This window comes from Elaeis guineensis, chromosome 1 (genome assembly GCF_000442705.2).
Source record: "Elaeis guineensis isolate ETL-2024a chromosome 1, EG11, whole genome shotgun sequence".
Taxonomy (NCBI): domain Eukaryota; kingdom Viridiplantae; phylum Streptophyta; class Magnoliopsida; order Arecales; family Arecaceae; genus Elaeis; species Elaeis guineensis.
The window spans coordinates 117210422-117282510 of NC_025993.2; the positions used below are offsets into that span (position 1 = coordinate 117210422).

The following is a 72089-nucleotide window of genomic DNA, read 5'->3' on the forward strand; positions in this document are numbered from 1 at the left end:
GAGTCGAGAATCATCTTAAGATGGTGCACTGTATATCTCCGATCTGTAAATCTTTTTAGTTCAATAATAAATTTTAGTTGTCAGTTCAATTGGATTGCAATCGGTTCTCGTGGCAAAAGAATCATATTACATATTCCCATTAGATAATAGAAGGGGGTTTCTTCTCTCCAACCTCTTCACTTTTGAAGAGATTGGAAAAAAGGGGTTTGAAGAGAAATTATCTCTCTCTGGTTTTTCCCTCTCTCCTGATATATTATCCAAATGAGGGATTTTAACTTCTTTCTCTTCTTTACCATTAAATTTCTAACTAAACAAGACAAAATGAATCTCTTCTCTCTTAACCAAACAGGGACTCCAATTTTCTCTCCTATTTTCTTCTCTCCATATCTCTCTGTCCAAGTAGCAAGGAAGCAAATCTTTTCCACCGGACTAAGTAACTACGTAATACTTTTGCGTGCACCCATGAAGACCCTTAGCAAACATTTTACAGTAAACCTTTTGATAATGGTATGAGGTGATCTGCTGACGTCCAGAGTCACTAATACATCAGGGAAGAAACAGAGAAAACGCATAATCCTCTAACAAGCTTGTTAGTGCGTGAGAGTCGTTCTAATATGAAGTTGGAAAGCATATGCAAGTCAAAACAAAGAGCACAAAAGGATGAGAAAGATTACATTACTATCAACATAGACAATATAACCACCTGCTAGATTTTATGTGCTTCCAAGACATGCATACTAAGTGATCCATATAATGGAGTTGACTCGAGCAAACAGGTCCTCATAACAACTTAAGCACCACAGCCAACAGGAGGGACATGTTGTAAATTTTTTTTTTTTTTTTTTTTGGTTTAATTTCTTATAGCACAGATGTAATGCCATGCTCTAATGCGCAAGAGGTTGTGTTTGTAGGGGATAAGTGCAGAAAATATGAAATCAATCATGTTAAAAAGGGGATACAAGGAAGAAAAAAGAGCACAATGAAAAGAAAAAAAAAAAAATAGTGAATCGAACATCCAATAGGGACATTGTGAACACAAATTCTATTAATTCTTTTTACACATTCAACATTATTCGATATTTATTAGTGAAATTCGTCCATGAGACGTGGAGGGATGATTACACGAAGCACAAGGGCTGAACACCTTACTAGCAAGATTAGATGATTGACTTATACTGGAATCCCGTTATAGCAGCCTCAACTTAAAAGGAGGGATGCACGTTGGTGGAAGGGACATGTAGCTCCACATGATTGGGCTGGCTGGGCCAGTATGAAACACTTTGGTGGGCTCAGGTGGGGAATGAACCTGATCCAACCAACCTAAATTTTGTGGGCTAAATATTTTGGAGTTACGTTGGATTTAATAAGGGAAATCAACTTAATTGGGGTTCGGGATAAGAATGACAGACCTTTCATGACATCGACCGTTGGATGGCACTCCACACATCTCAAAGCACTTCAAACTCTTGTTATTCACCGGCACAGATCTCGAAGTGATCATTCCACGACCCAACGGTGGATTCGTGTGAAGGTGAATCCTCCTTTGGCACAAAAGATACAACCTCAATGCTGCTAATTGCTGGGTCCAGACCAGCTCAGATTGGCAGCTTGTTAAAGATGAGCCCAATCTAATCTTAACCCAGCATAGCTCGTCCAGTTTATAACAATAAATGCCAAATGAAGACAAACTTTTGCTCGCTTCAACATACATCACCAAAGACCAAAAGTTTGCATGCAATCATAAGTTTTCAGTTTTACCAAACTCCAGGATAGGACTGGGTCTAGCTCGTTGGCATGGTCTCCTTTAGAAGGTCCCAGATTGGAGCCTAGATGGTAGCATGCAACCATCGCATTCCTTACGGGGAAAAATTAAAAATAGAAAAATTTTTACGAACTCACGCTGAAATCTAGGCGGAATACGCGCTCCCCAGGCTAAAAAACTAGCCGCAGGGTTTCTAAGCGTGCATCAACATTAATCAACATACATTACATTGTCTCTCTTACTACTAGCTCATTCAGGTGGGCCATAGCTTTGCACGTGTTATTGTTTAAACTCATATCACACAGCAAATCCTATGCATCTCCTCTGATGATCCATGTTGCTATAGCTCAAAAACCTTGCATTTCTGAAGCAAATTGTGCAGAATAATTGCCAAGAAACTTCAGTACATTTGCTCACCTAATATAATTTCCGAACGTCTAGAGAGAATCCAGATTCCAAATATTAGGTGCATCTTTCACAAGCAGTAGGAAAAAGAGTATCAATCTTAAGTTCCATGTCCAGGTATCTGCTTATGGAGACTAAAAGACAAAGTTACTTATTTAACTATGTTATTGCACTTACACATGTCGAACTGCAACTGGTGTTGATATTTGCTGAAAGTCCAGCTCACTTGCATCAGACTAAAAAGCTACCCGAACGTTCCCCCCACAACACTAAATGGTTTGTCAATTGCCAGAGTCAGAACTTAGAAGCGAACTATTGTCACTACTGTAATGAGCAGATTGCCAACATTGGCTCAATCAATCTCAAGCAGCCATGATCTGTGGGCATTATGGTTTTATGGAGTAGATGGGTCTTCAGCTCCCGCCTAAGGAATCAACTATATCGATTTCATTCACCGTCGCAGGCTCCTGAACTCATAGCAGATTCACCTCTGCAGCTCGTAGTGGATGCATTCAGATCTGTTTCCTCTCTAGTAGGCTTGGTTTACGAAAAGCTACAGGTCATAGCCAAAAAAAATCCTGTTCCTTTCTTCTAGGGGCTAGAACATTGGAGAATTTAAAAGAATAGGGTCAAACTTGTATGTGAAGCATCACATTAGTTAAAAAGGAACAGATAAGATTCAGAGTTTATATCTTACTAAAACGGTTGTCTTAATTGATTACCTAAAAATTAGTTCATAAATTTGATAACTAAAGAAAATTACAAACCTTTGATCATGATGCACCAAAACATGAAATTAAATTGTCAATATAATGTGATTCTACACAACAAGCTCATCCTCAAGAAAATTATATTCGAATGTGAACTCGGTCTTAATCCTTTGGCACCTGCAATCAGCGGCAAGAAGTCAGTATGATTTGGAAGGCAACAAAGAGGATTTCAGGAAAATTCATCGAAACCAATAGCATTTAGAAAATAGATCTTCAATATTTTTCTTTTCCTTGTCAACCAAAAGAAGCAAATTATTTAACTAAAATGGTAACCTTATCAAGAAATCATCAAGGCCATCAACCAATCATGCTTTGAAGTCTCTTTCAGAATGACAATCATTTTCATGGGTCTAAGGCAATCATTAGTTGGCAGATTAATGGTTCCCACCAAGTGTTTGAAAGGCCAGAGCAGTGAAAACATAGTTCTTGTAATAACAACTGGCCCAAACAAGAAACCACAGATTCTTGAAACAGGTAAAAGTATATCTGAAGGAACAAAACATACCATCCATGCTGTGAACCATCATCTGCAATATGGAAATCAAAGTATACGTATGTTCCCCACTCATATTCATCATTTGTAACTTTTGGCTCCTCATGCCGTTGAAACCATGTGTTATATTTCCTGTGGTATCTCCACGATTGCCTTTTCAATTCTCTTGCAGCTAAGTATTGCTGGTAAGTGTTCTGAAATATATTCAACATTAGTATAAATTGAAATTTGGAATTTAAAGCAACATTGTAACCGCTTTAAAAGGAGGATACAAGATACCTGTTGATAGTAAAATGCAAAGAACAAGGTATCTGTGCCGGTGCCCATCGGATCAAGACCCAATCGTTCCCAGAAGGCAGGATTGTCTACGATTGGGGCCTGAGTTTGGGGATAGCTAGCAGGAGTCACTGCAGGATGCCTCTGGAAATATAGAAAAAGAACATCCTTACATCAAAAAGAAATAACATAAAGGGATACTCTTAAAAAATTATATTAATGATTGTATGGTGATGCATGCAGTGTTTTCCTACCGGAACATAGCTCTTTACACGTTCTGAGTCCTTGGGCTGTGGAAGTTTGTAAAATGCAGCTTCAAGCATCTGCATATTATAGATCTGATCATGCATTCCACCAGAACTTCCAGCTGATCCACCAAGGTTATCTCCAATGGCACCAAGGTCTGAGATGCTTCTTCGACCAATAACACCAAGGCCTGCTGAAGACTGACTGGCTTGCAATGGTTGCCCAGGTGAGAGATCAGTATCTCTGGGTAACTGGGTACCTTCTATCATAGATGGTGAAGTTGTGCCCTGAGAAAATCCCCCAAATAAAAAAGGCCTTTACACTTTACAGTTTTCAGACATTACAAATGCTAATGATTTGATTATCTCCACAAACTGTCATTTTTTATTTAAAAGAAGGCTATTATAAAAAGCAATTTTTATCAAGAAGAATTTCTGACAATTGTTACACACACACACACACACACATACATGCTATGATTTTTTTTACTCATTTTTCTAAGATAAGCAACTAATAGATACATAATTAGTGCATACGGAGTAACCCCCTTTAAACCAATAATATATTCCAACTTCAACATTCACCAAGGGTTTCCTGGTGGACTTGTTATGACAGGTTTATGAACTGGTGAGCAACCATACCTGTCAGGAATAATGAGTTGCCTCAACATTCCAAAAGAGTAGTGACATCTTTGCTGGGCAAAGAAAATTATGTCTAGATGTATAATAATAGCAAATGCAAATGGTCGACAATTATAGGATAAGAAACACCTTTAAGACAGACAGATCTTCATAAGTTCATGTGATGCAGATATTTTAATGGCAGAAAAACTAGTTCCTGCCCACAGAAACCGGTTCAATTAATGCATGAAATTGGAAAGGTGTCAAAGGAGTCTGCATTTGCCATTAATGTTAGACTTGTCATTTCATTAAATAACAGGAAGGGACAAAGCAAAGAATCCTATTTCTTTATGAATCAAATTCAACCAGTAAAGTCCTAATAGAGCAAATTTCCATCCCCAGCAGAAGCTTTAGGATGAAAATCCAAAATTGGGGTTTCAAGTTTAGCATTCCCTAGAATGAATAAAGACTATATACTCAAATTGATGAGTCTCTACCATGTACGGTGCCTTCAAGTCATCATCGTTGACAGTCTTGTTGAAACCAGAATTTGTAGCAGTTTCAACGTTCATATCATCAGACAACGTCTGCTGATTCTGATCTTCTACTTTCAGGTGTCCAGCATCTGCATTACAAAATGCAAAATGGTTGACAATTAATTGTGGTAAAACAACAAATTTTAAAAAGGAATAATAAATATACCTCCATCCTTTGGTCCAGTCGGAATCAGGGGATGTGGTGAGGACTGTTGAAGAATTGGAGTTGCCTTCTGTTGCGAGGCTGGCGTAACAGAAGCAAGGCTTGGTCCCTGTACTCCAAGTCCTAATCCCACTTGAGGTGAGATAGAACTTTGAGAATTAAGCTGCACAGAAAATTTCATCAGACAATATGTTGATAACATATTTAAAAATCTTTAAGAGTAAATGCATTTCATGAATGACTACTTCAGTACTACGGTTGTTTCAAATAGATATACAAGCTTCATGCAAGATAAGCATCCCTCAAAATTTCAGAAATTAACTTCCTGATCCATATCAACAAAGATAAAGCTTCCCCTAAAAGCAGCCTCTTTAGTAAGCAAATTAGCACAGTGTACTGAAAACAAACCCTACAACCAGGATATAAGTTTCCCTGAGAAGTTTTGAAAAGACAATGCAGCAATATATAACCTAACATTTTTTTTTATGGTTTTTGCTGACTTGTAACCCAAGAAATTAGGATGGTCGTCAAGAATTTTCGGTTTCCAGTGAACTCTCAACCAAGATACAGGTGGCATAGGTCTTCAAGTGCTGAGGATGATATTGATGTCAGCATAGGTGTTTTCATGCAACCTATGGCCAAAATTCAATATATGCCAGTGTAAGTTTCCAGACAGATGCCAAAGGAATCTTTCCAAGCAGTCTAAACATGTTCACCCATGATCAAACAAAGAGATCATTGCAATTGTCAAAAAAATGAGTAGCACAATCTCAGCCCTATTCTTCTGTTAAGTAAACAAGATTTCAACTGAACAAAGGAAGAGCCAGATCACGGGAAGTTTTTTGGAACCATCACCCAGAGGAAAACTTGAGCTCTAAATATGAAAACAAAACATAAATGAATCTTCATAAGATAAATAGTCTCAGCCTAAGTGACCTGAATCAGAAGGGGAAACAGGTGGGGTGTTTCGTAAGTCAATCATTAGTGCTAAGGAAGTGGATGCACACACGTTTCCAGGAAGATTCTGAAGTAGGTAAATTTCTAGGAAGAACCTACTCGTAAGGTCTCAACTTATGGAAAGGGCAATTAAGTTAAACTAATCCTCTTCCAAATATAGCTACTAAAAGAGCTCAAAAAGTAAGAAAGCTATTGCTTAAAAAAGAGAAAGACACTTAAGAAGATCACATAGTTTAACCAAATTTTGGTTTTTAGAGGGCAGTATAACTAAGATAACTATTATGAAAAGGCAAAGAAAGGCTCACTAAAAGATTCTAGTACCATAATGAAAAAACATTAACATATGGATTTAGTCCCTTCTACCCCAATAAATGGGGTTGGATGCCCATACAACCAGAAAATCTCATCAGATAAGCATAACTCATCCTCTATTAAATGAAACAACATCCACTTATTATTGCTTACTAAAAATCACAACATCACCAGAGGACAATCAGGAAAGTTCCAAGTAGAAGCATAAGATAAAACACAATAGACATTACATGTATAAACAGCAGTCTACCTACATTCAACAAGTAGCTTTGACAAATAAAATATCATTTCAATGTTCATAATTATGAGTCTTAATGGTTCCTGCTTAAAACTTTTGTTCACACCACTGTGCATGAACCTAGAGCCCTAGCCAAGGTAAAATTTCTGACATAACAATGTTCAAACTCACAAGGTGTAAACCACATTAATGTGGAACTCTGAATTGTTTATATTAAGGTTTTAAATCCCATGGGATGGGGCTGTCCCAATTTTTTCATGGAACGGGACGCGCCACCGTCCCAATATTTGGGACATAGGATGTCCAAGGACATCCCGATCATGATGCTGGGATGCTAGCGGGATGGTCCTGTCCTGATACATAGGATGGTATCATGTCGCAGTGTCCCGTGGAACGTCCAACTAGGACCTGAATCCTTGATTTACATTGTGAAACAGTCTCAAACTACCTATAAAGGGTGATGAAGCTGATTTTTACATATTTCCTATCCCACAAATTTTTAATGGAATGCTTTCAACAAAATGACTGCATTCCACTTCCTTGATTTTAAAATATTAAGTCAACGGGATAATTTCTTGAAGGTGGTCTCACTTAATATTGTAAAGAAAACATAGTTGTGGAATCTAGATTTATATTATATCACAATTGGCTTGAAACGTTGGCACAGCATCTAAACTTTAAATACTTGTACAACTCATTAAACTTATTCAACATTCATGAGTACATATATTATAATTAGAAGATCAAAAACGGTAACACAATTTCTCGTTTAATAAGCTCAATGGATGGCCAAAAAAAATCTACAAAGCCACTTCAAAAATAAACATACCCAGATGAAAAAAAATAAGTGTCTATGAATGGGAGAAGACAGTGCAATTGGTCTTCTCGTCTTCAGACACAGAATTGATAATATCAGCAGGTACACAATCAAATAGACATATCTATACTACGTTAATCCTAATCCCAAGATTTGCAGACTCGATACCAGAGCTCCTGCCGGCCGGCCGATAGTACGGATCAGTATGGACAAGCCGGCTGGCACGGGTCTGTACCATATCAGATCGTCGCGAACCGACACGAGAACCGAGAGGAAAAAAGAGAGAAATAGAGAGGGGGGAAAAAAAAAGGAGGGAGGGGAAGGAGTCGAAGGGGCCTTCGTGGCCGTTGGACGGCACAGTCCACGCGTACAGCGCTGCGGACGTAAAACAGAGACGGCACCTCTATTTCACGAAATTTTTTTAAAAAATCAGAACTTTAGTGAAGCATGCAAATCATTTGCCGGCTTCACTGTTTTTGCTTTTTTTTAAAAAAAATCAAAAGATGAAACCAGCGATCCAATTACCAACTTCACTGTTTTTAAATTTTTTTTAAAAAGTCTTTTAAAAAGTGAAGCCAGCAAACCATTTGCCCGCTTCACTGTTCATCTCTGTTTTTAAAAAAGGACCGATGAGTGAACAGGAGTTGTCGCCCCTGTTCCGTGACTGCGACTCTACTTGCACGGTTTCCGCCACCCGCTGGCCACGATAGTTTCTCGAAAATCTCCGACAGCCCCCCCCCACCATCCCGTCCTTCCTCCGGTGAGGTGTTCCCCCCTCTCTCTCTCTTTCTTGTTTAACAGCCATATCGGGCGAACCGCAGTCGCGGAGGCATCCGCAACCCTCCAGCGACCGCAGCGAGCCACTGCCGGCCTCCGACAGCATCCTCCTCTCTCTTCCTCTCTTTCCCTCTCTTTCTCCCTCAGCACTGGCGGGTGTGCTTTCCAAGCCGGAAACGTCCCGATGCCCCACTGATCCAATTGGGCATGCCCCGAACCGTCCGATTCAGGACGACTTTGCAAATCTTGCCGATCCTATCCCAACCCCCCACATCCACACATACAAACAAACTCACACGTCACCTTGCCCCACCCACCCATCATACCACACTACTACATACACACTGAGTGTGACCTGCTATTTGTAACCACATACAGAACAAAAACTGTAATTTTTTGAAACCCCTAGCTATATGGCATCCCAAAGCCAAAAGTTTTTATAGCATCCTACAACAACTTCCTGTGGTTTATGGATTAAATGAAATCGAAATAGTTGGTGCCTAGTGTTCGTCACCCCTCAAAGGTCATGTTTCAATGGAGTCCCCAAAGAAATTTTAGGGTTTAGGAAATCCAAGCTAAACCTAAATGAAGAAAAAGAAGGGATTGTTATAGGGTAAGGATCTATATTAGTTTAAGGACTACAAGGTCTACATCCTAACATCCCTCTAATGTAGGTCTAAAGGCTAGTTTAGTGTTCTTAAATCTACTACCTTGTCAACCAAAAAAATAAAACACAAATAGATCGAAAATAACATAAATATAAAATTAAAAAAAAAAAAGAGAGATGAGAGAAGAATGAAGAGAGGGAGAGATGGGAGTTGGTGTAGCGCCCCAATGCATTTCTTAGCCACATCCTCTACCCTTGCCCTTAGTCTTAGACCGTTAGTTGAAGAGAACCCTCAACTAAAGGGATAGACATAGGCCTTCTTTTCCTAGCTTCATGGCTTGGTGAACTCTTGAATTCTTGAATTAGGGTTTCTTTTAGTGGCAGAGGTAAATGATGAAGTTAGATGGGAGAAGAAGGGATCCTAGGGTCCACTTAAAGCATGATTTCCCCAAGAAGCCAATTTTCTCTGCTTTTCTCCAAAAAGGTGGGGATATTTATAGGAGGAAGAGGGTAGGATAGATGGCTAGGATAAGGGATTTTAGAGTCTTTCATATAGCTAAGGGCTAGGAGAGAACTATAAGGTGTTGGTTTGTGGTTGGTTGAGGGTTAGATCACTAGGATTGATGAAATTGATGGCTAAGATTTTGTAGAGGGGGAGAGGTTTGCTTTCTCTTGAGTGGATGGCTAGGATCAGCAAGGACAGAAGGGAAAGTAGAAGATCTAGGGGCAGAGAAAGGACATTGATGAAACAAATCCTAGATTCAAGGGTTTAAGTGAAGGTTTTTTAAAAAAAAAATTAAGGAGAGATCAAGGGCAAGGATAGTAAATGGATCAAGTAGTGATGGTTTAAGAGAGGAAGAAACACAAAACAACCGACGGAACCAATGCATGTCATGGATCTAGACTTGGAGAAAGGGGTGGGTTGTTATGGAGAAATATCTCCTTTTCCTTATTAGGCAATTACATATGGTGCAAGAGAATCAACTTAAAATATGACATATATTTGAGGACACTTAGCACATGGAGGGAAGAACTGGTTATAGAAGGATTTTAGAAGAAGTGAGATGGTAGGAGAGCGTGCTAAGTGAGATGGTAGGAGAGCGTGCTAAGTGGCATAAATCTAGGTAGTGGGATCCCAAGGTAAGAGCATGTGATAATTATCATGCAATTTAGGGTCATTAGAGGTGGTGATAGCGCAGGCACATAGATATGATTAGAAATTGTGATCATGGTATGCACCTAAGTAAATAAATAAGTGAGATATGAATTAATGGAGGGTGATGGATGGAATTTAGGCTACGATTGATGGAATTGATCAAAGGAAATAAAGGACATGATGATGTAAAGAATGTTCAATAAAATTCCAATTACAGAATGGGTCAGGTGCAATCTCACAATGGTAGATATTTTAGGTGTTTTTAGAGGAATTTTTTCAATAGCCAAGGGTTTAAGAGTGAATAACAAGACGAGATTAGGCTAAAATTTTTAGACAAAATGAGAAAGGTTTAGTGGCTTGATTAAGGAAAAAATAAGGAAACCAATCATTAAACATTGGTCAAATGAAAAACATGATCTTTTTGGTGTAATTACACCAAAATGGATTAAGGAAAAATTGGGGTTAGCATAGGACATGGTTGAGAAGAGTCTAGACAATGTTTAGGGTGAATTTTGATTTAGATCAAGGACTCCATAACCATATTAAGATGAAAAATGGAGGATATCTAAAAATGGGCCAGAAATGAAAAATCATGTTTGAAGAGTAATTAGGACGTATTAGTGTGAAGCGCGTGGGGGTGTATGAACCATCAAATGATGATTAGGAACATGTTTTAGCATCAATTGGAGAAGAGTTTATTCCTTGCAATAGCTAGAGGATATCTAGACCTCAATTACAAGCAACAATTTAGATTTTTATTGTATAGCTTGTCTGGCAATTTAGTACACTAACTCTATTTATGTCATCCATTTTGTAATAGTTCTATGTATGTTGAAAAACTGTTCGGTTTGGTATGTATTGCTCATTACATACTATACTAACCCTAAACAGGTACCAGGCGCAGCGGGGAGGGTTCATTTTACTCAAATACTACCTGAACTGCTAGAATCAACCCCAAATCAAGCGGGCAAACATCAATTGCCCTGTATCAACATCAAACCAATGCCAAATCTAGCAATATTACCTGGTAACACTTGAGCATGGTGTTCAATAGGAAAAAGGCTTGTTTCCCACATGGTGAAAACAAGAAAAGATAGACCATGTGAGAATCCTATGCCAAGCTTCATCGGATTTGGCCTCAGAATTTCTGATGAAGGGGGCTAAAACAACCTTATTTTTGTTTGAATTTTGGTTTTAAGGAAAAGAAACAACAAATTAAGTTGAGCAATCTAATCTAGAATTGGATCGAAAGCATCCTCTTGTTATATGTCAAACTCATACACAACAAAGTGATTCTGCTAATATATGAACTCATACCAATTATTTGTTCAAGACAAGGAGGACAAAATCAAAATTCAAAAACTTTTAGTAGCCTCTACATAATTTTATTTTACAGTCAGTGTCCTTGAAAGAACTTACATGCTATTCTTAACTGCTCAAGTGGATCAATTCCTAATCTGAAAGAATAGTACTTTTGACTCAGGCATTCCTACTGGATAGACAATTAGAAGTGAGAGAAAAGATAAATAAATAAACCCAATGGGCCTCTCATTACTTGAGCTGATTACCAAGATAAATTTTATAGTGAAAGACTGCTTGTGTGTTACCCAAGATTATTAACCCCTAGATTTTCTTCTGTTATTGTGATTAGGAGTTAATAAAAGAAAAACACCTTGAGGGGTGTTTGGTTACATGGTGAACTTTAAGTTTGATTTTAATTGACTACTAAATGAATTGGCTCACTCCGTCGCAAAAAAATTGGCTCACTCCGTCGCAAAAAAATTGGCTATGTACTGATATCTTTCGCCTTTACACTTTGACTGTACACATGATAGCCACTTTTCAAATTTTTTCTCAGCAAGTTAGAACCCTACAAAGAGTCTGCTTATCATAAAGAGCACCATATACTAAATGAATAATTTTCCACATCTTTTTAATATACCTGACTTTCCTTTTTGAAGTCTCTTGTGTTGGTCAACAATGGAACACAATTGGTTTACCATATATTTATGGCAGCCCTATTTTTCTCTCTATTGCTTCTGCTTTTTAATAAAATTTGCTCTAACCTGAACATGAAACCTTCGATATTCATTAGACTGCATGTCTTTCCAAAGAAATTTAAATAGATTTCCTAGTTGATTTTGGCTAAAATTATATTTTGAATCTTAACCAGGTTTGGTATTTTAGAACTTAAAATGAAGAATTTCAAAAATGAATTTCAATTACATGAAATTCCACATGTATGTATGACACTTGAAATATCTTCATCAGTTTTGATCCATCAAATTCAATTATATCTAATAACCTAACTGCATTTCAATTGCTAATTTTAACATATGTTTTAAATGAATTTTTTGATTTCAAGTTATGTGATTTTATATGATAAACATGCATGTCAGTGGCTTCAGTGCAAAAACAAAAAACAAAATTAAGGCACTTAAACCAATACTCCTCACTTTTTTCCTTGCAAAATCATAGCATTGAAACAAGAGATCACGATAAAACGGTAGCAATCAGATTTTTAAATGCCAAAAAAATGCGGTACCAATGGTATACTAGCCATACCTATAGATACGATCGATACTCTGTCAGCAGAATCCTCAATACCTTGCATACTAAACTCACCTCCAATCCATATACCCTTGTACCTTGATATTTTAAACCTTGATAGATGCATAGGCACATGATCTCAAAAACAATTAATTATTTATTCACAGGCAGTTTAACTGTTGTAGATCACACCTTATGATTTAAATTTTCCTTTTCAATAATTCAGATCTTTAAATTTCACTCAACCAAATTTACACTCTGAAAAGGTTGATCTTAACCTAGACGACCTATTTATGTATCAACTTACATTTGCAAACACAAACTCTGGACAAAAAAAAGGAAAAGAAAAGAAAAAACAAACACACATCAACTGCTAAAACTAAAATTATCCATCAAATACTTCCAAACTATTCATGTGCACCAGCTCTATGACGATAGTACCTGTTAAGAATTTAGTGCATAAGATACTATTCTGATTTCTTTAGACTTTTCCAAGTTCTTCATTTTCTATAAGTTTTTAGTGTTTCTTTCATCAATGAAGAGGTGTTGATTGACAAGTGAACATTTTAAAGCACTGGGACGAGACATATTATATTTAGGCTCCAGCTGGAACCATTTTTTGAACCTTGTATACATGATATATAATGATTTAAGGCTACCAGCAAAAAGTAAATACCAAGATGGTGTGACACCATAGATACCTTCCGCTCCAACATGACAATAAATAAGGCATTTTTTGTCCTAGACATCCACGATTAACAATTAAGTATGACATTCGTCTTTCTTATCCATAACCACATCAAATAAGCCCAAGGCCCACTTCATGTATAAAGGGACCTAAATATTATTAAATAATTCATGAACAGAGTAACTTGGATTAGCTTAATGCCAATTGCAGAATTTAAGTTAAAAATCAATCTTACTATCTGTTTGTTTACCAATTTCAGCAGCTACTTCTAACACTAGCATTAGGGATGACAGCAGTCACAGACTACCCCTGCCAACATAGCCACAAGTTTGGCATTTCGGAACAATTCGATGAGGAGAAAAGCAGTAAACTGAAGGATGTAAGACTTCTAATAGATCTGTGGATTACTCAGCTAAAAGAGAGGAAAGAAATCAAACAATAGCTAAAATACTACCACCACAAGCAGCAGCAGCAGCAGATAGAATTTAGCCCATGAATGTTCCACAATAAGCTGTGCCTCCGTGAATATATCATTTAGTTTGTGAAAACTAATAGGTCATTGATCAATTAATTATCTAAGGATAATCCAGAGAATCATTCTTTCAATGAAACAATCATCTATAACTCAAGATTTTCTCAAAAATATGGCTACTACATTGCCCACTGCATATTTTGCTGCATTTGGTTTAAGTTGCACATCCAATAGGACCCCTTTAACCTGCTTATTCTAGCTATTCCTGCTACAGATCCTTTACCAATCCACCTTTTCCTTGGGGGCAGTACTGTTTTCCTTTCAACTCAGAATGAATTATTCCACCCTATGCAGTGAAATAATTTACTCTGAAGCAGAGTTGGTTAGGAATAATTTAATCCATTTATTCAAGGCTCGCTCTTGCAAAAACAGGGCCTTCCAGGTTTAAAGCCTCTAAACATTCTAATAAGCCAAGAACAAAGCTGCTGCTTAAAAAACTCCATCCCATGATACTTTATATTAATCTACTTTAAACACAAAACCTATGTTCTTTTAGGAATAACAATTTCCAAAAAGGCTTATGAGAAAAATAAGTTAACAATCAAAGATACATAGGCACAAAATGGTGCCAATATTATATCGACTTTCCAAGACCAACCATATGCATTCTGCCATAGTTTGAAAACAAGAAACCTTTTCTTAAATACAGAAAAGGTGTTTCAATAAAGCAGTTCTTAAAAGAAATCCCTAAAACCAGTCTCACAGACTTTAATATGTAAATCATCAGAATAAAGATAAGATTTTATTGAAAACATAAGATTTGACAAGTTTTGGGTTCAAGGAAGAAACGACCTGTTGTAAAAGTGCATTTTGCTGTTGTGCAGATAATTGCTTGTGATTCGCACCAGAAAGGTGTGGAACACCAAGAAGGTTAGTGTGGCCTTGTTGCTGCACTTGTTGCAGCCGTTGCAGAAATTTCTCCCTTTGGTCAGGAGCAATCTCAGGCCGTCCACGAAACTGACCCTGAAAAAAAGCATACAGCAAGTGAATCTTCTAAATTAGACCCCATTTTAATTTCTATCAAACTCTTATGTTATGCACCAAAAAGGGATCAGAGTTGCCAAACATAGATGATGATCAGGGTGCTATAATTCAAAGGTACAATATAGCAGCTCGGTCATGGTTGATATCATGAAACAAATATTCACCTAAGATAAAATTGCCTTAGAGCCTAAATCATCTAAGGAAAAGAAATATGAAAAAGAAAATAAAGCACATTGACATATCAACAGCAAAAATCAAACAACCAGCTAGACTGCTGCTATTCATTCTCAAAGTTTTTTCAAATTATCTTGAATTAGAACTGTCAACCCAGTTAAGTGCAAAGCTAACACTAAAACGCAACATGGGAACATATATTATTTCGAAGAGAACTCAGGAAATTCTATAAAATACAGAAAGGATGGAAATTACCACCCCTTTTCATTTCTTCCCGATTTTTTCTTCCTTCTTTCGTCCTTTTTTTTTCAAAGGCAACTCCATAACAAGAAAAAAACTTATTAGCAATCTGAACTATAAAATTTAATTTATAGTTTGCTAAAAAAAAAAGTGCATCAAACATTCAAATCTTGGGGCAATTATTCCACCCAATTTGTTAAATATTAGGATAGCATTTGTTAATGATTTTTTCTCCAAAACTTTGCAAGTCCTATTGCTTAACATTATATCTAAGCATGCTTGATCTCAAAAATGCATATGATTTGGGATTGCCTAGAGAAATCCTTTGGGGGACACAATCATGAATCACAAGACCAAAGTGGAGGAGTGCACTTAAAGTAAAATGTAGCAAAGTAGATGTAATAAGATATTTATGAAATCATGACACAAAAAGACAACAAATAGGTAAGCCAAAAAATAGAAGAATGCTAAAAAGGAAGAAAGACTGAAAGAAGGAAGAAAGAACTCTCAAACCCACCAAGGAAGAGAAAACTTAAAACTTGACCAAGTCAAAGAACTATGTGATCTATCTCTTTTCTAGAGAATCGATTTTGTATTACGTCAAGAAATATTAATGCTGACATAATAAAAGAAACAAGCATCATTGATTAAAATCAAACTATCATAAATGTTTCTTAATATAAAACCAAATTAAACCCAAAATAAATTAGATAATATAGAATTTTAAAATAAAGAGATGAAAGAACATCAGAAATTAATTTTACAAACACACTTGAGAGTATTTCGTAAGCAAAATTTGATGCTGATGGATTTACATTGGAAATGGTGGCCCCAAAATTTCAATGCATAGTGGAAGAAGCTCATCCAGTAGCTTACTATGAAGCAGGGCACCATACACCCCCGACACAAAAAAGGAAGAATCATGTTTGTAAAAGTATCAAATGCTAATCATTTTACAATTTTCTTCTAGTGAAAGAAATGATGATGTGTTGCACAAACATGTATGCCACATAACATCTGATTTATCAATGAACTCCAAATGATTTGAGGAAGAATCTAGTCATGGCAGTTGCAAGTAAAACATAAGAATTGTATGCCTACGAACATAGAATTCTTTGAAGACCAATAATTTGGTCAAATTTCATGGCTTCTCATTAAGTCAAGAATCTTAAACACCTGATATCAGACATTCAGCCAATGAGATGAGGGAGTCAGTGGCTGATACGATCTCCGATACCAACTCAATGAACCTTGGTCTCATCCACCAAATGTGTACGACTTCACTAGTCCCAAACTTTCAAGAAATAATTTGTACTTTTCATGCTTTTGAAAGTTGGTGTCAGTCAAAGAATCCTACATAGATAGTTAAACCATCAAGGAGGAGGATGACTAACTTGACTCCTCGCTCAGCTCCCAACAAATTATCAAGTGGAACCCAGTGGACCTGCTGATTTTGGAGAGGGCATACATGTTTTGGATAAGTGTCATACTTGCTATACTATCAAAAAACTGCGATCCAGCATCCGCGTGCTTTGGAAGCAACAGTTTGCAGTGCAACATTTAGCAGGCACATTCCACTCTCCCCAAACATAAAAATCAGTGGCTTGTTGTTCTCTATTGCTGTAACACCCATACTTGTTCCACAGATAACCAAACATTTTTACTGCCACCAAAAGTTCCTAAACCAATATATGACGGACATGCCCTAGTAAAATCATTATCTTGTTACAACAACTTTTAAAATTCGACGGTGCATACTCCTGAGATATGTACAAGTTACTTTGTCCTTGCCTTGCATCATATGTTTTTGTTTGACCACAATCAGCAACACTTGATAAACAAACAAAAACAGCTACACTTGATAAAGAGAGGATATCTTATTTTCTTTGCACGAAGAACTTTAATATTTACATGATATCATCAATCTTCTAGTCTACATCCTTCTACAAGGTATTTGCACTTAAGGTCCATAATATTTCCCTAATCACATAATCTTTATTCTCAAGGCGTTCTCATGGCTTTGAAATCAGTTCACATGATCGTGTTCATCAAAATGGCATAATATGGTGTAGTACTCCACCAAAGGATGATGGATGCTCTGACCGATGCAACCGTTTACTGTTAAGGCCACAAATTAAATTAAATTGTAACATAATTTCATATCAGGGCTCATAAAGTGGTAACACAAGTGTTGAAAGAAAAGAAAAGGGGGCGGGAAATAGAGAAAAATAAATACTTGAGGAAGCAAGATCGAGAATAGGCACCAAACACTTGAGAGAATAAAAGGACATCATTGCTTCATTTAATCTTCATAACATTGTTTTCATATAATGCATAGGGCTTAACAACTAGCAACCCAAACAAAAAAGAAAATCAGAATATCCCCAACCTACACACAGTGGCTAACTCCCCTTAATGCTGCATTAGTTGGGGAACAAGGGAGGAAGAGCCCCTATCATTGCCAAACATTATTGTTCAATCTCAACTTGTTCCAAGATTATCTATTCTGGTCAAAGGGGCTTTATTTATACCAAGGTTCGTAATCTTATACCGGACCCTATACTTGTACCATGCTGACACATCATTGATATGCACGATATATGGGTCAATTCGGTGTACCAAGACTCAATACGCCCCCGATACCAAGCCTCGGTTAGGTACCAGTATGGTACAGTACACCCTGTCCAGGATAGTATGCAACTGTTCAATGAACCTTGATTTATATTATACTATAAAATTGGAACCTTAAATTTTAAAAATTCCTTGTAGGTTCCATCTATCAATTTTTTTCTAACAAATGTCCTTCAATTTTTTTTAAATACCTTTATAATCTCTAGAAAAAATTCTCATTTGGAAACAAATCCATCCCATCTTTTTCCCAAACATGTGGGCCTTCAATACAGTTTTTCCCGTTTTGAGTTCTTTCCAAATAAACCAGCCTTCTACTATTAATCCCTAACAAATAAGAGAGATGATGAAGAAATAATGGACATAATGTGATACTCTAATTTGTTAGAAAAAATTTATTAAGGATATCCATAAGAGAGTGCCCCATTGCTAAAGGCCTATAACAAAAAGTGAATAAGTAGGGATTATGAATCTAACAGCGACTACTACGAGCACTATGATGGTGATGACAATGAAAAAATAATTTTACATTGAATGGGAATACTAATCCTAGATTTTACAATACAACAAAGGCAGCCTAAGATAATAAGGAGAGAGGAGGGACAGTGGAGAGGGGGACAATCACCCCACTCAATGAGACGAGGCATCTATCTCCTCTCTTTCCCTCTTCTCTCTATCAAGCCAGCTCTTATAAAAGAAATCAAGATTTAAATAATAAGGTGGTGAGGCAGTTATAACTTAAGTTACTGCATCAAAACTGATATAAACCATCGAAATGTAAAAATAAAAGCATAAAGACTGAACTTAAAGCTAAAATTAAGCAATTGAAGGCTTCAAGCTTACACACATCACTTCCAGCTCCCGTAGATGTTCTGAGGTTTGGTTTTTAGTCAAATACATATAAAACATTGAAATGTTTTGGGTAAGTTTCTAAACCATATTTCGATCTTTAGAAACACATAAATGAAGGCCCTAGATAAAAGAATAGCAACAAAAAACTATAGTAACAAAAATCTAACACGAGTTTGGAAGATCCAAAAGCAACATTGAAATTCATACTGTTTAAACATTGCATTAGCCATCCAACTCCAATTTTAAAAAGGAAAAAAAAAGAGAGAGGTAAATTATAAATGTGAAGCTCTCTCAGGGGGCATCAAAATTCCACAACATCAAGCTCAAGGGTAAAGGATGAAGTACTGGTACTAGCACCAACTAGTATAATATGGACCAAGGTTGGTTGTACCAGTACCAGGACTTATAATGGTTAGCTAGCGGTATGGTACAATATGCACTCATACTATGTTGTTCCGAGCATGGTTCGCCAAACCGCTCCAAACTAAATGGTTCAAAGCCTGCTGAACCATAGTAGCAGCTAATTGGTACGGTTCAGACGTTAGACGCCCACGAAAACAGAGCAAGGGAGAAAAAAAAGAGAGGAAGAGAGTGAGAAAGGAGGGGAGAGGAGGAAAGGAAGGGGATGCTGCTGGAGGGAGGGGAAGATGGTAGGAAGGCTGCCGGAGGGCCGCCGGGTGGCCACCATGGCCACCAAATGGCCCAAAACAGCCCCACGGCCACCACAAGGCTGTTTTGGGCCATCCGACGGCCTTCCTACTGCCTTCACCTCCCTCCTCTTCTCTCCCTTCCCCTCTCTCTCTTTCTTTGCTCTCATTTGCCGTGGAGCATAGGAGGCCTTGATGGCCACTACCAGCGTCTCTGCCGGCCTCCTTTACCTTCCCTCCCTCTCCCTTCCTTCCCCCCTCTCTTTCTCTCTCTTTTCCTTTCCGGTTCATCCCTCGTTTTCATATCGGTTCGAGCCCGGTACGAGAGCGTATCGACTCATACCGCCAGCTGGCCAACACGGGATCCGATTCTGAGTTAGCGATCCTTAGTTCAAAGGACTACCAACATAGCATGAGCCAAAGAGGCAGGGAGAGGGAGAGAGAGGAAGAGAAAGGGAGGGGGAAGGGAAGGAGGAAGAGGAAAAAAGAGGGGGGTGCCAGTATCTAGGGAGGGCCGCCACCGATGCGGAGGGGGGGGAGAGGGAAACCCTAATCGGAATGGCTGAACTAGAGCTGAAAACAGTTTGGTCGGTTCCGATTTAAGTATTTTTTCAAACCGAACCGACATATCAGTTTAAGAGGTTCCTAAAATCGAATATTTGACTAAATATAATTGGTTTCTTCGGTTCGATTTGTTCATATAGTTTTTTCAAGTATTTGAATGGTTTCAATGATTTTTCAGTTTAAGCGGATTGGTCGGTTTGATTTTTATTTTTTGTACCTTTATTCTAGCCCATAATCAAGTCAAATTTGGCCCAAGTTGGATTGAAATAAAGCTAAATCAACATTTCAAATTCTTAATTCATATAAAGTACAAAGCCCAACTTTAAACAAATAAAAAAGTCCAAATTAATAACTCAATTGGAAACCTATTTAATTATGAAATAACATAATTAAAGCTTAAATTAAAATGATGCTACCGTAACCAATAATGCTATTGTAACTACTCTCCTTCGAAGAGGAATGGTCATGAGTGGGAAAATGAAAGTGAGGAACTTAGGATATTCTAAGGGATGGGAATGTAAAATGTGTAACACGGGTGTATATATAAATTGTTTTAATTTCGATTTGTCAGTTCGGTTCAGTTTTAGTGGATCTCATAAATCAGTAAATCGATAACCGAACCAAAATTTTGATTTTTCTATTTTATTCAACAGAACCAAACCAGTTAAACCGCCAAACCGTCATACTTGGTTTGGTTTGGATCAGTTTAGGTGGTTTGAAAGGAATTTTTTACACCCCTAGACTGAACCGTTTGATGGGGAGGATGAAAGAGGGAGAGGGAGGAAGGAGGGAAAGCAGGGAGGAGACGGCCAGCGCGCGGGGTGGGGGGATGGTGTGGGGGTCATTCTCGAAGCTGCACACAAAGTTGGGAGAGCGCTTTTAATGAAACCGAGCCCGAACCAACCCGAGAGGCTAAACCATCCTAGGCCAGCTTCAGGACAGTTCAGCGTGGGCTGAACCACCCAATTCAAGTCGGTTCGGCATTCTTTGGTCTGGAAAGATATAGTACAGTACCATACAGGGAGTGTACCTAGTAGGCACCAACAAAACAAAAGTGAGGTTCATACCTTGTGACAGTATCATACAATATACAGCATGATATGGCTGTATGCGCTGCTATCTAAATAAATGCCCAAGAGCATAAAATTTATGTATTTAACTGTTGCAAAATGGATCGTCACTTTCATCAACGATATTACATGAGAGTCTAATATTGAGTAAATTATATATCATAATGATAAGGAATTACTGAGAAGTCCACAAGCAATCCAAGAAGCAATGACAAGCATAAAGGTGGTTTTTCCTGAGTACTCTATTATCTAGCAGCAACCTTCAGATTCCATGACAACCATGCCTCAATCTCTTAGTTTGGAATTTGAACATGCAAGATCAAAGCGTGCCAAGCAATATAAGAATCACATGTAGGATCCAATGATCATGCCTGAATATGTATCTGCAGACATACATGAGACATCTTCTACCGATGTTTCTTTCTGGTATCAGCACATAGAGGCAAATGAACTAAGTCACTAACAAATATTACTAACATGTTTTATTTCCATGCTTCACTCCTATTATAGCTTATCCCATGTTTTTCAAGAAATGAGCATAATTATCTTCATATTCATTTATTTGTCTTTTGCTTTTTCTCCGAAGTTGAAATCGCAGATATGGATGAATACTTCTCGAACAAACCATTGGCATTTACAAGAAGTGAATAAATTTTACTGCAAAATTATGTGAAGCAATAGGAAGAAAAGTTAGGAGAAAAAAAAAAAGCATCTTCTGAGAAGGGAGCTGCAAAACTATTTAGAAGAGGGAAAAAAAACACATACTGTTTCATTCTGACTCTGAAAAGCTGCATTTTGAGGTCTCCACTGAACTCCACTAACTGACGGTGAAAAGGCTCTTCCACCGATAAGTGCTGCCTCACTAACACTATTAGAATCATTTGAATTAGTTCCATCATTAGTTTTTGAAGCCTGATGCAATAGGATTCTGTTGCTTAGAGGAGAAGCTAAAGGCTGCAAGAGGTTGCCACTTCCAATTCTCTCTTCACCATTTAACATGTTTCTCTTAGCTAAATCAGAGACTGCAGGGACTGAACCTAGTGCTCCACTTCCTGAAACACCACTAGCAGAGCCTAAACTCAGAGGAGCACTAATGGATGCTTGACTGGATATCCCTCGGCTAATACCTCTTCCACTTCCAATTTCATGGATGGCTGGAGATGATCTATGGCCAGTGAAGCTCATGTTATCATCCTCCTTCACTGAACTTGATGAATTAGCAATAGATGCAGACATGGCTGCAGATGAGTTATCTGAAACACCTCGAACACTTAGTGGACTGGACAGTATTGCTGCTGCAGTTGGCCCACTAGCCAATGGGCGTCCAGAAACGTTAGAAGTAGCAGCAGGAGTAGGACCTGCAGGAGTCCCAGAACTAACACTGGAGGAAGCTAATGACACCAAAGATTCCACAGCTCCACTTTTGGAAGGTGGTGTTCTAGGAGCCATATCAGAATTACTGTCCTGAGAAGCTGTTTCTTCACCTTGGTCCTGTGCAGTATTTTGTGAGGCAGTTGATGACAAAGGAGCCTGGTAAAAAAATACCAAATAAAATCTTACAATATCAAAGAAGCGATTTAGTCATCAAACTAGATAGCATATAAACAGATAAAAATAACCCATCAAGCTCCACAGAGTGCTTCAGATATCAGACGGTGAGCCAATTAGTTATAGGACGATTTTTCAGCATCTTAGTAACAAACAAAAGGTGACAGGAAAGGCATGAATAAGGTTAAAACACTAGAAATCATTTTCACATGAGCAAAAAAGACTACCAGTAAAGCCAGAAAGATGCTTTAAAAATATTAAGATTCAAACAATCACAATACAAATAGATTCAACAACTTCAAGCTCTCATCAACAGTTCCTGATATTAGTAGAGTCTTAGTCAACAAATGAAATTTAAAGGTACCTGAGTAGAGGGACTTGCAACAGAATTCTTCAAGCCTAAAACCGCATTAGCAGCAGAAACAGAACCAACACCCTGCCAAAATAAGAGAGAAAAATACAGATAGGTGAGTAAGGGAAAACTGGAAGCACCTGCACAAGGGGTGTGATAAGACAATCCTTAGTCCAGAAGAGAACTGAAATAGAAATACACAGGTGAAATAACAAATGTGATTTATAACACAGAATATACACATGGAAGACATGAAAACTAATCAGGACTAGAATAACATTTAGTGGCATATTTAACATCTACCATTTTCCACATCAATTAAAATTATGTTTCATTTGTCAAGCATTAAAAGATCTAAAATTGCAAGATTGACAAAAAAACACACTGAAACATTTACAGATAAACACCTATTATTTTGGGATGACCCCAGAGAAACAACGGCACTATACAGTAAGTTTTTTATGCTTAAAATAAATGCAGTCCACAATTGTGGCCTGCAAATCAGTAGAAGAAATGCTGACAAAAAATTCAGAATTTTGCAGAATCATAGCAATGAAGCAGCTAACAGACACAAAGTTTAATTTCAAAAACTTAAAATAAGAGTGGAGGTATAACAAATACATGATAAATTCTTGATCACGTGGTTCTGATAATGATGCATGCAGATTTTAGGCTCAAAATCTCTTGATCTGACTTACCTTCTTTTTTTTTTTGTAGTTTATAGTCTTTGATTTCCATTTTAGTGGATTTTTAATGGCTGATGGAGATCACCTATATCTATCTCAATTTTGGAGGGTTGACATCATTATATAATGTCGAGGAGTGCCACGTCAGCATCAAAGTAAAGATTGGGGCTCTTTATGGAGCTGGTCCATGAATAAAAAAGATAAGGACTAAGAGAAGTAAGGTATGGACTGATGCTCCGCTCCTCCAAGAATCCATACATGCCTCCATAGATTCTAAAGTGGCTGGCTTTACACAGGGGCATCTTAGGGTATTTTTTCCCACTTTGTTTTAAGAAAGAATATCCTTTCTTCTTCCTTTCTGATCAAGGGTTTTCAATTTTCTCTCCTCTTTCCTTCTCATCGCCCAGCACACGTGATTATTTCACCATTATCATTTTCTCTATTTCTTCTCTTGTTAATTTGGAGTATTTTTCATTGCAATACACTCAAAAGACAATTTCATACTAAATTTAAAATAATAACAGCCTTCTTAATCCCTAATTCCAAAATTCAATCAATAAAGAGTATGATAAAAGCACATTTAAACATTCAATATGGTACTCCGACCTTCTAAAAAGTTAAAAATAGATATGTAGCAAATCAATTTCTCAACAAATCATTCTTTATTAAATCCCTGCAACAGATGATCCACAAATTTCAGCATAGATATGATACTGATCATAGATAACAACATGATAACAGCGTAAACAAAATATATAAGAAGAAACTTTATAAGAATTTTTTGTAAATCATTCTGGCAGTCATCACAAAATTCAGAAGAGTGCCGAGCACAGTTGCATGAGGATGTAAAAGTTTGGTCTTGTGAAGAGCTAAAAGATTAGGCTTCCAGATTTTTCTTCTTTTGGTCCCTTGCCAAGTCCAAATTTAAACTTCAAATCAAATCATTCACACAGACAAAAAAAGTTCCTAATAATCAGGCTTAAAAGTCATGTGGGAACATACAAGATGGGAACTGGTTGGTTACACATAATTGGACTGCCTGCAAGTCAATTTATTTCAACTGTTACCTTTCTGATGCATGGTTTCCTGTGAGTGTAAGACCACATGTAACTCCAACCATAGAAAGAAAACCCAACACTGCAACCTAACCTATCAGAATACAATAGGTTGACTTCAAGCAGCTAAAGGCAGGTAGGGGTATCTAAAGGCAGTTAAATGGAAATTAGTTGAACTGGAGTAGCTGTTGTTCAACTCCAGACATGCACATTCAGATATTATCATATTAACATGCTTATAATCCACAAACGTAGGTAGCCATTATGCTTTGGAAAAGTTTATCATGAATAAGGCATTATGTCTGAGGCTAAGAGTGCAGAATGTAGCAGTTACAGAAATATATTAAATGGTTTGGTGGTCCACAGAGACCCTTTGAACAAAAATTCAGGAAGGATTCATGGCTCTCGTATGTACAAATTCTCCAATCCCCTACAAGAATCATTCAAAATTTAGCCAGTTCTCATACAAATCAAAGTGTAGAGAAAGACTCAGTGAATACACATTCTTTGACATAGCTGAACTTCTAAACTGCCAAAATATGTGCATGTTCTACATGGCCAAGTTTTTTAATTTCAAAGGTTATATTCAAAACAAAAATCTATATAGTAATGAAAAGATACAAATTAACCAGAAGTTGCAGAGGCTGGCAACAAAGCACCAAATATAGCAAATAATAGGTACAAGATGCAATGATCACCAATACATCAAAGTGGAAAGAAAGTATGATAACAAGCTGATGAAGACTATATTCTTGGCACAACAATGACATCTCGAAGACAACTAAAGCCAAATTAAACTCCTAAAACTGTTCCTTGGTGATGGAAATCAACATCTCAGACCGGTCACACCACAAATCTTATGCATATAAGACCACTCAAATTCTATCTGTCTAATTTTCAGAGCAAGAAATATTTAAAAACAAGAAAGCAGCAAAATACAAATCAGTACGTAGACATCACCTTAACAAGACTGGAAGGACCAAGTGAAACCAAATCTTCAAGTGCTTCAACCTTATCTAAAGGTAGAGCACTGTAGAGCTCATCAACATCACTAAATTCATCAAAATCCTCCTTTATAGGCCGTTGATAATTCACAAAGCCAAAACCCATAAAGTCAATTCCACAAGAATTAAGTAATGAACTGCATATGCATGTGAGTTTATTCTTCAGCTGATTTGACATAGACACACCTGATTGCGTTCAACATAATCTTCTAAAAAGTCTTTAACATCATTGACCTGATCAGGACTCAACTCATCATTATCCAACAGTCTCAAGATCAACTCTAACTTCATTATATGAGCCCTATGCCTTGCAATAGATGTCTCCAAATGTGTCTGAAATAAATATAATAAAATGCCAAATGATGTATGAAAAACAAATTGAGGTAAGAAAGAAAACAAATCAAGACTAGATAACAAAGTCGTATTACGGTGAATCAGATGAGAAACTTCTTTCTGATCATACCAGTCGAGGTGGCCTTGTCTTTCCTTTCTTTACAGAAAGCCCTTCAACCTCAGCTTCAAAGTTATCGATCTGACTTTCCAAATCCCCAACCTACAGGAAAGATTCAGAATGATTTTGAAAAATTTTCTCCAACTCCATTAGAACCATATAAAAAGGATAAACAAAAGGAAATGTAAAATCTCTAGCCAAGTAGGAAAGAAAAAAGATTGGCAAAAAGTACATTAAACAGAGCAAGCTGGCCCCTCATGTTTCATCAGAAACAACTAATAAAGCCAATCTGATCCTTAAATTGATTTCTTAATTTGGAGGATGAACCAATGCACAAGCAAGTTCAAATGAAAACCAGCAGGTAATCTGTACCTTCATGACCAGTTTTTGTTTTCTGAGAAATTACTTCTATGCACAAGTCAGTCTTCTAACCAATCTTAGAGCTTTTCAGTTTTTATAAAAAACTGCAAAATTAGAATAAATTAAAATTTTTAATTTAATTCGGACTCTTTTATCTCCAAATAGCAAATTTGGATTACATCTAGTTATTTAATAACTTAAGTATCAGTTAGCATTTAAAGTCAATCGTCTTCAAATGGGAAATGAATTGTCAAGCAATCTCCTATCCTCCACAAAACCATCAAGGCGCTCCTCCACAAAACCATCAAGGCACAAAGCAATGCCTAATTGATAGGATTAGTTTAGTTCCAATTGAAGTTGTTGATTCATCAACCATGACATTGATTGATCCTATGATTCCAAATTGACAGATTCATTGTGCAATTCTTCATTCAAAAATGAAATTATACTTAAGTAATTTTGGAATAAAACCAAAGAACTGGATTTGGAAAGAACTTCAATTTTAATCATTTCTTTTCTTTTTCGATAAATAAAATTTAATACATTAATTTTGATCATTTCTTTTCTTTCTCAATAAAAAGGATCTAATCCCATTTGGGGGTGAACAACCTATATTACCTTTTACTTTTTTTAACTCCTTGGATTCAATACACTAATAGGTGGTTAATTGCCTATAATCTCTCGAATGAGAAGAAAAAAGTGGCCTACAATATACCGAAACAATCTATCAAAAAAAATAAAACATTTGCATTCAATTTTATTCTTTTTGGGGCTCCAACTTGATTCAAAGATGAACAAGTTTCATTATCCTTTTAGGTTCTATATTCAGTCTTTCCATATCATGGCATTCCCATACTAGTAATTCGGTCCAAAAAGAACCATTATTTTGCATCTAATGCAACCATTGTTGCATCACAAATATTGACTGTTCCAACTATGTTCTTTTTCTTTCATTCAATATTTTCTATTCTTGTATTTTTCATCTATTATAGTATATTTATTGAACAACCAACCAATTATGTGAAATGAAATGAAAGCATTGAAGAAAAAAAATAACCAAAAAAGGATTTATAGATTTTGCATATAACTGAAATGTATGAATATGATAATATCTTTCATGAATTATTAGAACCCGTTGATTCACACCTTTCCAAGATCTCTTGTTTCTATTATCAAGCCAATATTGGAGACACCTTACAAGGAATTTGAGGAATTTTCTATTGATCTACTGAATAACATATAGATATGCATAGATAAGGAATGTAAGAAACAGAAAAAAAGAATCATGTGATATTTCAGTACTAATCATGATCGCACTACTGTGCCAAAGGATAGCCATATTGATTCTATGTACTCGAAATACACCTTTGTCACAAAATTGACACTCTCACAAAGATGAAATATCAATAGTTTTCCATTTACTAATCCCATCATTCATGGAATCAATTCCCTTTTGGTATTGAATATACAACAATTTGTGGGCTCAGCATGTCTAAAAGCATGGGAGAACACTCTTTTGCTGATACCATTACCAGTATTTGATATTCAGTCATTCATAGCATTACCACACCTTCCCTATTCATTGCAGTTTGGTTATTCGTCAGGACCACTTTAGTTTACAATGTGTTTGCAAGTTCTTAGCCAAATGAGTATGAGCCAAAAAGGAATTCCATTGGTAACTGGTCATGTTGATTCTTTGGAACAATCGATGAATTTAGTGGATCCTTTTAGGAAGCCCCCCAATGACCATAGATTGAACTTATCTTTTAGTGAAAATTCTTCACTATAACAATTTTCAAAGATCTCAAGTTGTGGCAAGTTGTTGCTACTGCCCAGTCCTTTTACTTAAATTACCCACCATCTGTTAAGGACCTAAGGAGGGGAGCATACTAAATTACTGATCACAATTAAGGTTTGATAATGAGACAACAAAACTTCATTATAGCATGTGTCAATCACCAAGTTGGGCTCATCTCATCTGGATGGGCTATGGTGGGTGAGTTAACTGGGAGAATGAACAAACATATTAACCCATCTGCATATGGTACTGTATTTCTCTAGATAAACACAGCTTTTGCATATTTTAATCGCCAATGCATCTGCTTCAAAGCTAATATCTAGTTGCATGCTTTTTAACCTTCTGAAATTTTAAACACGACAAGTTAGCTGCACGATTTGCTTATCAAAGACATACATCCAAAAGGGTATCATAACCTATGTCACAACCCAGGCAACACATGGACTTCAACTTTTCCTTCTTATTTCTGCCCGCTGGAGGCATTTATATATTACCACTTGTTCCCCTGGCACGATGCACCACTTTGAGTATAGAATTGATCAACTGGGGGCCTGGTGAAGTAAAATTTGATCAATTTAGGGCTGATTGAAGAAAGAAACGAGGGTTAGTAGGATGAAATCCACCAAAATCAATGAGCTTTTAATTTAGTCACAAATTAGCTTAGGTCACGAAGTGAAGGAGAGGATACTATCATGCTAGGAGGCGTCTACAGACAGCACAAACATTGAGAGGGTGGTTAGGCATGGTGGTGAGGGAAGGTTATGGCAGAGAAGCAACAAGCAATAGGTCCCTACTCTTGAGGCATGGTGATGGATTGGGTTAGAGATGTGGCCATTCAAGATCCACCTCTATATAGAAAAAGAAATTCTACATATATAGAGAGGTTTTTGTCCAACATGTCACAGCATCCTACCAGTTGGTCACAAAGACAGTTATAGCACATTGTAGTTGGTTATAAAAACAGTTATAACACGTTGCAAGAAATGAAATTGTTACTCATTATATAAAATATTCTGAGACAACTAAGAACCAGCTGCTTGGTGCAACTGTATCAATACCCCTCTGCGACCGATGAAGGTTCAAAACTCAGCGTGCAGGCTTCTCTCTCCGAAGGAGACTCAAAACTATTAGATTTCAAGATTGAACAAAGTCATTCACAAAAAATAAGATGAAAGATAAAACTCCTAAAACTGGTGTATTTGAATAAATGGCTGTTATCATCAGAACCTTGGCATAAGTTTATCTTTCTTGAAAATATTGATGAACATGACATTAAAGTAGCTGAGCTGAGCTTATCAAACTATCAAATATATGAGAAAATCTTGCACAAGTAAACAGAGCAATAAAAGATGAGTTAAAATGTTCGCATACCACATTGTTGAGCCAGTCCCTTGTCTCTGCCTTAGCCTTTTCTTTTGGATCCTACACAAAAAAAGGGTTTGTGAAAACGGAGAAAAATTAAGTGTTAACAGTATCTTCGAGAAATATTCAAGGCAATAAATCATATTTACAGTAGCAACGAGCAAGGATTGATTGTCTCCAGATCTTCAATATTGTCTATAACTTAATATAGCAAAGATATAATCTCCAAATTACTCTTGTTTGTAAGATAAACGATTAGGTCAGCTTACTTGGAAATAAGCACAAAAATATAGGACTTTTTCTCAGAGTGCCAGTTAACCTTGTTCATTTTTTAACCAAATGAGTGAGAAGGAAAGACATCAAAAATAACTCCCAATTTTTTCTTTATTTAAATCTGAATGCCTGGGGAGGGAAAACATAACCTAAAAGGTACTATTTATGCCGCCTTTTTAAAATCCCATCCATATGGTTGTGTAACAGCTTATTATGTTGTAGCAATATACAGTTTGTCAATGGACCAACTATGGCTAAGCATTGATTTGCATGGTTTGGGCACATAGTCAAAATGGTGAGGCAGGGACCAAAACTCAAAACACTCTTTAAAGTTGATCTTTAGATTTTTCTTTTACTTCTTTACTAGGATTACCTCACCTTGACTATTAAAATCCTGCAAATGCTCATCATCTCCAAAGCATAGAGCTAGAGCAGAAAAGAAATTTAGAGGGAAGAGTGAATTAGGCTATGTTTGGCACCATTGTCATTTTTTTCATTTTCATTTCTTGTTTTAATATCTAACTGTCTTGGCTTTGTTTTCAAAATTTCAAAAACAAGTATATGTTCAGTAGTTAAAAATGGTTTTGTTTTTAAAATTGAAAAATATAAAACTTGTTCAATGGTGCCAGTACCAATGATGATGATGGTGGTAACTGGGGTTGATGAGTGGTGGTGGATGGCTGTGTGTGTGTATGTGTGATGGTACTGATTGCAATAGGTAGTGGCCATGGTGGTGGTAGCAGCAGAGTGTTGGCAATGGTGATGAACATGACCATAGTCCTGAATCTCTTGATGGTGGTGGTGGCAGTGGAAAAGTATGAAACCTCGGTAGTGGCAACAGTGATTGCAAGAAGATGGTTGAATTACATCAGTGCACATGATTCCCAACCATCAATATTTCATATGTAAATTTTGTCCAGCAAGATCCCCTTTATCTAGGGATCATAATTTGTAGAGTCAAATTACAAGTCCAAACACAAAAGAAAATCTCAAATGAATGGTGCCTTTTGATGGGTCCACCTTCATTAAGGAGCGCATAGTCCATCTTTTGGCACTGTTACCAATACATGAAAATGAGTATCGTTCGAAAATTAGACATCTTGACATAAAAACAAAAAAATCAAGATTGTGGAAACCATTCTTTTGAGTCATTCTATTTAAAGAACTTGTAAATCACATCTCATTAAAGAACATCTTGATTAGGGAGTTTGGATTATAATGCATGAAAAATTATTGGACCATGTCAAGGTATTAAATAACACATTATCCCAATATGATGGACCCTCACCAAAACCATTATTAACTTTCACAATAGTTATCATAGTCATTACTTGCCCCCAAAAGTAGAATTGCAATTTTTTATATTAAAATCATCACTGTCACAACAGCTGTTATGATTAAGGCTGGTTGTACGATACCGAGATCCATACCTGTTGCCCAACAGTACAGTATGGTACAGTATCATGCCATAATGTTCCAGGCCGTATTGGCAAAAAAGCCAGAGCCAGAGAGGGAGAAGGAGAGAAGAAAAAAGAGAGAGGAGGGAGCAAAGAAGGGAGAGAGAGGGAGGTGGAGAGAGAGGGCTCATAACAGGGAGGCGCGGAAACTGTTATGACAGCCTTTATGATGGTCATAACACCATTATTTGGAACATTGGATGATGCAAATAGAGATTGAGGTTAAGGATCTTCAGTCCTTTAACATAGAGGCTTAGGGTCCTCAACTTTAGCACCTCGAAAAAACCTTCAATCTTCAAGGTGGAGGATCTTGTGTCAAAATCTCTGACATTTGATGTTTGATTCCTTATTGTTGTTGGTTGTCCCATTCTCCATGCTCCCTACCTTTATAATCGAAAGGATGATGGCTATTTCCATAAAGGCAGCCACTCGTAGTTCTCATAGACTATCAAAGTGGGGGTCATTGGTAGTTTCCATGGGCTATCAAGATAACTTGGAAATTGTTATCAGAGGTTACCGTAAACGTAATAATGTCTTATAAAAGCAGTACTGCAGTAGTTATTAAAGATTGTCATAAGCTGCCTAATGATAACTTGTCAAAGGAGGTAGTTATGATGAGGTAGTTTCAAGGACGCAAACATCCCTAATGCACGCAGAAACTTGACATTATGAACAAATTTGTTGTAGCAAGGTCATCTGTCAAAAACAAAGAAGCCACCAAAGTAGTCAAAGACAAAGACTAAGAGTTTATAATAAAAAATGACTATCATCGATGAAGCCGTTGATTGCAAGAATTTCCCCAAAAACTTGGTTCAAGAAGATCTCAAAGATATTAGTTGCAAATGAAAATCTCAAAATTACCAACCTTGGCTAAGGTCGTCAAAGATGTTAATCATGGACAAAGTCATTCAAAAATCAATCATGTCAAAAGCATCACGAATCAAAGATTATAACCATACCGAAGTCGTCGGAGTGGATGTTGAATCCAAAATATCAATTCTAGATGTGATCATTGATGGTGCTGATTATAGATGAAGTCGTCAAAAACTTCAGAGAGCGTCTAAAACTTTGATTATGGCTGGGATGGTTGTTAACCTTTCTTGATCTAAGTGATAGGTCATGACTTGGCCCTAGAATCCTGATCTTCTTGCTTAGTACTTCCTCTGCACCAACCTTCCTTCTCTTCCTCCCCTTTGTCCTGGCCTGATCTTATACACTCTTCAACCCTTAAGGCTATCAACACCTTATTTTTTGTTTCTCAGCATAATTCGTCTTCGTTTTGGCACCTTTCCCTCTTTACTGCTCCTTTATTCACCTTCCCTCACCGACATGTCAACCCAAGTAGTATCACCTCTTTCCCCAGCAATCTTCGCTCAAGCAAAGAAGATAGTATGCTCGCTTAGGCTGATGTTGCCAAAGTGGAGAAGGAAAAAATGAGATATTTGCAGATTTTATTTTTCCCATTTAACATCCCCTTTCCATGCAAAATTTCACCCTACCGGCTTTCAAGAACAAATTTCCACATTGTTTAAGATTCCGATGGAAAGCCAAATTTTCATAAAATGCCATGAAAATCAAAAGTATCCAAATATGCCCTAAAACTGAAGTGATTCAACCCAAGGGAGGAGGTTTTGAAGATATGGTCTCAATCTCTGTTTCAACCAAACCAAATGAGTTTTGATCTCCATAATTTTGGCGGTTTAAGTAGTTTTCAGTCTGAGTATCAAAGTTTCTACATGAAGGAAAAAAAGTATATGTAAATAAAAAACTTATAACAAATAAAGAAAAACAAAACAAGGCATTTGTTTGGTAATTTTGATAATTATGGTAAATTTCAGCCAAAACTAATTGGCTTTGATCCAGCTTTGGTCAAGACTGACTAATTTCAGTCTAGCTTTATCCAGTTTCAGTGTTTCCAATTGGTCTCAAACCAACAAAAATTGATTAGGGGCGCTACAATCAGTCATTGTTATGTTCAAGTATATTTGGTAGCCATTTTTTTCCGTTTCCATAACAACATTTGAATCAATATTTTCAATTCTATTTTCTAATGACTATTGGGTTAAAAGAAGAGGCTTCAACTCAAAGTTAGGATTCTTTGGATATGTTATCTACTTGTTCAACTAATATTTAGATCATCCAACACTTGCCAATAATGCAGTAGGTACCATCAGTAAGTATATATAAATGAATAAAAATTCTCCGAGGTCTCAGAAAGATTTAGTTAAGAAGTTACTAATCCAATACATTAATAACTGTCATTTAATTAAAAATGTCTAAGAATAAAATGGAAATATGTGAGAAAACCATGATTAATACATATATCTAGACTTATTACAAAAATAGGTCACAATAGACACTTTCAATTAAATAATTTAACAAAAAATCATCTAAATATGTTATTTTGCCTGCTCATGATGTTTAAGAAGCATTTTCTAAAGACAGATCATAAATATTGTGCACCTTTTAAGAATTTTGGAACTTGGAAGCAATCAGGAGTTTGGTTCCAAGATATTCGAGAGATGGCTGACTTTTCCTAGATTTAAAAAGATTTTTGGATTTTTGAGAGATTTGTTTTAAAAAGGATGAAAAGAAAAGAGTCCACCTCCTGCTCACACATATAGAGGGTTTGGATTCGCAGGATCTAAGCTCAAATATCATAAACAGTTAGATGAGCTATATCTAATTGTGGTCCTGTTTTCAAATTTTATAGATTATGTTATTAGCTTTTGGTACAATTATATCCAGCCTTCTATTTGTATATTTTACTCTTACAGATAACTATATGGTTATACACTAGATGATTAAACTTTTGATGAGCAATTGAATAATGTATACTTTAAAGTTTAAACTGATGCCTAAAATTATTTTTTAACACTTCTGTTGGTTTTTAAAATAATCTTGAAATGCTTCGCCATTTTAGACTTTCAATCCGAAAATGCCAAAACCTATGACCAATGATTTCAAACAATAAAAGAACTCTAATATTTTGTGACAGGCTTTTTCTACCATGCTTTACTTTTTGGTAATTTTCCATGGTTTCTTTTAGATTTTTATGTTTTCCCTCTTAAAATTCCAAACTTGAACCAAAATTACCAGAATTGTCTAACCAAAACTAAAACTGAAAACAAGTTTTTGAACTTCTTTTATCTATATTTTGTTTTGTTTTGTTTCTAATAATCCCAAGCATATGCTGCAATTATAATTTGCAATTAGCTAATGATGAGAATCAGGAATTCTGCACTTATTTTAGGCAAAGACGTCTTAATTTAGGAATTGTGAGATTTTGAATAATTGAGAGATTTTATCTTGTTACCATCTAATTTGAAAGATTTTATCTCATTTCCACATTAAGAGAAAATCTTGTTTTCATCTTAGAGACATTTTATCTTGTTTCCATCTTATTTGAGAGTCTATTTAACGACTCCTATTATATTGAAGGACACAGCTTGACATGACAAATCGAAACCCTAAAGCGGACTGTTTTTTTTTTCTTTCTCTTGATTTCTTTGTTTTCCTTTGGCTATTTTTCTTTCTCTTGATTTGTTTGTTTTCCCTTCATTTTATTTCCCTTTCCTGTTTGCTATCTTGAGTTTCTTGGTGCCGCATCAATTGGATATGATTTATGCATCATAATCATCCATATCTATTACATATACTAAAATCTCTCACATCTACAGATCCTTGTAGGACCTTTCAGTTGTTTTTGGAGATAAAAAATTTAGGAAATTCTAATTCAAAAATATTTGGATGCCACCTAGAATCTTACTTTCCCTCAGATCTGCACTTTGGAACCCTCCTAACCCTAACCTGATAGCAAGATGTCATGCTGATAGCATGAAGGAAGATTTGTTCAGTCCCATAACACACTTCAAGCTCTCATGAGTATCCAACCAAATTCCCACCATCTCCTCTTCCACGTGCATCACATAAGCATGTTGTCATTAGAAATATTTCTGCAAAGCAATAAATATAACATCTATTTCTTTGATGATGATCTTTATCCCAAAAAAAAATCCAAAAATAGACCTCTAAGAAACGAAAACCAAACCTGTTGCACTAGCAATATTAGAGATTACATAGTTGATAGTAGCAAAATTAGCATAACGAATCATTTTGTTATTGAATAAGAACTAAAGTGACCTTTATTCATGAGACAAAGCATGGAAGTAAAATATAAAGTGCCACTTACAGTTTTCGGTTGTTGGCCTAACCCCTCTTTGGAGAAGGCTTTTGTTTTGGTTTCCTTTTCGCAGACCTTAAATCTTTCCATTTCACGCTCAATAAGCTTGCGAGCATCCATGAGAGCCTGCTCATAAGAGGCACTAACCTATGTCAACATATATCACAAAATCATTTGTCAACCCCAGAGTCATGAGTGCTCCGTTTATAGGATTGTTATTTAATCTGCATTAACTAATGCATTATAAATAAGTGAAGTTAAATGCAGTTGTACTTAAAACATTTGAGTTCAAAGGCATGACTGTAGAAGCAAAATCATTCCAATGAAACAGAGATGATGCACATTTCTGAACATAAACAAAAGATATCAACTTTACAACCCCCCCCCAACCCTCCAAAAAAAAAAAAAATCTATCTTGGACAATTTCACAGTGAGATATGAATTATTACAATCTTTAAGAACAAAACTTCAAATGCACATATTTCAGTTGAAAGTATGCACTTTCCTCTTTAATTGAACTTTCCTAATTTTAGAATAAGCAAACTAGTAAGAGGCAAAAGCACATGGATTCAACAGTTAAGAGTTCAAAAGAAATCCAATAGCCAGAAAGAAAGTAAGAACTTTGTTGTCAAATAGCATGACTGAGTGATTGTTCAATTTCAGAATTAGCAGTTTTACCAATTAGAAACTTGATATTAGCCTTCTAAACAATGCTTCTTTGAAAGTGAAAACTAAGCAACTTTGATGCATCTAATAATGAATGAAATCGAACATGTATAGCTCTAGAGTAGCATTATATACAATTTTTCTCAACAAAAGCTAATGTCTACTAACATTTGGCAAAAAAAAAATCACTTTTTTATAGAGTTCTAAGATTCAGAGTTTTGCACCTAAGTATACAATTAGATATAACAGCCATCACTTAGTGATTTAGACCTCCTCTTCTCGTCTCCCCTTAATTCTCATAATTACACTACCATGTTTATCATGAGTTGTAGACTAGAAAGCCTCCCAGATAAATCATAAGTGAGAGAAGTATCATCCAAATCAAGATTTTATGTCCCGATGGGACAAGGGGCATCCCGACCATCCCATCCCATTTCTATGAAAAAATGAGATTGGGATGGGGTTGGGACTCCGAAACCCATCCATGGCAGGAAAAAAAGAAGAAAGAGGAAAAAAGAAAATGAAAGAAAGATGAAGAAAACGAAAAGTGAAAGAAAAGAAAAAGAAGAAAAATGAAAGAAAGAAAGGAAAAGAAAAGAAAAGAAAAGAAAAAGAAAGAAAGGAAAGAGGAAGAAGAAAAGGAAAAAAGAAAGAAAAGGATAAGAGAAGAAAGAAAGGGATAAGGAAAGAAAGGAAGGCAGAAAAAAGAAAGAAAAAAAGAAAAGAAAGACAAAAAGAAACAAAGAAGGGGAGAGAGACAGAGGATATTTACCGGCTTGCATGACCGAAATCGCTATTGGGACAGGACAAGACAATGGGACATCCCATTCCATGAAGAAATTGGGACATCTCCATCTCATAAGATTTAAAACCTTGATCCAAATATCTTAAAATGAAATTATCTATGCCAAAGCTTTGAAACCCACTAATTCAATCATCATAAACATATTTCAACCCCTAAGCGGCTTGATTGGAGCAACGGCAAAGGCACTATTAGAAACATAAGATATTTAGGTCCTGTTTGAATATTCCTACGAGATTGGTATGAAAATTCTGCAGGAACTAAGCTTGGCCCATCTAGCCAACAAATGCCATATCGATCGATATCAGTGCATACAGACTATACCGTGCCATAGGTACCGAAACGGTATGTAATACAAGGGGTGTACCAAGGTTGGTTTGTCCAACTAGTCTCCATATTGGGGGCACCAACATAGTAATAAACTCGGTACTGATACAAGGCCCCTTACCAAGATGGCATACCTTGCATCCAAGACATATCTTCTAAACTATATGCACAGATTATGTCCAATATTTGTAAAAAATATGAGGCTTGGTCCAACCCATGTCAACTGGACCTCTTCTAGTCCATTCTTGTAGGATGAAAAAAAGATATAGTGAGGTCTTTTTTTTCTCCCTATGGGTTCGAGCCAATCCACTCTGAAAAAAATTCCATTGAATATTATGAATATGGGCCTAGCCTAGCTTGTGTGCTCTTGTGAATCCTATTGGATTGCGTAGGACTACCCAAAGATACCCTTAGTATGTCAAGTATACATTACTAGCAGTATTTTTCTTAATTCAATAGTAAGAAAAAGCAACAATAAGCCTTTGAAAATCATAATTTTAAAGAAAAGAACATCAAAATCTATGATGAAAAACATTAAGGGTCCGTTCTTTTGTGGATAAATATCATAAAAAAATTGATCAACTTTCGCATTGACCAACTTACTCGTGTTCTCACACTTTTCAAGATGGGTAAGTTACTTTCCATGGATAGCATTTACTCATGAAATAGGAGAAAAATCTTACCCACCTAGGAGGTGGCTAAATCATTTTCTCATCAATCAGTAAAGTAGATATTTAATATTATTCCTAAAATACCCCATCCTCATTTTCAATGCCTCCATCATTCCATGCCTCATCCACTCTCTCCAAACCTAAAAAGTATAAACGGTATTATAAGAAATATGGATAAATTTTAGCAACTTATCCAGAAAAACAGTAATGCAAAAGAACATGGGTAATATATTTCAAAGCCACTTTCCCATGCGTAAAAGAACATGCGTTAAGTATTTTCCTGTCTAAATGTTATCTGAGAAATATTTACTTAGAAAAATATAGATTACCAGATAAATTTTTTATCCAGAAAAGAACAGGCCCTGAAGTGCAATTGATGAAATAAGAACTTCAGAGATTATGTTGTAATCACACACACACCTTGTAAAGTATAAATTGAAGATTTTTTTTTTTTTAATGAGAAAGCAATAAGACATTACCTTCAAATTCCATAATGTAGATCCAATTGAACATGTTAATCGAAATTTTAGCCCTCTGATTGAAGTTACAATCAAAGATTACAAGCAAAAAGTCTTAAAAACAAGCAAAAAGTCTTAAAAATTTTGGTGAACATTTTGAAGGGCAAGGGAAAATCTATAGATAGAATAGTAACGATATCATGCATTTTCTTCTTTTTGAAGCTTCTATTGAAGTACACAAAAGTTTTATAGAGCTAACTAAACCTTTCCCCTAATAATATCTCAAATAGAAATTGAGATCTTCTAACAAAGTTACAAACATTTGGATGAAGTTTGAGCTGGGATTTAGATGCTAATCACAATTTTAGAAAGCCAGCTAGGCACCCGCCTAGGCAGTCACTTTAGGTGGATTGGGCCCTTGAATGCCCTGACTAGACATGAGCAGCACATAGAGGCAGCCTAACTTTGGGCACATGCCTAAGCGAATGGACTAGAGTTGGGTTGGGTTTGTAGTAGGTTGATACCTATTAATTTGACACATGTCGACTCCTCACTTAACCCGCTACCCTTCTCACTCTCGATCTAATCCCTAAGCCTAGCAGAGCGAGGAGGGAGAGAAGAAAAGGATTGTCACACTCTAGAGGGCAGCGATTGGCACTTGGTTGGTTGTTCAGCAGCCGACTTGACATTCACTGGTTGAGGTTCAATAAGTTTTTATCTTTTTTTTTTTTGCACCTCTCACTGATCCTTTTTCTTTTCCTTTTTAATGTTGCCTCTCATTGGTGTCGAGGCATTGGGGGACAGTCATAGACCACAACTATTGCTTCTAGTGGTGCTACTGTTGGGCTTCCACCATGCCCAATAGTAGCAGTAGCAATGAATAAAAAAGTGCACCTTAGGCACATGGTGCATATTGCCCGACGCTTAATAACAGCTAGACGAGACGATTTGCCTCAAGAGCACTTGAGGCGCCCTAGGCATGCGCCTAGTTGGTTCATGTAAGACGCTCAATAAGCACGCCCAATAGGACTTTTCAGAATTTTAGTCAAATAAGGAATATACAGCTGGTAATTAGATTAAGAGTTTGAAATTTTAATTACCTAGGGACTCTAAAGTGGGCTGCCAACTGCCTCTTCGTTTAACTAAAAAAGAAACTTTAAAACCAACAAGTCTATCTCTATTTAAATTTTAAAGTTTAAACTATTTTGACCAAGAAGAAGTCCACATCTTTTAGAATTCTCCTTCAGCCAGAAAACCAAAAAAACGGTTCATCTAATCAGTGAACGCATGTAACAGGAGTGAAGGACTCTCAGACTCTCTCCCTGCTTGCTGTCCGGTACTTCCTGAATCGATCTCTTCCTCCCTCTATCTCTCTCTCATTGCATGCCTATTCTTTTCTCTCTATTTTATCCTTTTTTTCCCATCATGCTCATGCTCATGTAATTGTTCACTTACATGCAGCAAGGCTTCTGAAAATGTTAAAAAATATCCAAGATGGAAATATGGCTATTTGGCAGATCCTAAAAACAAAAACAATGTCACCTGTAGCTTTCGCAGCAAAGAAGCTAAAGGTGGCATCTATAGGCTGAAGCAACATTTAGTTGGAGGTTTTAGAAATATCATAGCATGCCGAAAATGCCCTGAACATGTGAAAGTAGAAATTAGAGAGTTTATGCAAAAGAAAAAAGAAGAAAAGGATGATTTAAATTTGCTGCCTGATTATGATAATGTTGCTTTGGAAGATGAGGAAGATGATGAAATTGCCATGGTTGATCCTCATGGAAAGAAAATTGCAGATCTGAGAAACAAGGACCATAAAAAACCAAGACAACATGGTCCTATGGATGCCTTTTGCAATATCAGAAGAGAAGGAACAAGGAGAAACAAAGAAAAGGGAAAGCAGACCACTATCAATGATGCATATAAGAAAGAGCTTAGAGAAAAAGCATGTGCAGACCTAGCAAGATGGATGTATGAAGCTGCAATTCCCTTTGAGGCTGTGAAACTAGATAGTTTTAGAGTTGCAATTGAGTCCATTGGATGATATAGGGTGGGCATGAAACCTCCAACTGCTTATGAAGTTCAGGTTCCTCTTCTAAAAAAAGAGGTAGCTCACACTGATGAGATAATGAAGAGTCATAGAGAGGAATGGGCAAGAATCAGATGTACTATCATGTCTGATGGTTGACAAGAAAGGAGTCAGAGGACATTGATAAACTTTTTGGTCAATTGTTCAAAAGGAAGTATATTTATTGAATCTATTGATGCATCTGTCTACATGAAGACCAGAGAAAACTTATTCAAATTACTTGATAGGATGGTCCAAAAAATTGGAGTTGAGAATGTCGTACAAGTCATAACTGACAATGCAGCAAATTATGGATTGGCTAGTAAGTTTGCTTAAAGTATTTTTCTTTATAATGGTCCTATTACTATATTTATGTTAGTAGTTTGTTGATAATAAGTTTGACATTAGAACTTGTGTTATTAGGACGACTTTAGAAGGCAAAATATCCCACATTATATTGGACACCTTGTGCTGCCCATTGTGTGGATTTGATGCTAGAAGACATTGGGAAGCTTCCTTCCATTGCAAGAACTATCAAAAGGGCAATTGAATTGACTGAGTATATTTATAACCATTCTAGTGTCTTGAATATGATGAGAAAGTACACCAGCCAAAGAAACTTGCTAAGGCCAGCAAAAATTAGGTTTGCTACTTCATTCCTCACACTATCAAGCATACACAGGCAATGTGAAAATTTAAGAAAAATGTTTACATCTGAAGAATGGTCAACTAGTAAATGGGCGAAGGAGCAAGTGGGGAAAAAGGCATGTCAAGCTGTTTTATCACCTTCATTTTGGAATGGTATTCTTTACACTCTTAAGTGTCGAGTCCCCTTGTTCGTGTGCTTCATTTAGTTGATTCTAAAAAACGACCTGTTATGGACTACATATATGAGGACATGGATCGGGCTAAGGAAGCAACTGCAAAGTCATTGCACCATAAGGAAGATAAATATAGTGAGGTCTTTAAGATCATTGATACTAGGTGGAATTGCCAACTACATCAACCTTTACATACAGCGGACATTACTTGAATCCTGAGTATTATTATGATAACCGCCAACTTGAGCAAGATGAAGAGGTGAAGGATGGGCTGTATAAATGCATTGCAAGGGTGGTTCCAAATCTTGGTGATCAAGATAAGATTGGTGAAGAGCTTTCAAAGTACCAAAATGCTGAAGGCTTATTTGGTATCCCTATGGCAATTAGGCATAGAAAGACAAAGGCACTAGATAAAAATTCTTAGTCACTAATTTAGTAGTAAAGGCCTAACATTCTTATTTGACTAAGTAATTGTTAATTATTATTTGCAGCTAATTGGTGGTCTTCATATGGAGCTTCAAGTCCTAAATTACAACAGTTTGCTATAAAAATTCTTGGCCTTACATGCAGCTCATCAGGATGTGAGCGAAATTGGAGTGTTTTTGAACATGCAAGTACCTATGAGATGTTAGCTTAGTTTGGATTTTATAAGCAGACAATCAATTTTAATGCAACTTCAACCCATTTTGCAGGTTCATAGCAAAAAGAGAAACAGGCTTGCACAATCCCGCTTGAATGATTTGGTATATATTAAGTATAACAGGACTTTGATGAGGAGATTTAAGCTGCAGGATACACTTAATCCTATTTCATTGAAAGATATAGATGAAAGTAATGAGTGGTTAACTGGAAGGACTGAAGAAGAATCTACTGAGGATCAATATGTTTTTGATGGTGAAGATTTGACATGGGGAGATGTTGCTAGAGCTTCTGGAGTAGAAAAGAAAAGATTTAATCTGAGATCAAGAGGAGGCAGGGCAGGGGAGAGGGCAGCAGGCCCAAGTTCTAGCTCAAATCATGATTCATGTCAGAGAGAGGCTGAAATAGATGAGGAAGCTGATGAGGGATACAAATTTGGTGATGGGGAAGATGCTTATGGGCCACTGGACTATGATGAGGATGAGGATAAATATTGAGGCCAATGAGTCAATGACTAATTATTTTTATTAGAATCTTAGACATATTTATTAGAACTGAGTTGATATTATGGTGTTTTTTAGTTTACTTATCTTTAGTTGTTTAAGGTTCAGCTTATCTTTTGTTGTTTGAGTTGACATTATGGTGTTTGGATTGTTGTTTGAGCCTTGAAGTTCATTATTATGGTGTTTGGATTATTGTTTGAGGTTCATTAGTTTATATAATACTACTGTTTTGTGTTACAGATGCTGTTATATAATTTTATATGTTTTTTGCTTTAATTAGTGCCTAGATTCACTCAGGCGCGTGCCTAAGCCTTGCGCCTAGCGCCTAGGCACCAACAGCCCTTTGCGCTTTAGTGCGCCTAGGGCTTTTTAATACACTAAGCAGTAGTGTTTGCAGTCAAGTGACTACCAAGATATCTGCCTACCACCTACGCACTAAGTGCCCCCTGGCTGCCTGCCTCACATCTCTGTGGTTTTAAAACATATGCTAATGCAATTTTGATCTTGACCTCCTAGGAACCTTTTGCATTTCTAGGATTGAATTTCTTAGCAACTTTGATATTGTGCTTGATTCCTTCAGGAATCTTCAGGGGACAAAGAACTTCTCTCCATGGTTTTTCATGGCCTCTTCACTTTCTATTCAAACTCCCCTCAAGCTTGCAGCCATGGAGAAAGAGAAAGAAACCACACCCACTTGCTTGAAGAGATCTCAATTCTCTTGTTTTAAGCTCTTCGTTCTCGACCTTTTTCTGCTCTGCTTCAGCACCAGCTATGCTAAGGATCATCAATCCTTCTGGCGAAATGGTTATCTTCCTCTCAAATGCAATACGAGAAGCATGGGTCAGATCCTTATGTTAGCTATCCAACCCTAAGTCCAATGGCTTCTAACTCCTTCATATTCAAGTCTGCAATGAAGTAATTATTTCATTGACTTTACACTTTGATATTCGCACAACCATGACATGTCAAAGCAACACTAGAAGAAACTAGCTTAAAGAAGGACGAGCAACTTAAAATGAAAAGTAGCAAGAAGTGCAAGTATTCAACTGCAAAATGTTTTGTTTACAAATAGTTTCGTTTGCAATGTAGCATTGCAAACATTGTGAATAAATAAGTTAACCAGACCTCCATACCCTCGGACTAAAGTGAACATCATAAATTCCCAAAATACATCTATTATTTAAATGAGAACCGTCTATGATTGGATTCACCTCTTTTATAGCTGAACTCCTGTACCTTTTCTTTAAGCATGGTCATTCCTATTTTAGAGTCTTGATGCATTAGGAGGAGGGAGAGCAACTGAGAAGCTTCATTTTCTTAACACTCTATGATGTTGCAAGTTGCAACTCCTTGCATAGGAACCATAAAAGAATCATTTCTTTACACTTATCTTTATATATGAAGTAATATCATTTCTTTCTTCAAGAAACCTATCAAGCAATGAGATGGGTCCCAATTATATCAACTGCTGGACATCACAATAATGTATTTTACTCTCACATGCACCTAAAAAAAATGTAAAGTAACTAAGCAAAAATAAATAATTAAAGAAAAAAATTTAACAAAATGGTAGCTTGCAGCCACCTAACACTCATGTCCATTGCATGGCCCATGCATATAAAAGATGCATCCTTGAATGTGCACTGCATGTAACCAACACTACCACTATACATAACATGAAAAACTTGAGTCCCGAGATATGTTAATATAACCTAAGGCCGCCAAGCTCACATCCCAAAAAGCCCTCTAAAACTATCCACTACTTTACCCACCTCTAGAACTACTCCCATCTTTATTAAATACCTCCATTTTAAGAAGGAAAACAAGGAGTCTGTTTATCAGGTCACATGATAACTTACAGTGTTTTTGATCAATTAGGGAATTGCATGCAATGTTGGCTATAATCGCTTCTCCTAATTAAAGGATTTGAAAATGCCTATAAAACTAGAAAAGGAGGTTTGGGCATTAAGAATTTAGATAAATTGTTATATCCTTATTGGCTTAGTGCTGCTGGAGATATCAACTCATTACAGCATAAGAAGATTTGGTCCTAGAAGCAAAAGGAGTGGTCTAGGAGAATCCCTTATTTGGCATGAAATTTTCCACATACTGAGTCCATTATGGTGTTGCTTTTCCTTTGTTTTTTTATGATGGTCATTCTGTTATATTCTAGAAGGATGTTTAGGTTGGGGATATTCCTTTGTTCTCCCTTCTCTAACCTCTCCAATCTTGTGTCAAAATAGAGATTTCTGCTGCTTTTGTTGCTTCATCATGGAGTAGAAGGGGTGTTCAGGATGTTGGTGTGAGTAAGACCTCTAGATCATGAGAAAGACACCAAATGAAATCAACTAATGTGAATTCCATCCCTTTTGTATTTTAATGTCATGGCTAATTGATTCAACTCAAAACTGCTCTGTTCATTCATCCTACTCATTTTTGAATAGGAGTGGTTTGATTTGCCCCTTTTACTTTGTTCCATAGAAAAATGCAGCTGCTAAGAAAATTAGAATCTTCATGTGGTTGGTGCAAAAAAGCATACTGCACACTGGTTAACTTTTGGCTAAGCAGGGTTGAAACATCAAATGTGACTGGTGCAAAAATTCAATTGTTCTTGCTACAACTTCCAAGTAGAAACAATCAATAATATATTCTTGATTGCTCCTCCTTTTATCTGAGAGGCATCTGTGAGAAACTTTTGCTCTTGCTGGCAATGAAGCCTCAAGTGGTTAATCTTGCCTCTCCGTACAGACTAGAGGCCAAAAGAATAATAAAATAAAATAAAAATCCCAACTAAACTCAGATTTGCTGAGGATTAATCAGTTCTGGCTATCTGTTGGAAAATGTAGAAAGTGAGATGCCAAAATAAGCTCAACCTAGATGTGTTTTTTAAGAGCATCATGGATCCTTTTAAGGATGAGTAGTTGATTCTGTGCAACAGCAAAATTAGATTCTTTTTAAACTGCGCTAGTGTAATTTGCTCCCATTTCTTCATGGTACCATGCTTTCTCTTTGTTGCTGCCTCTCCTCATGTGCACTTTCTTATCCTTGTTTCTTTCTCCTGACCTTCCTTGCATATGTATAACACTATATCTCTTGATCTCTAAAGAAGATTACTGATCCTTAAAACATAATCAATCATCACTGATTGTGAATGACTGATTTTTTTCAATCCTTTTGACCTTGGTTCTATAGGAGGCAGACCGGAACCATCAAATTTGATTGGTTATTGATAGCCATAAGATAATCAGCTCAGAGTGATCCTTTTGTCAACGGGTGCTTGTAATTCTCCTTCTGCTTTCCATGAGTTGGGTGAGTTGTCCTCCCTTTCATGTCAACAAATCACATGCCATGTATATACATATATTCACATGCATGGAAGATAAACATTCGTCTTAAAATTTCAAAGAATGTTTATAAAGGTAGTCATGAATTTGAGGGTGGAATAGTAATGATGTCAAGCAGTTTGTCTAAAAAGTCCATCAAGATAAACTAAAGTTTATGTCATTTGATAATCCTTTATCTCAACAATATCTCAAACATATTCTAAAAAAATTAAGAATGTTTCAAAAAAAAAAAAATTGGACTATTATTGAGACAATCCTAGAAGAAACTAGCTTGACAAAGAAGTAGCAACTTAGTAGGATAGGGAAGCTAGAAGTTTCAATACTTGAATCACACTGTTTTGGTTACAAAATAGTTTCTTTGAAAAACAATATTTTAGTTACAAAATAGTTTATTTTGTGATGTATTTTGTAGAATGCTATGAATGAATAAGTTAATTAAAATTGTACACCCTCTTACCAATATTAGCATCATTAATTCCAAGAATGAATCATAAAAGTTCCAAAGAATGTTTAATAGAGGGACAGAAAATTGTGGGTAGAATAGAAATGATGCTAGGCATATTCACTAACAATCCTATTCAGTTACACAACTTTTTTACAATACAGCTTTCCCCAGATAACATCTTAATTACCACCTATTTAGATCTTGTAACACAAAGTTAGTAACCATATTCCCAAAAGGTTCCAATAGTTACAAAAATAAAAAAAATAAAATAAAACATTCATTAAAGCTTTTGCAAAATGATATCATAATTAGCATCCATGGAGATCTTCTTGAACAAAGTTACAGATGTTTGGAACTTTGGATAAAATTTGAACTTATATTGCAATTATAGTATGAGAAACTAGTTTAAGGAGGAAGAAGCAACTTAGTAAGACAATGAAGCTAGAAGAGTGCGTACTTTGGTACACAATGTTATGGCTATAAATATTTTGAAACGTACCATTCAGGACGATATGGACGAATGGTAACCTTCCAAACCTATGACTACAATAAACAACACTGATTAGAATAATAGATCCTAAAAATTTTGAAGAACGTCCTAATGGAGGCTGGAAATTTGTGGGCCAAATAATGATAACTTCAAGCATTTTTTCTTAAGATTTTATTAAGGCACATGACATTCTTCCAACATTCAATGAATATGTCCCCTAATGATATTGCAATTAGCATCCACTGATATCTTCCTCTAACAAAATGATCAATATTTGGATAGATTTGCACTTGGATTGAGATGATGCTAGAAGAAACTAGCTTTAGTAGAAGCATCTTACTAGGAGAACAAAGATAGAAGTGCAGGTACTTGGATAAACAGTGTTCGGTTCACATAGCACCTTTTGCATTATGCTGTTGCAATGTTGTGGAGGTAATGTTACCCATCTTGAGGGGTGAGTGGTCTAAATTTTTTATTTGATTATTATACTGGATTCAATATGAAATGGTGCCGGTGTTTAAATTCAGTAAAAAAGCTATCTCCTCACTCGCGGAAAAACGAATTGTCTCTGTTTACACTTACCAACCTAAATTGTCATACTTCCATAATATCAACATAGAATAATTTACCAGGAAACCTAAGTATAACCACTTCAAGCTTTGTTTTAAAAGAGAAAAAACAGTACAAATGCACAAAGAATTTAGGCCCATCACATATGGGCTCAAAACAGAACTTCGCAAAGATTTCCCAGCATTAAACCCCTACATGATGAAAACCCTAACAATGAAAATCATGCAATACATTCTAGAATGAAGATAAGAACCTAACCTTTTTGTCCTTTATCTCGCTCGACTGGATCCATGTCTTGATCTGATCTCGATACCGCTGCAGCTTCTTGATCTCCTTCTTCAAATCCGCTTCGAATTTCTCCTTCTGATTGGCGTTCTCCGTGTCATAAACCTACCAAAAAAACAAACAGATTGGGTAAAAAATTCAAAAAAAAGCATCGGAAAACACATAAAAATCAGATTTTTTTTTTGGAAGAAATACCTTGTTCCAAATGCTGTCGAAGACTTCGACGCCCTCCTGTACCTTCTTCAAGACCCGATCGATCTCCCCCTGAAGTTTCCGACTCGCTCCCATGGTGAAATCGCCTCGGAGTTGCAGAATCAGAGCATCCTAGGTCTCAAATTTAGGGATTCCCCCCCTCGTTCCCCCCTTCGTTCAAGGGTTTCGAACAGGAGAATGTGGGAGAGTGATGAAGCGAGGCAACGAAGAAAGAGGAAGCCTTCGTTCTTTCAGGGCCGATTCAAAGAGCTTTTCGAACGACAAGAGCGAGAACGAACGCAGTTCCGAAAGAGGAGTCGATTTATGGAGACAGTTTCGCCCATCTAACCACTAATCACTGACGCAGGTGAACGCATTTGATCATCGATGATCAGGACCGTCCAGTAGGGGAGGCCCACCGATATCCTCCGCTTTATATCTGCATAGCATTTGCCGTGGCAAATAAATAGGATTGGCTATAAACAGATCGACCATAAATAGGTCGGATCAAAAAATGATAAATTCAAATTCAATCTATTTATTAAATAAATCAAAAATTTAAATCTAAATCCGATCTGTTTATTAAATAGATAATCCGATCCGACCTATTTAATCCATTTATTAAATAAGTCAAATTAGATTAAACGGGTTAAACAAATTAAACGGATTAAACAGATCAAGTTAAATGGGTCAGAAATAGGTTAAACAGATTTTAAACATGTTAAACGGGTCTTAAATGGGTTAAACAGATTAAACGGATCTTAAATGAGTTAAACAGGTTAAATGGATTAAATGGTTAAATGGATCAGAAATAAGTTAAACAGGTTAAATGGATTATCTGACTCAACCCAACCTAAATATTAAACCGGTTAAATGGGTCTGATATCTAAAATCTATATCTGACCCAATTATTAAACAGATTAAATGGATCAATCCGTTTATGATCCGAACCCGTTTAACCTAAGTCCAAACCTATTTATGGCGGATCGAACATGGGTCGGATTAGCGAGTCGGGTCATAATTTGCCAGCCCTAATTTACGATGAGGAGAATAAAAAATTATATTTATATAAATTTGATTTTTTTCTCCTATATTTTCAAAGGAAGGAAGGGCGTCACAAACTGGACTTCTGCAAGTGACCCGCACTTTATGACAGAGCTTTGGTTGGTATATATATATATAATATAATTTATAATAATTAAATATTAAAAAAATATAAATTTTATAATAAAAATAAAATAATAGGTAAATTAATGAGAAATCTTCAATTAAATTTAAATTTAAAGTAGCTCCCCGTTTAAGTTTCAAATAAAAAATACTCTTCATTTGAAACATAACCAAAAGCAGCTCTCCAAATGGTATGAAATGATCGAATTACCCCTGTAGTTATAAAGTAATACTATATTATTATAAAATAATATTATACTATTATAAAATAATATTATATTATTATAAAATAGTAATGCACTATTATAAGATAATACTACACTGTTCACTATTATAAAGCAACACTACATTATTGTAAAGTAATACTGCACTATGAGAATGTAACACTACTTTATTGTAAAGAAATACTATACTAATATAATACAATAAAGTAAAATTATATTAATATAAAAGAATACTGCACTGATATAATATAATACTGTCTTATTGTAAAAAAATATTACACTAATATAATATAATAAAACAATACTGTATTATTATAAAAGAATACTACACTAATATAATATAATACTGCCTTATTATAAAGGAATACTGTCTTATTATATAACGATATAAGGATAATTTTAATCAAAAATAGAGAATTACTTTTAATTTGTGTTTGAAATATGAAATTATTTTTACATAAAACTCAACTGGGAAGTTGCTTTTAAATTGAAAGTAGAACTAGAAATTTATCCTTAGTTCTCTATAGAAAAAATATATTGTTCAAAATTAAATGATCTTTGTCCAAACTGTGAAAAAAACAAAAAAATCAGGTTTGAAAAATACTGAGCTGAATTTATCATAAAAAAGAAAATAAGAAAATAACATAACTTTAGGTGTCATATTGGTTTTATAAAATTGATTTTGCAAGAGCTAATCTAGATATAATTTCTTCCAACATAAATTTAGATGAAATTTTAATTATAACCATATGTGCAATTGTATCTGCACAGAAAAATAGTTTTTATTAAAAAGAAATCTTTCAAAAAAAGAACATATCAAGATAAAATTTATTAAAAAACATCCATAAATTTTAAAATACAATTACAGATGGATTTCTAATTTTAAAAAATACATTAAATATAAAAAAAATATAAATTAAACTTTAAAAAAATACAGTGCTAACATTCATGATATAAGATAATAAAAATAATATAATATAACTATTCACTATTATATGTATAAATATATTAAAAAATATATTTATGCAATAAATCATCTAAAGAATTTTTAGATTTTCTTGAAAGTTTCCACCTATACATAAAAAGCATATTTTTTATTTCTACAAACTGTATATAAATATTAAAATAAATACTAGCTAGAAATAGTATGATACATCTAGATATAATCCAACCAAATACTAATTATTTAATATCAATAAATAACATAATATTTTAAGAAAAAGAGATCAGCCCACATAAAAATGTTTTTTTTTGTAGAATTTTTTCTAACTTTTATTGATCAATTTTTTTTTCAAAAAAATAGAGCATTGCTGGTTGACTATTGTATCCTCCAACACCAGCAAAATAGTGATCCATCTATTCTTAAAAAAATCATCAAATATTTCAAACTATCTTAAAAAAGAAAACCTCTTATCAAAATCTCTCTTCTATGGCCCTCTCTCATCCAATGAAATCCTAAGCTAAATCTCCTCTTCTTTCACCATCTTTCACCCCTTTTTTTCTATCTCAACGAACTTTAGACTATTTTCTCTACCATCTATTCTATTTCACTAAGCTTTAATCTCAATTTTCTCATCTTACTGAACTCTAATTTGTGTTTTTTATCTTTATCTGCCTATCACCTTCCTCCACTATTTTTTTTCATCTAAATCCACTATCCCTTTGTCAAAACCCTTCCTCTATCCTTCCATCACCAATTTTTTCCCATCACAATGATTGCTCATCCACAAACCAATAGAATCAAATCAGTAACTGACACCACTGACCCTCAGTAATAATCGAAGGTAAATGAAACATCTCACTATTTTTTTTCTTATCTTACCTCTCTTCCTTATATCCTATTATCTTTTTTTTCTTGTTTTGCTTTTCTTCACCCACATTTTCCACAAAAAATAGTATTATCCCAACCTATATCTCCTCTTTCCCCCAACACCCTGCTTCCATCCATAAACATCTTACCTTTTTTTCTATCTTTATATTAGGATTTTCTTCTCCTTCTTTCTTTCACGAACATTTCTCCATCGAAAAAAGTTTCCAAATTTTGAGCATATCTTGCTTTTTGAATTTTCTATAAATATTCCATCTTTTTTCTCTCTCCACACTACAATCTTTCTCCTCTTTTTCCTTTTAGTGAATATTACTTAAAAAATTCATGTTTTTTCTTTTTTTTAACATATTTTTTTTCTTTTTTTATCCTTCTTTTTTCTTTTTATCCTTCTTCTCCTCTCCTTCCCTGTAAATGAAAACCTAATTTCATCTTTTTTTAAAAAAAACTTCCAAATCTAATCCTTTCATCCATCCACCTTTCTAGATGTTTTCCCAAAAAATAAAAAATAAAAATATTAAACATAATAGGAAAAATTAAAAAAAAAACTATACTAGTGACCACACGTGTCCCATGGGTAGTTATTTTTTCTTACTTCTCTTCTTCCCAAAAATAACTATGTGATATTTGAGATATATTTTTTTGATCAACTCTATCTTTTTTCTTTAAAAAATAGAAGTTGATCAAGACATTTCAAAAAGAAAAGCCTCCCAATAGTGCTTCCACATGCCTCATTTGTTGTTGCTTTTCCTTTTTGTACATTCTCTTCCATACCAAAAAAGAAACAAGATAATGTTGGCCAAATATATAAAATTTTTATTTTTTTGGTAGAAAATATAAATTATTTTCAAGAAAACAACTATATCATACTGTATAAAAAAAATATTATACTATAGTCAAGACAAAAGAAAGGAACTTCTTAAACCATCTCCCCTCTACGGTCATCTGAAAAAAAAAAATTATATTCCTAATCATTAAACTAAGTTGAATTTTCTTACAAGTCCCTAAACTATAAAAAGCTAAAGTTTAACCTCCGAACTATCTAAACTACTTTAATGTTGCCCTCAAGCGTGATTCTGGCAGTTGTCTCTCACCCAAAATCTGATGTGGCAATATCTGATGTCTATGTGATACTTACGTAGTAATAAAATTTTAAAAAAATATTAATATAGTATTATATGGCATTATTTCTTCTTTTTCCATCGTGTTTTCCTTTCTTCTTCCTCTGATCTCTCTTCTTTGAGGGGGATAAAGTCATGGAGGGAATGGGGTTTGGAATAGGAGGACATGATGATGAAATCGATGCCGACTTAGTGGGAGGCATTTGGAGGAGGTGATGGGAGATGAGTGGAGGAAAAAAATTGAGCAAAGAAGGAGGATGGGACCATAGAAAGAAGGAGATCTTTTTTCTTTTTTCTTTTTTAGTTGGAGTTTTGGGGATCAAAAAAAGAGAAATGAAAGATGAGAGATTTGAAAAAGGGTGGGTAGGAAGAGTTCAGTGGGATGGAGTGGTGAGAATTAAAGAAGAAAAGATCATGAGGGAGGAGGAGAATAGGGCTATGGAGGGAAGGCGTTTCCTTCTTTCTCTTATTTTTTCATTGAAATTTTGTTAATAAGAAGAGAGAGATGAGTATGAGAGATTAGGAGAAGAAGATGAAGATTAAGAGAGATGAGAGATTATAGATTTTGGTATTTGAAAAAGAAGAAGAGGACGTGGCTCAAAAAATTTCAATCCACGTCAGCGTCGATTGAGCCTTATGAGCAAAGGATACTCCATATCAGCATCAAAGATTACTACGTCAGACTTTTGATGAGAGAAAATCGTCGGAATCGTATATGAGAGTAGTATTAAATCCGTTCAGATAGTTTGAGGACTAAAATTTAGCTTTTTATAGTTTATGAATCATTTAAGAAAACTTGATTTAGTTCAGAGACTAGGAACATAATTTATCAAAAGAAAAGAAGAAAACCTTCTAACTTCAATCTTGATTATGTCATAAAAGAGTGATAGATAAGTAGATGGCTACCTCAAAGCAAAAATCTTTTATCAATTTTTCAAACTAATTGTAGAAAGTGGAAAGCTGCCCCACCAAGAGCAACCCCCCACATAAAGATGAAAAGGAGAGAATGGGAAGCAAAACCTACAATATGGCCATTTGGTCCTCTCAACAAGCAAGTCATATGCTCCAAACCCCTCGTCCTCTCTCATCATCTGGTGAATTTTCGGTCCACATCCATTCTCCTATAATTTTTATTATCTTACTTAAGTCGGAGCCTTAACCATCCGATAAGAACGATCAAATATAAAAACAGAATATATCACCAAAGATAATTTTAAATTTTTTAGTCTTGTCTATTTTGGTTCCAATCTATTTGTAAAATTACCACACAAATGAAAAAAATAGCAATAGCTAAAAAAATTACCCACAGGAGAAACACCGTCGGAGAGAGGAAAAAAGTAGTGAGAAAGGCACGTGGCACTTTCGTAAAACAACACACCTTTTAGGAAGTTCTGAAATTTTTTTTAATATAATTATATTACAGGAGAGAGGGCATGAGCACCTCTCTACAGTGTTCCTAAAAAGAATGGAGCACTTTGGAAAGGGTGCCATAGATATCATGGCAAAGAAAGAAAAAATTTAGAGGATAGGGAGATGGCATGCCTCCCTCTTTGCCCTATCCCATCAAAAAGAAATATAAGGGGTGTTTGGTTGGGGTAATTAAGGTCTGGAATGGAAATCAAAATGGATGACTCCCATTCCAACTGTTTGGTTGGAGAAAATCCTATTTCAATTCCCATTTCAGAGAGAAATAGGAATGTCTATTATTTTCTGTAGCCGAATCCGATCTTACCTCAAGGGAGTCAAAATCTCATTCCACTGAAATAATATTAAAAAAAAACTCATCGGATGTGGGATGTGGGGTGCGAGCACCATGGCCAGGGGAGGGAATGAAAGAGGGAGAGCTTGGGAAGGAGGTTGGAGGGGACATCAGCGATGACGATGGAGGGGTGGCAGCAGACGAAGCGATGGAGTTAAAAAATAGAGAGGCCAGCACGGCAGTGGAGAAAGTCGAGGATGGCATCAGGCTTCACCGAGGAGGTGAGTGGGGAGGTGGAACCAAGAGCGGAGAGGAGGCACCGGCATCGAATGCGAGAGAAGAGGGCAGAGGAGCCATTGACCACCAAAGGGTTTGGAGGGGTGGTGGGGGCTTGGAGGAGGCGCAAGCCACTAGGGGGTGGCATGGGGGAGCTGCGGACGATCAAGGGTTTGGGACGGTGGGTCGGAGAAGGCACTGGTCCCACGGGGGGTGGGGGTGGGGGAGGGGGTGGCACAAAGAAGCGGAGGAGGCACGGGGGCCGAGGGGGTGGTAGTGGTAGCTTAGAGGAGCGACAGGCCGTGGGTGGGGGTTGGGGGGCATGGAGAAGCAGAGGAGGTTCGAGAAGGGCCGGTTCTAAACTATAAAAAGCTAAAATTTAGTCTTCAAACTATCTAAATCAGTTTAATATTGCCCTCAGATGCGATTCTGACAGTTGTCTCTCACCCAAAGTCCGATGTGGCAACATCTGATGCCTATGTAATGCTTATGTAGCATTAAAACTTTAAAAAAATATTGATATAGTATTATATGGCATTATTTCTTTTTTTCCCATTGTGTTTTCCTTTCTTCTTCCTTTGATCTCTCTTCTTTAAGGGGGATAAGGTCATAGAAGGAATGGGGTTTGGAATAGAACACAATGATGAAATCGATGCCGGCTCAGTGGGAGGCATTTGGAGGAGGCAATGGGAGATGAGCGGAGGAAAAAAATCGAGCAAAGAAGGGGGATGGGACCATAGAAAGAAGGGGATCTTTTTTCTTTCTTCTTTTTTAGTTGGGGTTTTGGGGATCAGAAAAAGAGAAATGAAAGATGAGAGATTTGAAAAAGGGTGGGTAGGGAGAGTTCAGTGGAATGGAGTGGTGAGAACTAAAGAAGAAAAGATCATGAGGGAGGAGGAGAATATGGCTATAGAGGGAAGGCATTTCCTTCTTTCTCTTATTTTTTTATTGAAATTTTGGAGATAAGAAGAGAGAGTGGGAATGAGAGATTATGAGAAGAAGATGAAGATTTAGAGAGATGAGAGATTATAGATTTTGGTATTTGAGAAAGAAGAAGAGAACGTGGCTCAAAATATTTCAAGCCACGTCAGTGCTGATTGAGCCATGTGAGCAAAGGATATTCCACATAAGCATCGAAGATTGCTACATCAAATTTTTGATGAGAGAAAATCATCAGAATCGTATCTGAGAGTAATATTAAACCGGTTCAGATAGTTTGGAGATCAAAATTTAGCTTTTTATAGTTTATGGACCATTTAAGAAAATTTAATTTACTTCAGATACTGGGAACATAATTTATCCAAAAGAAAAGAAGAAAATCTTCTTACTTCAACCTTGATTGTGTCATAATAGAATGATAGACAAGTAGACGGCTATCTCAAAGCAACAATCTTTTATCCATTTTTCGAACTAATTATGGAAAGTGAAAAGCTGCCCCACCAAGAGCAAACCCCCACATAAAGACGAAAATGAGAGAATGGGAAGCAAAACCTACAACATGGCTATTTGGTCCTTTCAACAAGCAAGTCATATGCTCCAAACCCTAGTCCTCTCTCATCATCCGGTGAATTTTCGATCCACATCCATTCTCCTATAATTTTTATTATCTTACATTCTTACTTAAGTCGGAGCCTTAACCATCTGATAAGAACGATCAAATATAAAAACAGAACATATCACCAAAGATAATTTTGAATTTTTTGATCTTATCTATTTTGGTTCCAGTCTATTTGCAAAATTACCACACAAATAGAAGAAATAGCAATAGCTAGAAAAATTACCCACGGGAGAAACACCAACGGAGAGTGAGAAAAAGTAGTGAGAAAAGCACGTGGCACTTTCGTAAAACAACACACCTTGTAGGGAGTTCTGAAATTTTCTTTAATATAATTATATTATAGGGAAGAGGGCATGAGCACCTCTCTACAATGTCTCATAAAATGGATGACTCTCATTCTAAGTGTTTGGTTGGAGAAAATCCTATTTCGATTATCATTTTAGAGAGAAATGGGAATGATCCATTCCTTTTTATAGCCGAATCGGGCCTCACCTCAAGGGAGTCAAAATCTCATTCCACTAGAATGAGATTAAAAAAAAAAACTCATCGGATGTGGGATGTGGGGTGCGAGCATCATGGCCATGGGAGGGAATGGAAGAGGGAGAGCATGGAGAAGAGGTTGGAGGGGATATCAGCGGTGACGATGGAGGGGTGGCAGCAGACGAAGCGATGGAGCTAGAAAATGGAGAGGCCAGCACGGCAGTGGAGAAAGTCAAGGATGGCATCAGGCTTCACCGAGGAGGTGAGTGGGGAGGTGGAACCAAGAGCGGAGAGGAGGCACCGGCATCGAATGCGAGAGAAGAGGGCAGAGGAGCCATGGACCACCAAAGGGTTTGGAGGGGTGGTGGTGGCTTGGAGGAGGCGTAAGCCACTAGGGGGTGGTATGGGGGAGCTGCGGAAGACCAAGGGTTTGAGACGGTGGGTCGGAGAAGGCACTGGTCCCACGGGGGTGGGGGGGGGGGGTGGCACAAAGAAGCGGAGGAGGCACGGGGGCCGAGGGGGTGGTAGTGGTAGCTTAGAGGAGCGGCAGGCCGTGGGTGGGGTTTGGGGGGCATGGAGAAGCAGAGGAGGTGCGAGAAGGGCCGGTTCTAAACTATAAAAAGCTAAAGTTTAGCCTTCAAACTATCTAAATCAGTTTAATATTGTCCTCAGACGTGATTCTGACAGTTGTCTCTCACCCAAAGTCCGATGTGGCAACATCTGATGCCTATGTAATGCTTATGTAGCATTAAAACTTTAAAAAAATATTGATATAGTATTATATGGCATTATTTCTTTTTTTCCCATTGTGTTTTCCTTTCTTCTTCCTTTGATCTCTCTTCTTTAAGGGGGATAAGGTCATGGAAGGAATGGGGTTTGGAATAGAACACAATGATGAAATCGATGCCGGCTCAGTGGGAGGCATTTGGAGGAGGCAATGGGAGATGAGCGGAGGAAAAAAATTGAGCAAAGAAGGGGGATGGGACCATAGAAAGAAGGGGATCTTTTTTCTTTCTTCTTTTTTAGTTGGGGTTTTGGGGATCAGAAAAAGAGAAATGGAAGATGAGAGATTTGAAAAAGGGTGGGTAGGGAGAGTTCAGTGGAATGGTCACCCCCCAACTTAATCATTGCTAGTCCCTTAGCAATGTACCAAAATAAGATCATAATTCAAAAAGATCCTTCCTTTGCAAATTAATTTAAGATCGAAATTCAAGAAGTTTTCTAGTATTACTAAGTAATGAGCTTCGAATTAGAATCGGTAGTCGGTCTACTTAGAAGCTTTCTTAGAGTACACTTAAAGTTTTATAGCACTTGTGTGAGTGATAACTAACTTAGTATTTCAGTATTAACTTATACAGGCCAATTGTATCATTTTTCATAACTTAGTTCGATTAATTTTCTATACACCTCAGATTAAACAAAGAACTAAGGTAGCTTTCACACTGTTTTTTTTTTTTTTTTTTTTTTTTTTTTTTTTTTTGCTGAGCATCCTGGCCTTCCCACCACCGTTTGACGCGAATCTCAATACTTGACTTAGGTGAAGAGACCCGGTTACTAGGCTTAGGGCAATCCACATTTACTCTGTGTTTTGCATTTTATTTCAGGCAGGTAGCTCTTTCCTTAAATTCAAATTTCTTCAATTGGGGTGTAGAAAAAATTATCTAATTTAAATAATACTCAAATCCTTAATTGACCTTACAATTAACACCTACTTTACCTTGTTAGTGTGCATGTGCAATTGGAAGTGCTAATAGTCTTTAAATGACCTAAGCCACCAAGAGTCTAACCAGCTAATCTTCTCCGTGACTCACTACATTAGCAAATACTTTCTAACTTACTCTTATTTCTTTTATAGATTAATTTATTTCATATATATATATATATATATATATATATATATATATTTATTTTTTTACATAATATATTAAATGCAAGAAATAACTCATAGTGGAAGGAAAAGGAAATGATAACACCTGATTTTGTTCAAGCTCTCCCCCCAACTTGACCGACATTGTCCCCAATGGAGTTTATCTAATTTAATTGTCCTAAGCAAACTGAAAACAAAGAAAGCATTAGAAATTAAATAAGCTGGGTTGCCTCCCAGAAGCACTAAATTTTATGTCTTCAGCCAGACCAAACCTCGAAGCAACTTAATCAGAATAAGTTGGTTCATAAAGAACCATGGCATCTTCAATAGTCTTGACAGGTAATTCCAAGAATGATTTTAATCGTTGACCATTAACTTTAAAGATAACACCATTACTTGGGTTTTCAATCTCAACAGCTCCGTGTGAAAAGACTTCCTTTACTAAAAATGGTCCTGTCCATCTAGACCTAAGCTTTCCTGGAAACAGATGTAATCTAGAGTTATATAAGAGTACCTTTTGTCCGATATTGAAAGTTTTTCTCATAATTGATTGATCATGAAATGCTTTGGTTCGTTCCTTGTATATCTTTGCATTTTCATAGGCTTCATTTCTAAGTTCTTCTAATTCATTCAACTGAAGCTTTCTATGGTTTCCAGCGTCGTTCAAATTTGTATTTAGTTGTTTGATGGCCCACATGGCTTTGTGTTCTATCTCAATAGGCAAGTAACATGGTTTACCAAACATAATCCTATAAGGAGACATTCCTAGATTGGTCTTGAAAGCGGTTCGGTATGCCCAAAGTGCATCAATTAATTTCAAAGACCAATCCTTTCTATTGGCACTAACAGTTTTTTTCAGAATTTATTTGATTTGTCGGTTTGATACTTCAACTTGTCCACTAGTTTGAGGATGATATGGTGTGGTCAATTTGTGGGTGACATTATACTTTTTCATCAATGTTGCAAAAGGTCGGTTACAAAAATGGGTTCCCCGATCACTAATGATTGCCCTAGAAATACCGAAACGGGAGAGAATATTTTCTTTAAGAAACTTAATGACCATTTTGCTATCGGGTGTTCTACATGCAATTGCTTCTACCCACTTTGAAACATAATCAACTGCTACTAGAATATATTTATTTCCAAAGAAATTTGGAAATGGTCCCATGAAATCGATTCCCCAAACATCAAAAACTTCAACTACCAAGATTGGGTTGAGTGGCATCATGTGTCGCTTGGTGATTCGACCCATTTTCTGACATTGAGCACCAACTTTTACAATATTCATAAGCATCCTTAAACAAATTGGGCCAATAAAAATCACATTGGAGAACCTTAGCAGCAGTTTTCTTAGACGCGAAGTGACCCCCACATGCTTGATCATGACAAAAAGATAAAATATTCATGACTTCGTTATCTGGGATACACCTTCTAATAATTTGATCAGGATATTGTTTAAAAAGATAAGGATCATCCCAAATGAAATACTTCACTTGGGCAAAGAATTTATATTTATCCTGCTTAGTCCAATGAGAAGGTATCTTGCCTATGGCTAAATAATTTACAATATCAGCAAACCAAGGTTCAGTAGACACAGACATGAGTTGCTCATCTGGGAAAGATTCATTGATGGGGGTTCACTAGATGGTGCAACTGGAATTCGGGACAAATGATCTGCTACAACGTTCTCAGTGCCTTTCTTGTCCCTAATTTCTAGGTCAAATTCTTGAAGGAGCAAAATCTATCTGATTAAACGTGCCTTGGCATCCTTCTTTGCTAGGAGATGTCTAATGGCTGAGTGATCGGTGTAAACAATGGTGTGGGTCCCAACCAAATAAGATCTAAATTTCTCTAAAGCAAAGACAACGGCAAGGAACTCCTTCTCAGTTGTGGTGTAGTTAAGCTGCGCATCATTTAAGGTTTTACTTGCATAATATATCACTCTAGGCAGCTTATTTATTCGTTGACCTAAGATTGCGCCCACAACATGATCGGACGCATCACACATTAATTCAAATGGTTCAGACCAGACAGGAGGATGAATGATTGGAGCTGATACAAGTGCATTTTTTAGAAATTCAAAGGATTCCAAGCACTCATGAGTCAATTCAAATTTGGTATCCTTTGCCAAAAGATTAGTCAGTGGATGTGCTACTTTGCTAAAGTTGGCAATAAACCTTCTATAGAATCCAGCATGACCTAAAAATGAACGTATTTCTTTCACAGATTTAGGTGGTGGAAGACTTGCAATTAGATCTATTTTGGCCTTGTCCACTTCAATCCCCTTTTTAGAAATGACATGGCCAAGAACTATTCCCTGTTTGACCATAAACTGATATTTTTCCCAGTTGAGAACTAGGTGCTTCTCCTTACATCGTTCTAGAACTAATTGCAGGTGATTCAGACACTCGGAGAAGGTTAGACCAAAAACAGAAAAGTCATCCATAAAAATTTCTAGAAATCGTTCTATCATATCTGAAAACATGCTGATCATGCATCTCTGAAAGGTTGCCGGTGCATTACATAGTCCAAAGGGCATTCGTCTATAGGCAAAAGTACCAAATGGACAGGTGAATGTAGTCTTTTCTTGATCTTCAGCGGCTATGGGGATCTGGTTGTAACCGGAGTATCCATCAAGAAAACAGTAAAACTCTTGTCCGGCTAGTCTTTCCAACATTTGATCAATAAATGGCAAAGGAAAGTGATCTTTCCTTGTCGCAGCATTCAACTTTCTATAGTCTATACAGACCCTCCATCCCGTTTGGGTCCTAGTTGGGATAAGTTCGTTTGCATCATTTTGGACCACTGTTACCCCAGATTTCTTGGGTACTACTTGAACTGGGCTTATCCAAGAGCTATCAGAAATAGGATAAATTATTCCACTATCTAGGAGTTTCAGAATCTCCTTTTTAACTACATCCTTCATAACTGGATTAAGCCTTCTTTGGGCTTCTCTTGTTGGTTTAGCCTCTTCCTCTAAGTATATTCTATGTTGAACTATAGAATGGCTTATTCCTTTGATATCTGCTATGGTCCAACCTATTGCTTCCTGATTTGCTTTTAGAACTGACACTAACTCCTCCTCTTGCTTGGGATCTAGGTCTGATGCAATAATTACAGGCAAAGTTTCTTTGGGTCCTAGATATGCATACTTGAGATGTTCTGGGAGGGGTTTCAGTTCTAAAATGGGTGCTTCCTCTATCGATGGTTTAGGTGATGGTTTCACCATCTCAATGATTGGTTCAGTAGGAAGTGTCGATTCTTGATTAATCTGATTTTCTTTAAGTATTTCATTGACATCCTCAGACTCATGGATTAATCAGGGGTTAGACTCTAGGTCGACTTCATCATCACTAATGTCAATGGATTCATAAATACCATCTTGGACTACATTGACATCAGCATGAGAAGAGGATTCCTGTTCTTAGTTAAAAACATTAAGCTCAATGTCATATTCCCAAAGGATAACTTCATTAGACCATTTCGACAATTGATTTCAGCATTGGCCGTAGCTAAGAATGGTCTTCCTAAAATGACAGGTATATGTCCTTTAGGATTCGCAACTGGCTCAGTCTCTAAAACAATAAAATCTACAGAAAAAATAAAATTTTCAACCTTTATCAGAACATCCTCGACCATTCCCTTAGGGATCCTGAGAGATCTATCGGCTAACTGTAATGTGATCCCAATAGGTTGAAGTTTTTCTAATCCTAGTTGTTCATACACCGAATATGGAAGGATATTCACACTAGCTCCTAGATCTAGCAAGACATTTTTTATATTGGTTTTTCCAATAACACAAGAAATTGTTGGAGCTCCAGGGTCCTTATATTTAATTGGCACATGGCTAGATAGGTATGAACTGACACTTGCAGCCAAAAATACTTTCTTTGGTACATTAGTGGTCCTTTTCCTAGTGCAGAGATCTTTTAAAAATTTGGCATAAGTTGGAACCTGATGGATTATATCTAAAAGAAGAATATTAACTTGGACTTGTTTAAATACCTCTAAAATTTTGTCTAAATGTTCAGATTTATTGGATTTCAGTCTGTTTGGAAAAGGAGCTCTAGGACTTTTAAGTACTGGACTAGGTGAATTTTCAGTTTCTGGTGCTTGAGGTTGAAAGGTAGTAGTTTTAGAAGGTGACTCGGCAGATGAGTCATCTATATCATCAAGTGCAACTACCTTATTGTCTATTTATTTTCCTGATCTTAAGGTATGAATGGCATTTACACCATTAACTTGGTTTCCTTGTTGGGGTCGTGGACCATTTTGGTTCCTAGGATTTGGCTCAGGTTGGCTAGGTAACCTACCATGTTCTCGTTCACTAATGGTCGAAGCCAGCTGACTTACTTGCATTTCCAGACGGGCTATAGCTTGGGTGTTATTATTTATGAGTTGACCCGTGGTTTGCATAAAGCTGGTATGTGTCTTCATCATGGCTTCTAGGCTTTTCTCTAAAGAGGTAATTTTCTTGCCATTATCATGGAAGCCTGGCGGGTTGTTCATTACTGGGTTGAACCTTAGATTTTGCTGATTGAAATTTGGATTGCCTACATTAGGATTCTGGGACCATGAGAAATTCGGGTGATTCCTCCAACCTGGGTTATATGTGGGTGCATAAGGATTGTTCAATGGTCCTTGATAGGTGGCATTCACCTGTGCACACTCATTCGAGTAGGAACATTCTTCTAAGACATGGTCTGGTGTATTGCACCCTTTACACATGGGTGCAGATATTTGATTTACATTGGCTGGTCTCTGTAATTCTAAGGCTTCCAATCTACGTGTTAAGGTTGCAATCTTGGCCTCTGATGCTAGGGTTGGTTGAATTTGATGCATTCCTCCTCTTGAAGGTGTAGCTTTATCAGGTTCCCTAGTTGTTTCCCACTGTAAATTTTTCTCGGCTAGGTCTTCTAAGAATTGCCAAGCTTCAGTAGTTTCTTTGTCCATAAATTAGCCTTGGCACATGGACTCTAGCATGGTTCTTGAGTTTGAATCTAACCCCTCATAGATGATCTGGCATAGTCTCCAAGTTTCTATTCCATGGTGTGGGCATTGGGTCAAAAGATTCTTGAAACGATCAAAGTACTTCCAAAATGATTCACCAGCTAGTTGGTAAAATTGATTTATTTCATTCCTAATCCTAGCTGTTTTATGATGGGGGAAATACTTTTTTAAAAATATTCTCACAAAGCCCTCCCAGGTAGTGACAGAATAGTTTGGCAGAATAGAAAGCCACTTCTTAGCATTGTCCTTAAGGGCAAAGTTGATTAATCTAAGTTTGACCTCATCCTCTGTTAATTGCAGTTTCATGGTTGCACATACCTCCTCAAATTCTCTAATAAATATATAAGCATCCTCTAATCCTGTGAATTTTGGAAGCATATTTATGATTTGAGGTTTGATTTCAAAATTGTTAGCTGTGGGTTGTGGCAACCTGATACAAGATGGTTGGATGGAGCCAACTGGATAACACAAATCCTTAAGGATCATGGGTTGGATTGGTTCAGCCATTGGAACAACATGAATTGACTCAATTCTAACTAGACGACCCGACACTCTTCTCCACACACGAAGTGTACAGTTCTCGATGTTTATACAATTTTTTTTTTTTTAATAAAATTTTTATGTATAAGGAAAAGAAAGAAAAGAGAAAAAGTTCTAAAGAGAAGATCCTAAGGAGTCCTAAATCTAAAGAAAAGTAACCAAATTAATTTAAATTTTTAATTTTTTTTTTTTCAAACAAGTGAATCAATAAATTAAACTCAATCTATCCTAGGGTTAACCTAAATCTAGACAGCTCCTAACTGTTCCAAGATGACCCTTCAAACCTTCCAAGTGGAGATTGATCAACTAGTTAGCCAGGTAAGTATAAGAGGTGGGAGGTTCACTCATCGTTGCCTTTCTAGACACCAAACGAGTTGGCCAGGCCAGCAACTGAACCAATTCAACAAACCACTCTCAGGGACTTGCCTAGACACCAACTAATCAAACAACTCAAACTTGGTAAAACTCTTAGGGTTCCTTGTCCTATTGAGCTCGAATTCCTTAAGGTTGACGTCTAATTGATTTTAAGATTAAAAGTTAGGTAATGCAATATGATGGAGATGGTTTTTGGGCTAAGGAAGGGTAATGAAATCCCCACCTTATCTTGTTAATGGGTTGATGCCCTTAGATTAATTATAAAAATGCAAATACAAATAAACAAGATGACCAAGAATGTAAAAGATTTTAATTTAAATTTTTTTTTATTTTGATATTTTACTTCACGATTATGAAATGTCTTTTGTTTTGTTTTATTTATTTTTTTTTTTGTGATTAAGTAAATTCAAATGATTAGGTCTAAAAGCAAAAGTAATTAACTAAAAATAATAAAAGAGAAATTAGAAGCATACCTGAGTTTTCCAGCAATCACCAACTAAATATAGAAACCTAAAGAAAAAAGAAAGAGAGTTATAACGCACGAAGAACAAATATTTGAAAACAATTTAAAATGCCAAATCCCCGGCAACGACGCCAAAAACTTGATGTGCAAATCTTAAAATTTGTAAATAAAACCGCAAGCACACGGTGTGCAGAGTAGCACGACCAGCGAGTACGGGTCGATCCCACAGAGACTTGGTTTTAAAAATAATTTTCAAATCTATGCTCAAGCGAGCTTTAACAAAAATCGAAAGTCGAAAGTTGTTTGCTAAAGACAATAAGACTAAGGATCTAGGGTTTTTGAATCCACTAGATCTAGATTAGGGAATTCTACCTAGAATTTTTCTTATTAATCCTAACGACTACTCCTCTTGTCTTTCCCAAGCATAGATTATGAAGGGACTAAGGCCCAACGATAACCCATCAAGATTCTTTACAGGGTAGTAATAACTAGGATCCCTTAGGGTTTTCTCCTCCTATACACTGAATCAAGCATGAACTATGAAGGGACTCTGACCCAACTGTAGTTCATCAAAAATTTTTGGCAAAAGAGGAAGAAAAAAAAATCCTAAGAAAAAGAAAGAACCCTATGTAAAATCCCTACTCATGATCTAGCTTCATCGCAAACCCTAGAAGGGATGCTTAGCTAGACATGATCTAAATCTACTTGCAAAATTTAAATACAGAAAAATAAACTACCCTAATTTTATAAATTAAACTATCCTAATTGCATAAATTTAAACTGCATAATTTAAACTAACCTAATTGCATAAAATTAAATTTCATAAATTAAACTATCCTAATTGCAAGAAAAATAAATTGCATAATGTAAAGAGATGAAATTGCATAAAAATAAGATTTTATATATAAAAAAAATTTATTACAAAAATTTCAAAGCTCGAGGCTTGAAAAGAGAGCTAAAAACTCCACTATCTAGGGTTACAAGCTTGATCGGAAGGAAGAATATATAAAATAAGGGCCTTTGGGGGCTTTTTATAGGCATTTGGGGGTTATAAGGTTTTCAAAACTTTCGATGTGGGACTAAGAGGTTTTAGAGAGTTGTTAGGGGGGTTTATGGTGCGCCGATGGGTTCATGGTCCACGCGCCTATTGCTGTGGACCAGGCGGCTAATCAGATCACCAAATCAGTTGATTTTTGATCAATTTTGATCTGATTTGACTCGGGTTTGACCCAATTGAGTCTTCTTTCTTCATTCTTCAATTTCTGGATCAATTTAACTCCGTTTTGCATAAAATTTGCGTCGTTGGAATCCTCTTTCCTTGTTCTTTCTATTGATGATCTCTTCTTCTGCAAAATATAATAACAAGTATCAATTTCTTAATAAAGTTAGATAATTTAGATATTAATTGATACTTTTTATGTCAATTTGTGACATAAATCAAGTGGTGAGAACTAAAGAAGAAAAGATCATGAGGGAGGAGGAGAATATGGCTATAGAGGGAAGGTATTTCCTTCTTTCTCTTATTTTTTTATTGAAATTTTGGAGATAAGAAGAGAGAGTGGGAATGAGAGATTATGAGAAGAAGATGAAGATTTAGAGAGATGAGAGATTATAGATTTTGGTATTTGAGAAAGAAGAAGAGAATGTGGCTCAAAATATTTCAAGCCACGTCAGTGCCGATTGAGCCATGTGAGCAAAGGATATTCCACATAAGCATCGAAGATTGCTACATCAAATTTTTGATGAGAGAAAATCATCAGAATCGTATCTGAGAGTAATATTAAACCGGTTCAGATAGTTTGGAGATCAAAATTTAGCTTTTTATAGTTTATGGACCATTTAAGAAAATTTAATTTACTTCAGATACTGGGAACATAATTTATCCAAAAGAAAAGAAGAAAATCTTCTTACTTCAACCTTGATTGTGTCATAATAGAATGATAGACAAGTAGATGGCTATCTCAAAGCAACAATCTTTTATCCATTTTTCGAACTAATTATGGAAAGTGAAAAGCTGCCCCACCAAGAGCAAACCCCCACATAAAGACGAAAATGAGAGAATGGGAAGCAAAACCTACAACATGGCTATTTGGTCCTTTTAACAAGCAAGTCATATGCTCCAAACCCTAGTCCTCTCTCATCATCCGATGAATTTTCGATCCACATCCATTCTCCTATAATTTTTATTATCTTACATTCTTACTTAAGTCGGAGCCTTAACCATCCGATAAGAACGATCAAATATAAAAATAGAATATATCACCAAAGATAATTTTGAATTTTTTGATCTTGTCTATTTTGATTCCAGTCTATTTGCAAAATTACCACACAAATAGAAGAAATAGCAATAGCTAGAAAAATTACCCACGGGAGAAACACCATCGGAGAGTGAGAAAAAGTAGTGAGAAAGGCACGTGGCACTTTCGTAAAACAACACACCTTGTAGGGAGTTCTAAATTTTTTTTTAATATAATTATATTATAGAGAAGAGGGCATGAGCACCTCTCTACAATGTCTCATAAAAAAAATAGAGCAGTTTAGAGAGGGTGCCATAGACATCATGGCAAAGAAAGAAAAAATTTAGAGGATAGGGAGGTGGTATGCCTCCCTCTTTGCCCTATCCCATCAAAAAAAAATATAAAAGGTGTTTGGTTGGGATAATTAAGGTCTAAAATGGAAATCAAAATGGATGACTCTCATTCTAAGTGTTTGGTTGGAGAAAATCCTATTTCGATTATCATTTTAGAGAGAAATGGGAATGATCCATTCCTTTTTATAGCCGAATCGGGCCTCACCTCAAGGGAGTCAAAATCTCGTTCCACTAGAATGAGATTAAAAAAAAAACTCATCGGATGTGGGATGTGGGGTGCGAGCATCGTGGCCATGGGAGGGAATGGAAGAGGGAGAGCATGGGGAGGAGGTTGGAGGGGATATCAGCGGTGATGATGGAGGGGTGGCAGCAGACGAAGCGATGGAGCTAGAAAATGGAGAGGCCAGCATGGCAGTGGAGAAAGTCAAGGATGGCATCAGGCTTCACCGAGGAGGTGAGTGGGGAGGTGGAACCAAGAGCAGAGAGGAGGCATCGATGTCGGATGTGAGGGAAGAGGGTGGAGGAGCCGCAGACCACTAGAGGGTTTGGAGGGGTGGTGGTGGCTTAGAGGAGGCGCAGGCCACCAGGAGGGCGGCATAGGGGAGCTGTGGACGACCAAGGGTTTGGGAGGGTGGGTCGGAGAAGGCGCTGGTCCCACGGGGGGTGGGGGTGGAGGACGGGGTGGCACAGAGAAGCAAAGGAGGCGTAAGGGCCCGAGGGGTGGTAGTGGTGGTTGGAGGAGTAGCGAGCCTCGGGTGGGGGTTGGGGGGGCACGGAGAAGCGGAGAAGGTGCGAGGGGGGCTGGGATGTGGCACAGAGGAGATGCAGGGGGTTGGGGGGAAAGGGCGGGGGGCAGCGTGGAGGAGTCGTGGTTCGTCCCGGCGAAGGTGTGGGGTTGGGCGCGGTGATGCCATGGGAAGAAGGAGAAAAATGAAAGAAAAAAATAAATAAATCGCCCCTCACCCTTTTATCTTATAAAATAATAATAATAAATAAATAAAATATTATTTTTTAAAAAATAATATTTTTGATTTTGATTCTTTTAAATGAATCAAACAGCAATAATAAGGATCATTCATTCTGATTCCGATTTCGGACACGAACCAAACGCTTCAAGAGATTAGGCCATTCCGATTCTGATTCCAATCCATTTCGATTTCGATTTCAATTTTTATTTCGATTCCGATCGCGAATCAAACACACCCATAGTACTTTGACTTACTAACATTTGCAAATTTTGGGGCCACCACTTAATGTTGAAAAATATGTCCTAAAGTCAATCGTTTGACGATTGTGCTAAATATAATTGTATATGAATTGATAAATAATAAAAGTTATTTGGCCTTATTCATCACAAGGTTACATCTTTTAATGAACTTCTATGATGTAATGAAGTTCTTAGAATTATTTTAATCGATAAAGAAAGATTTATCATGTAATCTTTAAATTGATTCACGACCAAATGATACGCTATTACAAGGATAATAGCGATATCAAGTGTAGGTTGTTGTGTGTCATATGTGTTGGTTGTTCTCGTAACCAAATGGTATGGAGATATTGGTATGACATATAGGTAAGATGTAGGAGTATATCATCACGAAACGTGACCAACTACAGAATACTCTGCTGTCAAGGGTAGCTCGCGAAGGGTATGGGTATAAGTGTCTCACCGATCTGAGATCACCACAGTGACTTGCAAGCAACTCACTGTACTTTGATGTCAGACTATTTGAATTTATAATTCAGTGATGAAAGATTTTTAGATACAGTCAAGTATTTATCAAGTCAGTGCATGAGTCAAGATGGGATTGATCCCTTCGAATTAGTAGGAGTTAATATATCAATGTATTTCAATTTAGCAAAATCAGAGCTCGAATAATCTATGAGATAAATTTGAAAAAGATTAAAATATAATGTGGATAACTTATCTAGGATTGACAGTTAAATCCTAGGTCATCCTCGTGTATTAGGATCAAAGAGATGAATTATACGGTAACCATATGCCAATAGGTTCTTGAATGTTGCTTCACCTTCATTCGATCTATCCGAACATCGGGTCACCATTACTAGATGATTACATCGATTAGTTCAGAAAGTTATTTCTGTGTTACCGACTTAGGTTCGAACCTATGGAGTCACACTCAAAAGAAATTTCTGATTGATCATGTGACTGATCAACGATTGAGAATCGTTCAAGGGCTTAATCGTCAATTCGATTGATGGTTAATCTTATGCAAAAATTATAATAAATTAATTCACAAGTGTTAGTAAATTAATGAAAGATTAATTAGCACTTAGATTACTGATTAGCTCAATTTGATTAAGCAAAAAAGATTAAATAAAATTTAATTGAATTAGATTTAATTAGGTTTGATCCGATCAGGTTATGAGATGACCTAATCGCTAAGGAAGAATTATCCCTGATTTGATCAGAACTTTGGTTCAATAAATTTTTAATTTAATTAAAATTTGATTAAAAATTTATGAATCTAATTAGATTAAATTTTATCTATTTTATTTAGACAAAATCAGATATGATTTGGTTTGGATTCAAATAAGAAAATAAAGAGTCCATATAGGATTGAACCCTTCTCCCTTGCGCCAACCCACTTTGCATGCCATCTATCTCTATGCACAAATAATTTTTGTGATAAGATTTTTTTATGCCAAAGAGTTTTTCTCCCTCTCTATCTCACATCTAAATCTGATTTAATTTTGATAAAAAGAAGATTTTGAAACTAGATTTCAAAATATTCCTTATCAAGAGAGTCTGTTCTTATTCAAATCAATCTTTCAATGCCAACTTATTTTTTCTCCTTATATGTATGACATTTTGAGCAGATTTTTTGTGAAAAATTAGTTGGAGAATTGATTTACTATGAAAAAATATGAGAAGGGGCATCCCATATTTTTTTGATATGTTTTGGCATAAATTTTTGAGTAGGGGCGACAACACATCAAGAGTTCATGATCTCTAGGACTCTTCATCCCACCTCCTTTCATATTGAAATAAAAGGAGTTTTATTTCATTCTTATACGTGTAAGGGACCTGAGAGAGAGGCCTTCATGTTGAAAGGAGTTGGGCATGGGTTCATGGCGTGAAAAAGAAGAGGAGAGTCCTTCTTTTTGGGGTGTGCACAAAATATATTTTCTAGGGTTTTATACCTTTGGATTTGGAAAGAGAGAAAAAATAAGAGAAAAATTATTTTTTTCTCCATCTTTTTTCATCTCTTTATCTTCTCTAGAAGTCTATCTTAACTTCTAGAAAAGTTTCAAAGATTTGAAAAAAAGATCCAGATCGATCAAGAAGAAGATCTTCATGCGAGCTAGCACTCCTAAGAAGATCGATCAGATCGAGACTTCGAGTAAATTTTCTGTAGAGGTCGGATGCGTGTGTGGTTGTGAGCAACTAGCAAGGATCTCCTTCATCATATCTCTCAATAGTGATGATCATCGACCCATACAAAGATATCAAGTTATGAACTCAGATTAGCAGTAGATATGATCTACTGCTCACATGCATACATGCTGATTTTATCTTCAGTATTTTTCAAATTTTATATGCAACATATCATGTAATAGATCTTAGAATAGATTAATTTAATGATTAGATCATATGTATGTTAGATTAATTTGATTAATCTAAATATCTTTTACTATAATTTATTCAAAAAAATTTTAAAATACATGCATAAAATCGCCTACACATCCCAACAGTGGTATCAGAGCCTAAGTTCATTATAACATGTTATATGTGCATATTAAATCTTAATTTTAATTTTATTTAGATCTATATTTTAATCTAAATTTAATTAATAGTTGATCGTGCAAACTGATATAAGATTATTCTGCTGTAGAGTTTATCCCTTATAATGAATAGGTTGTCCTAGTTTATGCTAATCATTGATAAAATCTGATTTTATATGTTACATATGATATTTATGATCTAATTTAGATATGATCTAAAATTATAATCAGATCTGATGTAATTTAGATTAGATCTAAATTTATGCATATATAATATGTGATTAGCTTAGATGATCCGATTAGCAAATACTTGGATTGAGTTGATCACCAGGCCGTTCGATCATAGGAGCAAGAAGAGTTTAAAGGCCTTTTCTTTCCATTCGATGGGGTGCTCTTATGACGTAAAGGGGTGTCATGTGATTAAATCTCATAAAAAAGAATGTGAATGGAAGAACTTACTTTTCTACAAAATTTTAAATCTTGAAATCCTAGATTTATTATATGTGATACAAAGTTGTATGAAATGTAAGATATCTAATCTATATGATTAAAATTATTTTAATCATGAAAAAATAAAATCTCAAATCATAAAAAAATTTAGATATGATCTAAAAGGTGTTTATGATTGATTTTATTTTAGGATTATGCAAGATTTTTGAAATCTGAAATGTGCTCGCACAATCACTGAGTCGATCCAGTTTTAAACTAAATTGATCTAGTCTCCTTATGTAGCTGGCTCAATATTGATTGAGTCGATCCAATTTCAGAATAAAAAATTTTTACATAAAATTTATTGTAAATTATTTACAATATAAAAAATTAAAATTATTTCAAACCTAAACCCAAACCCATGTTGATGCTGAAACTTAATTAAGAATTAAGTGAAAGATCGATTAGATCTAGAATTATGATTTAAGATCTAATGACATTGCATAAAATATGAGGGTATGGGTTAGCTCAAATCATATCCTTTTAATTAGATTAGATCTAAGATTGGAATCAAAGAATTAATTGACTATGTAAAAAAAATTGATTAAGTCTAATCAAATATTGAATTAGATTAATCAGAATTTTTCTAATACAATAGTTGTAGATGGTCAAGTCCATGTCTTTAATTAGACCAAATGGATCTTAATTGTGGCTCAGTGGTTGAATCCGAATCATTAAGTTGGTCAAATCAAAACTAATTAACCAATTGATATCTAAGATAAGTTTGGCATTTCGATCGATAATTTTTAATTGGGAGTGACTTATCTGACTATTTCGATGGTGT

General features: G+C 36.1%; 1 protein-coding gene, 1 non-coding gene and 1 pseudogene across 4 annotated transcripts; 2 read left to right on the top strand and 1 right to left on the bottom strand.

Moving 5' to 3' along the window:
* Window positions 1-2852: 2852 nt before the first annotated feature.
* Window positions 2853-48144, bottom strand: LOC105038789 (uncharacterized). Of its 3 annotated transcripts, none has more exons than XM_010914691.3 (16): window positions 47878-48144; window positions 47656-47787; window positions 35603-35719; window positions 29690-29740; window positions 26173-26262; window positions 25896-26042; window positions 25666-25776; window positions 22977-23048; window positions 21830-22594; window positions 14698-14868; window positions 5275-5434; window positions 5070-5197; window positions 3961-4239; window positions 3710-3850; window positions 3443-3624; window positions 2853-3054 (listed from the first exon to the last, which is right to left on the bottom strand). In XM_010914691.3, the coding sequence occupies exons 1-16, from the start codon at window positions 47968-47970 to the stop codon at window positions 2988-2990; spliced, it is 2706 nt and encodes a 901-aa protein (XP_010912993.1). In that variant the 5' UTR covers window positions 47971-48144; the 3' UTR covers window positions 2853-2987. The 3 variants fall into 3 exon arrangements, with proteins under 3 accessions (XP_010912993.1, XP_073117067.1, XP_073117074.1); XM_073260966.1 differs by having other exon boundaries at window positions 35603-35735; window positions 47651-47787; XM_073260973.1 differs by lacking the exons at window positions 25666-25776; window positions 25896-26042 and having other exon boundaries at window positions 35603-35735; window positions 47651-47787.
* On the top strand, window positions 40796-42900 carry LOC140854763 (uncharacterized; annotated as a pseudogene).
* A 14988-nt stretch (window positions 48145-63132) lies between the features above and the next one.
* On the top strand, window positions 63133-63239 carry LOC140854926 (small nucleolar RNA R71). Its single transcript, XR_012138020.1, has one exon. It is a non-coding gene; the product is annotated as a small nucleolar RNA R71 (small nucleolar RNA).
* Window positions 63240-72089: the final 8850 nt, after the last annotated feature.

Bases quoted from the DNA above. Each gene is read 5' to 3' on its own strand.
- LOC105038789 (XM_073260966.1), bottom strand. From the start codon at position 47,970: ATGGGAGCGAGTCGGAAACTTCAGGGGGAGATCGATCGGGTCTTGAAG. The intron at 23,049-25,665 runs GTGATGTCTACG...TTATTTTGGCAG, and splicing joins GTCCTTCCAGTCTTGTTAAG to GGTGTTGGTTCTGTTTCTGC. The intron at 5,198-5,274 runs GTATATTTATTA...TTTGTAATGCAG, and splicing joins GACTGGACCAAAGGATGGAG to ATGCTGGACACCTGAAAGTA.